Genomic DNA, 72,089 nt, shown 5'->3' on the forward strand with positions numbered 1-72,089 from the left:
AAACCAGCATCTACAGGAAAGCGACACACACAGACCAGATACTCAACTACAGGAGCAATTATCCCAACGCCCACAAACTGAGCTGCATCAGGACATTTAAACGAGCCACAACACACTGCAGCACCCAGGAACTACAGGATGCCGAAGAAAAACACCTATACAATGTATTCAGGAACAAAGGGTACCCGATAAGCACAGTCCACCGATTCTCACACAACACGCCCAGAGACTCTAGCTGGACTACCATACATTAAAGACATCTCAGACAACCAGACTACTCCAGCCCCTTGGCATCATGGTAGCCCACAAACCTACCAACACATTGAAACAACTCTTGATGAACCTGTACCAACAACCAGCAGAATGAACGTCATATACAAAATACCCTTCAAGGACTGCAACAAACATTACATCGCACAGACTGGCAGGAAACTAGCCATTAGGATACACAAGCACCAACTAGCCACCAAATGACATGACCAACTATCATGAGTATCCATACGTTATAGACAATGAGGGACACCAGTTCGACTGGGATAATACATCCATTCTGGGAGAGGCTAAACAAAGATACACATGGGAATTCCTAGAGGCCTAGTATTCAAACTGGAACTCCATCAATAAATACATCGATTTGAACCTCATTTAACAACTCTCAGAAAAAGAACCGCAAGTGAGATCACCCACCACAACGGACCAAGGCACACAAATAGCAAATGGGACAGAACACGAGAGCTTCACCGGAGGCTCACTGATGATGTTACCGAGCATGGTGACGAAACGTCTGAAAACAAACCTTCCAACTCAGCGGGCAAACTTACAACGTGAACCTCAACCTGAGCTACAAATCTCCGAACTTCAGCTTCAGCCTGAACTATTTCAACAGCATATCCTGAAGCACGTGTGTTGCCCATTTTTTGCTTCTGCTGCACAATGTTTCGGCTGGGATAAATTTCATCCATCGTAGTTTATTATTTTGCATGCACCATGGAAACATAGAAATTAGGAAACAGGAGGAGGCCATTCGGCCCTTCGAGCCATCTCCGCCATTAAACATGCTCATGACTGATCATCCAACCGAATCCCCTGTTCCTGCTTTCTCCCCAAATCCTTTGGTCTCTTTAGCCCTTAGAGTTATATTTAACTCCCTCTTGAAAATATTCAACATTTTGGCCTCAACTGATTTCAGTGACAGAGAATCCCACAGGCTCCCCAGTCTCTGGTTGAAGACATTTCTCCTGATCTCAGTCTGAAAGGGTCTATCCTGGATCCTTGGACTATGACCCCCTGGTTCTGGACTCCCTGCTCATCGGGAACCTGTGTTTACTCTGCCTAGTCCTGTAGAATTTTATAAACTTCTATGAACTACCCCTCATTCCCGTGAATACAATCCTAACGGATCCAGTCTCTCTTCACACGTTAGTCCTGCCATCCCAGGAATCAGTCTGGGAAATCTTCACTCTACTCCCGCCATAGGCAGAACATCCTTCCTCAAGTAAGGAGACTAAAGCTACGCACAGCACTCCAGGGGTGGTCTCACTCTGTCCAATTGCAGCAAGACACCCCTGCTCCTGGACTCGAATCCTCTTGCTATGAAGGCCAACATACCATTCACCTTCTTCACTGCCTGCTGCTCCTGCAATGTTTACTTTCAGTGACTAGCATACCACAGTGCTATCACATGGTGTGAGTGCATCTGCTGCATATTTCCAGAGAACAGTGTTACTGAAGTGTATGTCAGCTAGTAACCCATGGTGAACTTGTACTCCAGTATGTACGGTAATGTGTACCGACCATATCTAGTTCCGGTTGTAATCTTTTCACGATTTCAGTCAGTTAGGTCAGTGTAATTCTCTCAAAATCTCCTCATTGAGAAATGCAGGATGTGTTTATTGAGCTGTCGCGATTAGCTTCCTTGTGACTTTAAGTATTCAAACTCCACCCTCTGGGCTGTGCTTGTCGAGTAAGCTTTCCTTAAATTCCGAGTGTTTTCACGTCATCCCATCTTTTGCTGCATTTCAAAGTGGAAAACCCTCAGGGAGAGGGGACGCTGGGTTGTTCTAATCTCCCGGAAACCAGGAGCACGTGCGACAAGAGCGTTGTCCACCTTCTTATTGTCCAGGTAAATCAAATCCAGACGATGAAAGGCTGATCACAAGCAAAAGCAAATTGCCAGAATCTCTGTTGAAAAGATATGCACAGCTCATGCAGATCTCGATATGGGCTAGGGCTGGAGAAAGGTTCAGCAATTCAGTCAGGGTAACTTGGTAAACAGGTTAAGTGCAGCATGTCTTTTTCCCAATTTGTTTCAGGTTTTAACTTGCTCTCGGTAAGGAGGGGTGCTTTACACTGAAGGTAACCAGGGCAACAGGTGCCTAGCCAAGAAATATGTTCACAGCCAGCAGTAACTCTCTGTCATGTGACATTCTCTTCACATATGTCCCTGGATAGCTGTCAGGACTGGGAAACCAAACCACTTCATGGCTTTTGCCTTTTCCTTCAGGGCTTGAGATCAGTTGTAATGGGATGCCTTTGCTCAGAAGTCACACAGCCCCAGGTGACGAAAGCTTGTGATTTCATATAGACCACTTGGGTCTCACGGAATGCAGGGAGAACCAGCCATTTGGATACAGAACTGGCTCAAAGGTAGAAGACAGAGGGTGGTGGTGAAGGGTTGCTTTTCAGACTGGAGGCCTGTGACCAGTGGAGTGCCACAAGGATCGGTGCTGGGTCCTCTACTTTTTGTCATTTACTTAAATGATTTGGATGCGAGCATAAGAGGTACAGTTAGTAAGTTTGCAGATGACACCAAAATTGGAGGTGTAGTGGACAGCGAAGAGGGTTCCCTCAGATTACAACAGGATCTGGACCAGATGGGCCAATGGGCTGAGAAGTGGCAGATGGAGTTTAATTCAGATAAATGCGAAGTGCCGCATTTTGATAAAGTAAATCTTAGCAGGACTTATACACTTAATGGTAAGGTCCTAGGGAGTGTTGCTGAACAAAGAGACTTTGAAAGTGTAGTCGCGGGTAGATAGGATAGTGAAGAAGGCATTTGGTATGCTTTCCTTTATTGGTCAGAGTATTGAATAAAGGAGTTGGAAGGTCATGTTGCGGCTGTACAGGACATTGGTTAGGCCACTGTTGGAATATTGTGTACAATTCTGGTCTCCTTCCTATCGGGTGGATGCTGTGAAACTTGAAAGGGTTCAGAAAAGATTCACAAGGATGTTGCCAGGGTTGGAGGTTTTGAGCTATAGGGAGAGGCTGAATAGGCTGGGGCTGTTTTCCCTGGAGCGTCGGAGGCTGAGGGGTGACCTTATAGAGGTTTATAAAATTATGAGGGGCATGGATAGGATAAATAGACAAAGTCTCTTCCCTGGGGTGGGGGAGTTCAGAACTAGAGGGCATAGGTTTAGGGTGAGAGGGGAAAGATATAAAAGAGACCTAAGGGGTAACATTTTCACTCAGAGGGTGGTGCGTGTATGGAATGAGCTGCCAGAGGAAATGGTGGAGGCTGGTACAATTACAACATTTAAGAGGCATTTGGATGGGTATATGAATAGGAAGGGTTTGGAGGATATGGGCTGGGTGCTGGCAGGTGGGACTAGATTGGGTTGGGATATCTGGTCGGCATGGACAGGTTGGACCGAAGGGTCTGTTTCTGTGCTGTTACATCTCTATGACTCTATGACTATAACTTGGTGCTGTCTGATTTCTGACCTTGTCCACTCCAGTCCAACACCGGCACCTCCCCAGCTTAGTTTGTTTGGATAGAGTCAAAGTCCAAAATTTGTTTTTTTTCTTGATCTGCTACCGTACAGAGCCGAGTTGTGCCTGTGAGCATGTACACGCAGAAAGATATATTTTTTGAATAAAGTATATATTTTAAAATAGAAGAAAAGTGAAGGTGGGTTGATTGTGCTAAATTGCCCGTAGTGTCCAGGAGTGTTCATAATGGGTGGGTTAGCCATGGGAAATGTGGGCTTACAGGGTTAGGATTGGGGGTGGATCGGGGTGGGACAGTCTTTGGAGGGGCGCTGTGGACTTGATGGAACAAATGGCCTGCTTCCGCACTTTAGCGATTCTATATTTCGACTGAATCCCCTGCTCTCTCCCCATTCTCTCCACACACGCACACACATATACACACGCACACACACTCACATATATATACACACACAGACACACCCACACCCACATACATACACACACGCACACACACACACCCACATACATACACACACACACACTCACATACATATACACACACAGACACACACACACCCGCATACATATACACACACACACACTCACATACATATACACACACAGACACACACACACCCGCATACATATACACACACACACACCCACATACATATACACACGCACACACACACACACTCACATGCACACACACACACCCACATACATATACACACGCACACACACACTCACATACATATACACACGTGCACACACACACACACTCACATACATACACACACGCACACACACACACTCACATACATACACACACGCACACTCACACTCTCACACACATACACACACATACACTCACACAGAGACACACACACACTCACATACATATACACATGCACACACACACTCTCACATACATATACACACGCACACACACACTCTCACACACATACACACACATACACTCACACAGAGACACACACACACTCACATACATATACACACGCACACACACACACTCACTCACATACATACACACACGCACACTCACACAGAGACACACACACACATACACACGCACACTCACACAGAGACACACACACACACGTGCATATACACACACACATGCTCATGCACACACTCTCACACACACACACATGCACACACACACATACACAGGCACACAGACACTCACACATACACACTCACATGCATACAGACACACACACAGACACATGCACACAGAGACACACAGAGACACACACTTACAGACGCACACATACACTCTCATGCTCACACACATGCATATACACACTCTCACATACACACACATGCGCATGCTCACACGCACACACACTCCCGCACATACACACATTCACACACTCTCACACACACTCAGACCCACACACGCACACAAACACACCTCCACACACGCACGCACACACACACACATATGCACACATACAGAAACACGCAAGCATGCACGCACACGCATACACACACACATACGCGCGCACACACACACACACTGACACACACATGCTCACACATGCACGCAGACACACACATTTGCACACATACACAAACACACAAGCATGCACACGCATACACACACATACGCATACACACACACACACACTCACTCACATACACACACTGACACACATACGCACACATACACAAACACACACACAGACACACATACACATGCACTTAGAGACACACACAGCCACATACACAGACACACACACACACAGGCACACACTCACACATGCACACATACACTCTCACGCTCACACACACACACTCACACACACACGTTCACACGCACATACACTCCTGCACATACTCACACACTCATACGCGCACACTCAGAGACACACGCACACAAACACACCTCCACGCACACTCTCACAAACACACACGCACACACATGCATGCAGACACACACACATATGCACACATACACAAACACACAAGCACGCACGCACACGCATACACACACACACACACTCATATACACACACTCACTCACATAAACACACACCCACACCCACACACTCACATACACACACACCCACTCACTCACATACACACACACACTCACATACACCCACACCCACACACACCCACACCCACACACACCCACTCACTCACATACACACACACACTCACTCACATACACACACCCACACACACACTCACTCACATACACACACACCCACACACACGCACATACACACACACCCACACCCACACACACATACACACTCACTCACATACCCACACCCACTCCCACACCCACACACACACTCACACCCACACACATACCCACACCCACTCCCACACACACAAACACACACACAATGCCGGGAGCTCATGACATGACGGGCCGAATGGAAGTCTGGACAGTGGTTTCTGGTTTAAGGACCATCGGTTGTTAGATAACAATCAAACTATATGTTGCGGAATGCATCTAATCACTTGAATCTGGCAGTTCAGTCTGTTTGATGTGTTCCTTTCACTGGAGACTGAAAGATAAAAGATATTTGCTGTTCACTGTGATAATCTCCTGAATTACCAGCTCAACGGGTTTTGGGAATGGGTTGTATTATTGAGCTGATGGAGCAGATTTGAATCTCCAATCGCTGAAACCGAACTCCTTCATTTGCTCTTTCCACTTCAACAGCATCGCTTTGCTGATTTTATTAAAATGTTAGAAGTGCAAGACTGTCAACGGGGACCAAAGGCACATTCCATGTCCCGTTTTCTTTCTTATGGCAAGGTTTTGCAACTGACGGATGGTGTTAAGAGGCCAGTTCTCACACTGCAATGCACAGTGTACGTTTAGGGGTGGTTTTGATTCAGAGAGGCAAAGGTTTAAGGTGAGAGGGGAAAGATATAAAAGTGACCTAAGGGGCAACTTTTTCACGCAGAAGGTGGCACGTGTATGGAATGAGCTGCCAGAGGAAGTGGTAGAGGCTGGTACAATTGCAACATTTAAGAGGCATTTGGATGGGTATATGAATAGGAAGGGTTTGGAGGGATATGGGCCGGGTGCTGGCAGGTGGGACTAGATTGGGTTGGGATATCTGGTCGGCATTGACGGGTTGGACCAAAGGGTCTGTTTCCGTGCTGTACATCTCTATGATTCTATGATATGATGGTTTTTCTTACGATGAGAGATTGAGCAGTTGATGTTGATACTCGCTAGAGTTTAGAAGAATGTGAGGAGACTGAATTGAGGAATATAAGACACTAAAGGGGATTGACAAAGTAGATGTAAAGAGGATGTGCCCTCTTGTGGGGCAATCCAGAACGAGAGATCACAGCTTTAGGATAAGGGGGTAGCAGATGTAAAACAGAGATGAGGAGAAATTATTTCTCCCAAAGGAACGAAGCTGTGGAAGTCACTATCCCAGAATGCAGTGGCTATCGGGATATTGAGTAAATTTAAGGGTACAATAGGCAGATTTTAAAACAGTAATAGGTTAAAGGGTTATTGAGAGCTGGCGGGAAACTGGAGTTGAGGCCCAGATGAGGTAGTATGAAATGGCAGAACAGGGGCTGAATGGCCTCATCTTGTTCCCAGTTCTTTCTCCATGTTTTGATTCCAATTGAGAGGAATGTGTAATGGATGACTGACTGACATCATCTGGTCAAAATAACATCACTGTGTTAAAATCCTCTTTCAAAAAACATTGGACTGTTGTCCAAATGTCCAGTGTGATTGAAATCAGACCAATGTAGAACGCCGAATTATTTCAAATTGTTGTCCCTCTTTCTGTTCTTATCTCTGTCATGTAAAGAGGGTTAGAAAGCCTTTCACAGGATGTGACTGGGCCCAGTATTTATTGCCCTGTCCCTAGTTGCCCCTTGAGAAGGTGGGGGTGACCCGCCTTCTTGAACCGCTGCAGTCCACCTGCTGTGAGTTGACCCACAATGCCCTGAGGTAGGGCATTCCAGAATTTTGACCCAATGACAGTGAAGGAACGGCAATAGATTTCCAAGTCAGGATGGTGAGTGGCTTGGAGGGGAACTTGCAGGGGGTGGTGTTCCCATGTATCTGCTGCCCTTGTCCTTCTAGATGGAAGTGGCCATGGGTTTGGAGGGTGCTGTCGGAGGATCTTTGGTGAATGTCTGCAGGGCATCTTGTAGATGGTACAGACTGCTGCTACTGAGTGTCGGTGGGGGAGAGGGTGGATGTTTGTGGATGTGGGGCCAATGAGGCGGGGGCTGCTTTATCCTGGATGGTGTTGAGCTTCTTGAGTGTTGTTGGAGCTTCCCCCATCCAGGCAAGTGGGGAGCATTCCATCACACTCCTGACTTGGGCCTTGTGGACAGGCTGTGGGGAGTCAGGAGGGGAGTTACTCGCCACAGTATTCCTAGCCTCTGATTTATTTGGCTGATCCTGTTCAGTTTCTGGTCAATGGTAACCCCTAAGGTGTTGACCAGATTTCATCTCCAGTAGGTCTGAGTATCCAAATTGGTTGTGATATTTGCCAACACATCTGTGGCTGCACATCAAAAACAGATAATGTTTGGTGAGAGAAGGTTCTTCGAGGGCAGAAACACCAGCATCATCCAGATGGGCCAAATAGCCTGATTCTGTGATATAAACACACTTGGTTCCTGGATCTGTAGTCATGAGCAACCTGAATTTTTTTTAAAATTCGTGAAGTATACTTTTGATTGAAAGATTTTCCGATCAGCCTGTTCAAGAGTTAGCACACAGCTCTGGAACAGGTGGGACTTGAACGCAGGTATCCGGGTCCAGAGGAAGGCACACTGCCACTACACCACAAGCATTCTCTTGTGTTAGGTGAAGGGGCAAATGTAGGGGTTGCGCTTTGGCGGGTCGGTGTGGACTTGTTGGGCCGAAGGGCCTGTTTCCACGCTGTAAGTAATCTAATCTAATCTAATCTTAAACATGTGATGACTCCAATCCAGGGCAAGTGGAACTTGAACCCGGGTCTTCTGTCCCAGAGATAGGGTTGCTACCGATCCAACCAGTGCATCTCTGTACAACACAACCACCGTGTTCCAGTGGGCCTCCATTCCAGCTCAGTCGATGTTCTGACTTTGCTGGTACGCTCCCATTTTCCTGACAATTTCCTAAAGAATAGTTCTGGTGTCCCCATTTGTAAGCTTTTTCCTCTGGTGTCAAATGTTGACTGGGCCTGGGGAAAGAAAATCTGCGTGAAATGCTGTCCTTCTCTCTGCGAAAGACCCATCACAGCTCATTTGGCCACAGGCAGTGGGCTTGTAGCCCTCCCCCTGCAGCGCCCCCTCCTGATCCTTCTCCTCTTGGCAGCTCCAAAGGATGCATCATAATCTTCTTGGCATTGCAAGGCTACATCATTGATGATGCCTTTTCATGAAACAATGGAACTGGCTGGGAGACACCATCACATGGCCTCTCACTATCACCAGCCTCTGGCCACCCACTATGTCATTTATAGTTGGGTTCGGCCTTCCCACATTTCTTCAAGGCATCCCTGTTTTGACTTTTGAAAGTCAGCTCAGCCTTGCTTCCATGAGCTTGCTAGCAGTTACACCACATCACAGCATCCAGCTGGTCCTTAATGTCCATCATCACTTGCGTGTTTGATATCCGAGTCCAGGTCACAGTGCTGAAAGAGGCCATTCGGCCCATTGAGTCTGCAAAGAGCATCTCTCCCAGACCCAGACCCTCCCCCACTCTATCCCGCGTGGGTTTTTTAACACAGATAACCCACTGAACATGGACACCATGGGGCAATTCTTTTTTAGCATAGCCAATCCACCTAACTGCACATCTTTGGACTCAATGTTGGGCAAGTATATAATTCATTTCCAATGAAAGCAATAGGGGCAACTGTTCGGAGCAAGACAATGTTGTTTTTTTGTAATTTCAAAAATACACTTTATTCACAAAAAAACTTCGTATATATAGATAGTCACAAATGCAGTTTGGATTTGTACAAGAAAACTAACAAAACTGCAGTTGGACTCTATCCAAACAAACCAAGGACATCTCTTACACATACATGCATTTGAGGCACTGGGAGGGTCCAATAACTGAACAGACCCCCAATTAACTTCAGCAGGAAGACCTCAGACAGTGGTCTTTCCCCAACGCACCTTGGCAATGTAGGAATTGGAGCAATTCTTTCTGGAAATTCCAGAGTAAATTTATACTTGGCTAATTTCACCTATTAGGAGAAAGTGAGGACTGCAGATGCTGGAGATCAGAGCTGAAAATGTGTTGCTGGAAAAGCGCAGCAGGTCAGCCCTGAAGAAGGGCTCATGCCCGAAACGTCGACTCTCCTGCTCCTTGGATGCTGCCTGACCTGCTGCGCTTTTCCAGCAACACCTTTTCAGCTCTAATTTCACCTATTACCCAGATTCTCCCAGCTCACATTTACTTGTGTTTTTATATAAATATTTTTATTGAAAAGAAAGACATTTTGGGGTTTTTTTTTAACAAAATTACAGAATAGTGTACCAACCTTACAATACAATGGCAACATCAATATGAATTAAGAAAAAACTAACTACTAATCCACTCTACAAACCACCAAAACACAAGATATAAGAAGAAAGACTCTGTGTATTTAAAAAAAGACTACAATAGCGTACATAACTAACAACAAAAAGAAAGAAAAAATCAGCACTCAAAATAAGATTGTATCAAGTGATAATAAGAACTGTTTTTATGCAGGATTCTTCCTCCCAGGGGAACGCGAACCCATGGACGTAATCCCAAACAAAGCCCCGAGACAGGATGGCGAGTTGATTTGCTTAAACATAAATTTGTACAGAGTGCCCTCAAAGCTCACCAGCAGAACAACTTTGAGAATACAGTGACGTTAGACAGTGAGGAAGCAACATTTCACATTTCAGTCGAATGCTTGAACCGGTTCCTACATTGAAGGCCATTGGAAATGGAGGGCTGGATGCTTGAGCTGAAAGTTTCCTCATTTCCCCTTCCCCCACCTCATCCTAGTTCCAAACTTCCAGCTCAGCACTGTCCCCATGACTTGTCCGGACTTGTCCTACCTGCCTAGCTCCTTTTCCACCTATCCACTCCACCCTCTCCTCCCTGACCTATCACCTTCATCTCCTCCCCCACTCACCTATTGTACTCTGTGCTACTTTCTCCCCACCCCCACCCTCCTCTAGCTTATCTCTCCACGCTTCAGGCTCACTGCCTTTATTCCTGATGAAGGGCTTTTGCCCGAAACGTCGATTTCGCTGCACTTTGGATGCTGCCTGAACTGCTGTGCTCTTCCAGCACCACTGATCCAGAATTTATTCTGGTTTTCCCCATCCACACTTCCCCAGGCTCCAAGCCACCGCTGGAAGCCTTGATGGGAAAAAGTCTGTCTATTCCCCCCCCCACCACCCCCAAAAAAAAAATCAACAGAAGCAAAGCCAATATCAGTCACCAGTCTGTCGTGACACTAGCCTGGATTTCTTTCATCACTGGTGAAACTGACAGCTTCAGGTATATTTCCGTTTCATTTCTTGCTGAAATAGCAAGATGTTTAGATTTGATTACTTACAGTGTGAAAACAGGCCCTTCGGCCCAACAAGTCCACACCGACCCTCCAAATAGCAACCCACCCAGACCCATTCCCCTAACATTTACCCCTTCACCTAACACGACAGGCAATTTAGCATGGCCGATTCACCTAACCTGCACATGTTTAAACTGTGGGAGGAAACCCACGCAGACACGGGGAGAACGTGCAAACTCCACACAGACTGAGGCAGGAATTGAACCCAGGTCTCTGGCGCTGTGAGGCAGCAGTGCTAACCACTGTGTCACCGTGCCACACACAAGGGTCATGCCCACAAGGTCATGCCCAAAGGTTGAAAATAAGCCAGGCTAGTTAATCATAACAGAAAAATGAATCAGCACGCCCCTACAATGAGATTATTCCCGTTCTTTAGTAATTATCGATTTAGATTGTCATCTACTGATGCACTGTATTTATCTTCTTCATTACTGCTTGCGGCTGCTTTCTCGTGCTCTGTATTACCCGGGGCCTGGTTTGCAAGCACTTCCTAGTTTATAGCATGTGCTCGGCTTTAAGCAAGATTACCAAGGTGAATCTGATCCTCAGTGAATGTTATTTTCACTGAGTGAGTGCCTGTGTAATAATACTGGGCTGTGAGAGTGGCCTGAAAGGGAGATCAGGGTAAATGCTGAGAACAAGAGAAAGCCAGTGGGAGCTTCAGAGTTTGAAAGTTGGAGGATTCTGATCAGAGGCTGAAGTTCAAACGCAACCATTGTGCACTCACTGTCTAAGCTCAGCTGCCTGGCACCTTTCACAAAGCCTAATGCTAAGAGTGCCCAGTTGCAATTTCTCTACTGACTGTATAAGATCGAGTAGAAGAAGCAGGCCACTCGGTCCATCGATGCTGGTCTACCATTCAGTGAGATCACACAGTGATCTGATCACCCTCAACTCCACTCTCCTGCTCTCTCCCCCCTCAACCCTCGATTCCCTTCCTGAATAAAAATCTGGCTCTCTGTATATCGATGTGGAAGTGCCACTGAGGTGGACAAGGTCAGAAGTCACCCGACCCCAGGTTATAGTCCAACAGGTTTATTTGAAATCACAAGCTTTCGGAGCGCTGCCCCTTCATCGAGTGTAGTGAGGGAGAAGAGCACACAGACACAGAGTTACAGGCGGAGAGATCAAGGAGAGAGAGAGGTCAAGCCATCACACAACTGGTGTGAGTGAGGTGTCAGACAATAAGTCTCTGCAGGTGACCGAGTGCGTTAGACAGTGTGAGGAAAGTGTCAACAAGCGATAATCTGATTAAATGAGGCAGAGAGCTACTTACACTGAATTCAAAGTAAGGTGGACAAAGTTAAAAATCACACAACACCAGGTTATCGTCCAACAGGTTTAATTGGAAGCACTAGCTTTCGGAGCGACACTCCTTCATCAGGTAGTTGTCCGAAAGCTAGTGCTTCCAATTAAACCTGTTGGACTATAACCTGGTGTTGTGTGATTTTTAACTTTGTCCACCCCAGTCCAACACCGACACCTCCATATCAAAGTAAGGTGGTGCTACAGACAAACCAAATGACTGGGATAAGATGATGAGTATAGGAGTCACATGCCCAAGGGTCTAACTAAAGGCAGCACGGTGGCACAGTGGTTAGCACTGCTGCCTCACAACGCCTGAGACCCGGGTTCAATTCCCGACTCAGGCGACTGACTGTGTGGAGTTTGTCTGTTCTCCCCGTGTCTGCGTGGGTTTCCTCCGGGTGCTCCGGTTTCCTCCCACAGTCACAAAGGTGTGCAGGTCAGGTGAATTGGCCGTGCTAAATTGCCCGTAGTGTTAGGTAAGGGGTAAATGTAGGGGGTATGGGTGGGTTGCGCTTCGGCGGGTCGGTGTGGACTTGTTGGGCCGAAGGGCCTGTTTCCACACTGTTTCCACTAAAGCAACAAGTAATCCAAAACTGTACAAGCCAACTAAGGGAGAGAGATCATAACAATTTCTCAGGGTGATGGTGTCAAAACAGGCCATCTTCTTCACCCCCTTCCACATACCATCGATGACAATGAGCACCCACATGGCTGCCTACTGAATGACAGTGCACAGTGACGCCCTGGAGACAACACCAGGGCAGTATTCCAATTGGTTCTCATTCAATTCACATAACCCCACAATCACCATAAGAAAGCCCTCATGCACACGTCACTGCCATCTGTGTTGCCCTGTACCCAGTCCAGCTCTTTTTCTTTGCCAACTGATGCCCTCTTTTCTTAGTTCTGGTCACCCTGCGATATTATTAGATTGGAGAGGACACAGAAAAGCCTCTGCCAGGATGTTACCGGGACTGGAAAGTTTGAGTTATAAGGAGAGGCTGGATAGGCTGGGACTCTTTTCACACTGGAACGTAGCAGGCTGAGAGGTGACCTTATTGAGGTTAATAAAATCATGAGGGTTATCACTTAAGGTGAATAGCACAGGTCTTCTCCCTAGGGAATGGGAATTCAAAACTAGAGGTGGAAGGAGAACGATTTAAAAGGGACCTGGGGGGCACATCTTTACACTGGGGATGGTTCATGTGGGGAATGACCTTCCTGAGGAAGTGGTGGATGTGGGTACACCTACACCATTTAAAAGACATTTGGATAACTACATGAGTAGGAAAGGTTGGGAGGGATATGGGCCAGGAGCAGGCAGGTGGGACTAGGTTAGTTTGGGGATTATATTCAGCATGGACTGGTTGGGCCGAAGGGTCTGTTTGTGTGCTGTATGAACTGAGGCATTTAGCCACAGTCTGGATATGTGTATCTCTACCATTTTGCCAACACAACTGAAGGACAAGTCCTGTTTCGTCTTAAACCTTCCGATCCCAGTTGATTCTAAGCTCCTTGTATTTCTGAATTCTGAGCACAGGAGGATTTGTCTGAGAGTCTCTGTTAAGTTAATCCTAACGCAACCTCTCGAGTGTGGATTTAGATTTCAGCCACTAAATCCCATGGAAGTAGCACATTGTTTCATGAAAGGAATTACTTGTAAGCTGCTCTCTGAAGTGCATTATTAAGCAAGTTAAACAAGCCGCAGTTCTGGAGGAGAGTTGGACCAGACTCTCTCCACAGAGACTGCCAGAGTTTTTCCAGCATTCTCTGCACCTGTTACAAAACGAGCTGGGTTTGTGCAGTTCCTGATGCTCTCCACAGTTTACATAGCGATGGAGTAACTTTAAAGCTTCTCCCTAATTTGTCACGGTCCTGTTCATTTTCACTGGGGCGCTGCCTACGTTTCAGGTAACTCAGGGCTGATCAGGTCCAAGCCAGTGATTTCAGTTGTCGAGGCCTTGGGCCTAAGGTCAAAGAAGCAGTTGTTGTGAGTGATGCACAAACGTGTTCCTCAGAGAACAGAGGAGCTTCTCGTCAAAAGGAAGGCGGCAGCTTACATAAGGTGGAGGAAGCAAGGATCTCGCACAGCTTTAGAGGATTACAGGCTTGCCGGGAAGGGTCTCAGAAATGGACTGAGGAGAGGCACGAAAAAGTCTTGGCAGGAAGGATTAGGGAGAACCCAAAGGCATTTTACTCATACGTGAGGAATAAGAGAATGATCAAGGAGAAGGTAGGGCCGATCAGAGATAGCGTAGGGAACTTGTGCATCCAGTCCGAGCAGAGAGGGGAAGTCCGAAATGAGTTTTTCACCAAGGGAAGGGACCTTGTTGTAAATGAGAACTTTGAGGAGCTGGGAAACAGGCTTGACCAGATCAAGATTGATGAAGTTGATGTGCTAGAAATTTTGGAAAACAAGAAGATTGATTAGTCTCCAGGGCCAGACCAGATTTATCCCAGGCTGTTCCGGGAAGCGAGAAAGGAGGTTGCTAAGCTGCTGGCGAAGATATTTGCCTCCTCACTCTCCACGAGAGTCGTACCAGAGGACTGGAGGGAGGAGAATGCTGTTCCTCTTTTCAAGAAGGGAATAGGGAAATCCCTGGCAATTACAGACCAGTCAGTCTTACGTCTGTGATCAGCAAGGTTTTGGAAAGAATTCTGAGGGATAGGATTTATGACTATTTGGAAAAGCATAGCATGATTAATGACAGTCAGCACGGCTTTGTGAGGGACAGGTTATGCCTCGCAAATCTTACTTTCTTTGAGGATGTGTCAAGACAGGTTGACGACGGTTGAGTAGTGGATGTGGTGTATATAGACTTCAGCAAGGCATTTGATAAGGTTCCCCATGGTAGGCTTATTCATAAAGTCAGGAAGTATGGGATACAAGGAGATTTGGCTATCTGGATTCAGAATTGGCTGGCTGACAGAAGGCAGAGAGTGGTTGTAGATGGAAAGTATTCTGCCTGGAGGTCAGTGTTGAGTGGGGTCCCGCAGGGCTCTGTTCTTGGGCATCTGCTCTTTGTAGTTTTTATAAATGACTTGGATGAGGAGGTTGAGGGGTGGGTTAGTAAATTTGCAGATGACACAAAGGTCGTCGATAATGTAGAGGGCTACTGCAGGCTACAACGCGACATAGTCAGGATGCAGAGCTGGGCTGAGAAACGGCAGATGGGGTTCAACCTGGATAAATGTGAAGTGATGCATTTTGGAAGGTCGAACTCAAATGCTGAATATAGGATTAAAGACGGGATTCTTGGCAGTGTGGAGGAACAGAGGGATCTGGGTGTGCAAGTACATAGATCCCTCAAAGTTGCCACCCAAGTGGATAGACTTCTTAAGAAAGCATATGGTGTTCTGGCTTTCATTAACAGGAGGATCGAGTTTAAGAGCCGCAAGGTTTTGCTGCAGCTCTACAAATCCCCTGGTGAGACCACACTTGGAATATTGTGTCAGTTCTGGTCACCCTACTATCGGAAAGATACAGAGGCTTTGGAGAGGGTGCAAAGAAGGTTTACCAGGATGCTGCCTGGACTGGAGGGCTTGCCTTATGAAGAAAGGTTGAATAGACTTGGACTTTTCTCTCTGGAGGGAAGGAGGAAGAGAGGAGACCTGATCAAGGTATACAAAATAATGAGAGGAATAGATCGTCAATAGCCAGAGACTTTTCCCCAGGGCAGGATTGACTGGTACGAGGGGTCATAGTTTGAAGATATTAGGAGGAAGGTATAAAGGAGACGTCAGAGGTAGGTTCTTTATGTAGAGAGTTGTGAATGCATGGAATGCGTTGCCAGTGATGATGGTGGAAGCAGAGTCATTGAGGACATGTAAGCGACTGCTGGACATGCACATGGATAGCAGTGAGTTGAGGGGGGTGGTGTAGGTTAAGTTACTATATTTTACATTAGGATTAAATCTCGGCACAACATTATGGGCCAAAGGATCTGTTCTGAGCTGTACTTTTCGATGTTCTATGTTCTAAGGAAGGGCCCAGAGTCGCCTGAGTCGGGAACTGACAGTGTGGAGTTTGCACATTCTCCCCGTGTCTGTGTGGGTTTCCTCCGGGTGCTCCGGTTTCCTCCCACAGTCCAAAGATGTGCGGGTTAGGTGAATTGGCCATGCTAAATTGCCTGTAGCGTTAGGTAAGGGGTAAATGTAGGGGTATGGGTGGGTTGCGCTTCGGCGGGCCGGTGTGGACTTGTTGGGCCGAAGGGCCTGTTTCCACACTGTAAGTAATCTAATCTAATCTAATCTAATCAAGCCAAGCTGATCACATATGAGAACCATGCAAACTTGAGCAGAAACACGTGGACAGATTAAAGAAAAGCAACTCTTAAGAATTGGAATTGTGGCCATCTTAAAAGTTGCCATAAGGTCAGTTAGAAAGCAACTGTTAAAGAAATAGTGAAATCCACTTTAGATACTAAAGGGCTCCGTATGTAATGCTGCCAATAGAGAGAGAGAGAACTTATATACGTCATTGTAAGGTCCTAGGGAGTGTTGCTGAACAAAGAGACCTTGGAGTGCAGGTTCATAGCTCCTTGAAAGTGGAGTCGCAGCTAGATAGGATAGTGAAGGCGGCGTTTGGTATGCTTTCCTTTATTGGTCAGCGTATTGAGTACAGGAGTTGGGAGGTCACGTTGCGGCTGTACAGGACATTGGTTAGGCCACTGTTGGAATATTGTGTGCAATTCTGGTCTCCAGCCTATCGGAAAGATGTTGTGAAACATGAAAGGGTTCAGAAAAGATTTACAAGGATGTTGCCAGGGTTGGAGGATCTGAGCTACAGGGAGAGGCTGAACAGGCTGGGGCTGTTTTGCCTGGAGCGTCGGAGGCTGAGGGGTGACCTTATAGAGGTTTACAAAGTCTTGAGGCACATGGATAGAGTGAATAGCCAAGGTGTTTTCCCCAGGATAGGGGAGTCCAGAACTAGAGGGCATAGGCTTAGGGTGAGAGGAGAAAGATTTAAAAAGGATCTAAGGGGCAACTTTTTCACGTGTATGGAATGAGCTGCCAGAGGAAGTGGTGGAGGCTGGTACAATTACAACATTTAAAAGGCATCTGGATGGGTTTAATGGGGATATGGGCCACGTGCTGGCAAATGAAGCTAGATTTGGTTGGGATATCTGGTCGGCATGGGCCGAAGGGTCTGTTTCCCATGAGTGGTGGTGGTTTAACCAGCGGGTCACCTCAATCAAGGGGGAGAGAAGGAGAGTCCTTCATGGTGACCTCAACTAGCTATGAACCCACGCTTTTGGTGTCACTCTGTGTTATAGACTAGCCATCCAGCCAATTGAGCTAACCAACTGCCCAGCTACTAAGGGACTGCAGAGGGCAGCATGAGCTGGACTTTCAGAATGTGGTGACGATTCAGAGCAACGTTTCCTCCTGTAGACTGTGGTCAGGTACCAGGAGTGCAGGGAGCTGTTCACACCCTGCTTGTTAATGTCAGGGGAGAACATCCTTGAAAAGATGAAGAGGTCTGAAAGCACATTGAGCTGCTGGCTGAGGCAGCATCGTCCCCCGCAGTTACTGAAAGATTTGTGAATGCTGTTCCGCTGTTTGCTGACATCTAGGGGCCATCGCTGGCAGGAAATTAGTGTCACACAATGTTCAGAAAAAGCAGTCAGTCAGAAAATGTTCCAGCCATTAGCTTAATGTCAGTTGGGGGAAATTTGTGAGCTGGGATTTTTCGGGTGCTCTTTGTAACCACAGTGACAGCCTAAAGACAGTCAGGAGTAACCTCTGGACAAGGACTTATTAATCTGATGGAATTTTTGAAAGAGTTGCTGGTAACCCAGTCAGCATTTGAGAACAACAAAATGCAGTGGGAGTGATGGGCAAGTCCTGTGTTCGACTTGGGGTTACATCCTCTTCAAATAGTTCCTGTTCAGGATTTGTGTGGGGAGCTGGGGTGTTGATGGTGCACACATCACGGTCTGCACTGCTCTCCAAAACCTTACTGAAAAGAAAAGGTTACTACCTCAGAGAGACCCACCGGAGAAATTATATTTAATATTGACGAAAGTAGCTTGGTACACATTGGTCAGGCTAGTGCCAAACATATATATGCCATGCTGGACTTGAATGTAATATTGTACCGATCTCTGAAGGTTCGTGGTCAGTGATGAAGTCCCATAGGGAAAGCGACCAGTGCATTCGGCTGTAGGTAAAATACAAAGCCTTAGTGACCCTGAACAACGCCTTCATGGGACTCCATTTAAATATTGTGTCCAGTTTTGGCCCCTCAAGCAGTAGAAGCTGTAGAGGCCCTAGTTATGGCTAGCCTAAGAACACTTAGCTATTATAAGTGAGGGGCTGGGCCTATTTACCCTTAGGACTTTGAACAAACTTGGTTATATCATAGAATGCTCCAGGCCCTCCGGCCCAAACTGGTCCATGCCAACCAAAATGTTCATCTGTGCTCACCCAATTTCCCTGCACTTGGCCCATCTCCTTCTAAGTCAAGATTAGAGCGGTGCTGGAAAAGCACAGCAGGTCAGGCAGCATCCGAGGAGCAGGAAAATCGACGTTTTGGGCAAAAGCCCTTCCTGGTGAAGGAGCAGCGCTCTGAAAGCTAGTGCTTCCAAATAAACCTGTTGGACTATAACCTCGTGTTGTGCGATTTTTAACGCTGTCCACCCCAGTCCAACAGCGGCTCCTCTGCATCAGTTTAAGAACATCCTTCCTACAGTGAGGTGACCAAACCGAACACAATACTCCAGGTGCGGCCTCACCAACATCTTGTACAGCTGCAGCATAACTTCCCAACTTCTATATCTTTAAAGCCATAACGGGGCGTGTGGACAAATGATTGAAATTGCATAAATTTTAACTTGAAGAGAAATCACATAAGCACAGGGACCAGGTTCAATGATGGGAGGAGTTTTCAGAAACTCAAAGAACTGTGTATTCGGTTGTGGCTAATCCAGGTGGGTATGGTTTTGATGCAGATTTAAAACTGGAGTTGGCAGAGCTAGCTGCTTTGTTGCGCAGTTCATTGCAATTTCCTGGCTTTGGGAGAGGAAGGATTTTCTTTTTGCCCGAAACTGGGCTTTTTTTAAAGTCACCCGTTCGAGGTGTGGGGGGAGAAACAGGGCAGGGGTTCCAATGCTTTCACCTACCCCTTGTGGCAGCGAGTCCCATATTCAATGGGAGGATGTGAGTCATTATAGTATGGCTGGATGATCAAAGGGGGCCAAATGGTCTCCACAGGAACATATGAATTAGGAAAAGGAGGAGGCCATTCAGCCCCTTGAGCCTGCACCGTCATTCATTTTGATCCTGGCTGATCTAACTGTGGCCTCAACCCCGTTTTGCTGTGTGTTGCCTGTAGCATTGGCTCCCTTGTCAATCCAAACTCTAACACAGTCGTGAATATTCTCAACAGCCCAGCTCCCACTGCTGTCTGGGAAAGAGAATTCCACAGATTAATGACCCTCGCAGAGAAAAATTCTCCCCATCCCGGACCACCTTCTCCGTGTTTCACTGAGGTGTCAGCTGGTGCCACCCAGTATCGTTGGCAGAAAACTGGCAGGAAACCATGTCCTGCCCATTTACGAGCTCTTTAACCTTGACGTAAATAATTCTGGAAATCAGGTCCAATTCCTCAGCATGTGACCAAACCTGATCACGCAATGCACTATGTTCAAGGGTCACATGAGAGGCATATAAAGAAAGTCTTTGAGCTGCCTGAAAGCTTACCAGGGGCCCTATAGCCTATAGGCAGAGTTCTGGAACATTGTAAGTCAGCTGAGAATCTTGCGTAGAAGGAGATTAGTAAAGTCATGAGCTCCTTACAGTCTCAAGAGTGAGCGCCGAGTGGCTAAAGGCTGGTAATAATGAGGCCCTTCACAGGAGCTGGATGGAAAACACAATAGTGAGCTTCCTCTGATTCAAGATCCCAGAACAAAAACTTGTAATACAGGATGCATGTTTTCACCTCATTTTAAATTACTTTGATTTTCTTTTGGCAAGCTACAATCAGACGACCGTCCCACGTTTTCACGATTGTTCGGGCATCTGATGTTGTCTTGGTACGTTCTCTTGTACAAACAGGTTGAAGAATAGCTTCTTCCCCACTGTTATCAGAATGGATCGCTCAAATGCTGATGTTGATCTCTCTCTGCACCGTCTCTGTGGCTGGAACACTGTATCCTGCACTCTGTTCTGTTATCCTGATACACTTGTATAGTACCATCTGCTTGTCAGGCACATAAGACAACACCTCTCACTGTGCTGAACTACTCGTGACACTAATAAATCAAATCAAATCAAAATTGCAATCGTTGCTGTTTTATCTTGTTTCTCCAAGACACCAATTATGAAAGTGCATCTGTAGGTGATACTTAGATGGATGGGGACTGGGATGATTTTATACAGAACCTCTCTGATTTGATTTTTTGATCTCACTTTCACTGTCTGCCAGATATACTCATCCCAATATAGGAAGCTGCATTTAAACGAGACAAGAATGTCCTATGTCCCATTTTCTGCCACTTCTGGATTTAATCACTGCTCAATGAAACAGCTACCCAGCCTTTACTTTGGGGGGGGGGAAGCACTTCTTTTTAAAGCTGTTAATGGGATGTTGACATTGCTGCTAGGCCTGCATTTATTGCCCATCCCTAATTGCCCAGGGGGCATTTTAAGAGTCAGCCACATTGCTGTAGGTCTGGACTCATACAGTAGGCCCAGACCAGATGAGGACAGCACTTTCCTTCCTTGAAGGACATTAGTGAACCCAGATGGGGTGTAATGAATTTCACTTTCGCCATCTGCCACGGTGGGTATTTGAAAAGCGAGTGTGGCGCTGGAAAAGCACAGCAGGTCAGGCAGCATCCGAGGAACAGGAGAATCAACATTTCGGGCATTCCTGATAAAGGCCCGAAACGTCAATCCTCCTGCTCCCTGGATGCTGCCTGACCTGCTGTGCTTTTCCAGCACCACACTCTCCACTCTGATCTCCAGCCCTCATGTTCTCCTGGATATTTGAACCCAGGCCATTAGGATCATCATAGAATGCCCTGCTGTGTGGAAGCAGGGCATTCAGCCCATTTGAGACCATGCCACCCCCTCTGAAGAGCATCCCACCCAGACCCACCCTATCCCAGTAACCCTGCATCTCCCTTGGCTAACTCACCTAGCCTGCACACCCCTGGACACCATACCATGGCCAATCCCCCCCAAACCTGCACATCTTTGTGACTGAGGGAGGGAACCCACACAGACACAGTGTGAATGTGCAAACTCCACACAGACAGTCGCTTGAGGGTGGGATCGAACCCAGGTCCCTGGCGCTGTGAGGCAGCTGTGCTAATGACTGAGCCGCCCCTGGGAGTTCTGAAGCACTGGGGCCAGTAACATTACTAACCACGGCCTCCCTAGTTAAAACAAGGCATCTTTGCCATCTATGCTGGACCCTACTTTTTCTATGTTTCTGCTTGCCTTTGAGGTCTGTTGAAATGATTTTGCAAACTGTAGTCGCACAAGATGCCGATGCCTTCCCACGCCAGAGGGAGCTTTTCATTTCTTGGGGCAGAGCAGGGCTCAATCTGGGGACCTCTGCTGGTTTGGAGGTCTCAGGGGGTACACTGAGGGGTGCATTGGCCAAGTAGGCCTTTTTGGGGCAGCTTCTATGGAGTATTCCATGGAAAAGGAGAATGATGATAGAATCATAGAACATAGAAAAATACAGCGCAGTACAGGCCCTTCGGCCCTTGATGTTGCGCCAATCCAAGCCCACCTAACCTACACTAGCCCGCTATCCGCCATATGCCTATCCAATGCCCGTTTAAATGCCCATAAAGAGGGAGAGGCCACCACTGTTACTGGCAGGGCATTCCATGAACTCACGACTCGCTGAGTAAAGAATCTACCCCTAACATCTGTCCTATACCTACCACCCCTTAATTTAAAGCTATGCCCCTCGTGATATCTGACTCCATACGTGGAAAAAGGTTCTCATGGTCAACCTTATCTAAACCCCTAATCATCTTGTACAATCATACTTTAGAATCTACACTAACACCACTTTGCTGCATTAGGCCCAAGGCCTTGAATATATGAATGAATATTGGCACTTTCCCACCCAGCCAGACCCCCACCACCCTCTGTGGGGGAAGCCATTTTCCTCCAATGCCTTCGAAACCTTAAAATGGCACCCCCCACCCCTCCTTGCCTAACGAGTGGGATTTTGTGCTGTGAACTTGTGAGCGGGTCCTTCTTCCTTATGATTTGGTCTTGTTTCCCCTCAGCCTCTTCTAACTGACTCCATGTGGGTGTACCTCCTCGCTGCTGCTGCTGCTGCTCTGCTCGCCGTTTGGTGGCTCCACCGAGACCGTCAGGAAATCGGGCAGGTCACAGACAAGTTTGTCTTCGTCACCGGCTGCGACACGGGCTTCGGCAACCTCCTGGCAAAGCGCCTGGAGAGGCGGGGCTTCCGCGTCCTCGCTGGCTGCCTGACCCAAAAAGGAGTGGACGGCCTCCAGAGCGGCAACGCGTCCAGGCTAAAAGCCACCCTCCTGGATGTGACTGACTGTAGCAGCATCCAGAAGGCAGCGGACTGGGTTCAGGCAGAGGTGGGAGACAAAGGTACCTGTCAGCTTTGATTTTTTTCTTCTTCTTTCAAAATAAACTCCTCCTTAATGCGAGGACACAGAATCAGTCTCCTCTCCTCTTTTTAGCATAGGGAAAAGAGCAGAGTCCTTCACTTCCACACTGAACCAGCTCCCTCAGAGGCAGCTCCCACAGTGAGCAGGATATCTGGCACTCCTGGTTATTTTTTTTCTTTTTTTTTTGTTCAGGTGTGAGACACAAGGTGTACAAATCTTTACTCAATTCCACCACCAGGAAGAAAGGAAACACCTGAGTGGCCAGTGACAAGCAGTGCCCTTTTTTAACTTTACCACATCCTACAATAGTATTTCTAAATCTCCATGTGTATGGGGAAGATTTTTTTTACAGGGAAGGGAACAGTTTTTTTCTTTTTTTGGGTTTTTTTTTCCTTCTTTAACCCCCATACTCCCGCCTAACTGCGGTAGTGCTTATTTTTTTCCCCAGCACCCATGGTGTGTGTGTGCAGTTGTCAGACGCAGCGAGAGACACAAAGTGCACAAATCTTTATTCAATTCCCACCACCAGGAAGATAGGAAAACACCTGAGTGGCCACTGACAAGCAGTGCCCTTCACATCAAAGGGCAATGCTGTGTGATCAATCAGTGAAGGGGAGGGCAGGGACTAAATCAAAATAGAGTTGGAGGGGGAAATGATGCACTCCACTCCCTGCGGCGCCCACCTCTCCCTGAACAACTCAGTTGTTGGACACTGTGTGCTCCTTCTCCAGAGACACTCAGGCTCTACCCGTCAGCTTTTAATGTGTGGACCTTTAGGTTAACCTTCAAGGAGAAGGCCTGTTCATTTAACACAGGGGAGTGCTGCAGTGAGCAACCACAGGCAAAGCCCCCTTCGGTTTCTTGTGTCGCTTTGCCTTCCAATCACCAGAAGTGGGAGGGTGTTCCCCAGAGGAGATCCCCCGGCACTTTGTGGGGGGGGGGGGGCAGGTTTGGAGGTGGGTTGGCAAGAGAATGGTTTTCTAGGAAAAAAAAGGGTTGGGGTGGAGTCCAGAAGTAGAGGGCATAGGTTTAGGGTGAGAGGGGAAAGATTTAAAAGAGACCTAAGGGGCATCTTTTTTCACACAGAGGGTGGTACGTGTATGGAATGAGCTGCCAGAGGGAGTGGCGGAGGCTGGTACAATGACAACATTTAAAAGGCATCTGGATGGGGATATGAATAGATTAGATTAGACTCCCCACAGTGTGGAAACAGGCCCTTCAGCCCAACAAGTCCACGCAGACCCTCTGAAGAGCAACCCATCTCCCCCTGACTAATGCACCTAACATTATGGGTAATTTCCCATGGCCAATCCACCCTGACCTGCACATCTTTGGACTGTGGGAGGAAACCAGAGCACACCCACACAGACACGGGGAGAACACGCAAACTCCACACAGACAGTAATCGAACCTGGATCCCAGGTGCTGTGAGGCAGCAGTGCTAACCACTGAGCCACCCCTAATGGGAATAGGAATATGAAGGATTTGGAGGGATATGGGCCAAGTGCTGGTAAATGGGACTGGATTGGGTTAGGAAATCGGGTCTGTTTCCATGCTGTACATCTCCATGATTCTGTGACTTGGGGTCTTCCTATCTCCTCTGATTTCCACAAGAGGTGGCTTCAGCGTTGCCCGACCATTGGTGGAAAGCCCACTGAGGTCGTCAATGGGGATCTTCTCTGGGCTTTCCAAACGTCCAAATGATCGGAATTACCAGAGCACTGCAGCTCAAAGGACACACGTGGACAGAGGACGTTACAACCACTTGACATTTTCATGCATTCCAGATGTTTGTTTGATGTTAGCTTAACTTGGGGAAAATGTTCACGTCTACTGTAACAGCAGAGCATTCGAAATACATTGTAAGATCAAGCAGAGTTGGCATGGGATCATAAAATGTTCTAATCACAGATTCTTGTATTTCTGGACTGGGGACTTGACACAAGGGATCTGCAGAGCGACACAGGCAGGTTAACTGTGTGGACAGGATTCTGAGGGAACGTGACAGGGTAAATGCAAAAAGGTTGTTTCCCATTGCAGGAGAGTACAACCAGAGGCCATTGTCTCCAAGTAAGGGCTTGCCCTTTCATGACAGAGATGAGGAGAGGTTTCTTCTGTCAGAGGGTAGTGACTCAGAGAGTAGTAGGGGCGTAGAATGCCCTGCCTGCAACAGCAGTAGACTCGCAAACTTTAAGGGCACTTCAATGGTCATTGGATAGACATATGGATGAGAATGGAATAGTGTAGGTTAGATGGGCTTCAGATTGGTTCCACAGGTCAGCACAACAGCGAGGGCCGAGGGGCCTGTACTGTGCTGGAATGTTTTATAATGCCTGAGAAAATTATTCAGGTTCTTTGGGGAGCTACCAAACAGGATAGATAAAGGGGGAAGGCAGTGGATGTAACGTATTTGGATTGTCAGAAGGTAAAGAACAATACATTAGGCTCCTTTATAAGGCCAGAGCCCACGGTGCTGGGGTAGTATTTTAGCCTGAGTGAAGGCGGTTCTCCTCATCAGTAACTCCTGAAATGCCTGGCTGCAGCCCCTCGTCCCAGTTCCAAACTCTGGAAGTAGTTATTGACAATCTTCCCTGGCTGTTATCCTTAACACCCTGAAAGCTTTGTTCAAATCGAGGATTGGCTAACTAATAAAAGACGGAGAGTATGGATGGGGGGGAGGTGCTGAGGGTGACACCCTGTAACTAGTGGAGTGCCACAGGGATCAGGGCTGGGGCCACAGTTATTTACAAACTATATTAATGACTCGGATGAGGAAAGTAAATGGACTGGAGCCAAGTTTGTAGATACAACAAAAATAGGTGGGAAGGCAAGTGGTGAGGAAGGATGCAGAGAGTCTGCAGAGGGGTACTGACAGGCGAAGTCAGTGAGCAAAACACTTCAATGAGATCATGGCTGATCCAATCATCCTCAACCCCACTTTCTTGCCTTTTCCCCCCACACACCCTTCGCTCCCTTCCCTGATTAAAACTCTGTCTGTCTCCGCCTTGAATATACTGAATGAGCCAGCCTCGACAGCCCTCTATGGTAAGGAGTTCCACAGATTCACTCCCCTCTGCGAGAAGACATTCCTCCTCATCTCTGGCTGGAATATGTGACCCCTTATTCAGAGATGATGCTGCTTGGTCCTAGACTCCCTCAAGGGGAAACAACTTCTCCCCATCCCCCGCCCACCCCCCACCCCCCCCCCCCCCCCCCCCCCCGTCAAGCTCCCTCAGCATCTTGTATGTTTCAATCAGATCGTCGTTCATTTCTTTGAAGAGAGTTCCAAACGTCCACCTCACTTGGATGGAAACAAGAAACTGGGAATAGGAGTAGGCCATTCAATCTGATCATGGCTGTTCATCCAGCTCAGTCCTCGGTTTCCACTTTCTGCCCATACCCTTTGATCCCTTTATCCCTAAGAACGATATTGAACTCCTCCTTGAAAGGATTTATTAGTTTGGCCACAACTGTGTTCTGTGGCAGAGGGTTTCACAGGCTCCCAGCTCCCTGAGTGAAGGCGGTTCTCCTCATCAGTAACTCCTGAAATACCTGGCTGCAGCCCCTCGTCCCAGAGTGTCCAAACTCTGGAAGTAGTTCGTGACAATCTTCCCTGGCTGTTATCCTTAACACCCCGAAAGCTTTGTTCAAATCCCCATTCCGTGCGAGTTGCTTGCTATTTGGCGACGAGGAGCTGGGGAAGCAGAGCTGATCACAGGAAATCCTCTTCCTCTTGTTGTTCAAGATTTCTGCCAGCGGGAGTGATGAAAAAGGGGGACATTGCGAAACTGGAGAAACTCAACAGGTTCTGGCAGCAAGAGAGAAACCGAGAGAACATTTTGAGTCTAATATGATCCTTCCTCCGCATTTCTATTCTGAATAAGTCATCTTGGAGTCAAAAGGTGAACTCTGGCTTTTCTGTCTTCACAGATACTACCAGATCGACTGAGTTTCTCCAGCGACTTCTGTTTGTCATTCAGCTCCCTCAATGTTTTGCTTCCGTTATATTTCCAAATCCTGCTGTTTCCTCAAAATGTTGTCCCCTTTCCCTGACAGGCCTGTGGGGGTTGGTTAACAACGCCGGGAGAGCCATTCCCATTGGTCCAACAGAATGGATGAAGACGGAGGATTATTTAAAAGTGCTGAATGTGAATTTGCTTGGATTGATGGAAGTGACGCTAACCTTCCTCCCACTGGTGAAGAAGGCCAGGGGCCGGATCGTGAACGTAGCTAGCGTTCTGGGCAGGATATCGCTTGCTGGGGGTGGGTACTGCCTCTCCAAGTGTGGTGTGGAGTCTTTCTCCGACAGTCTGAGGTGAGCCTCTCCACTCCTTGCGCAGTCAGACGAGAAAGTCTTTGCACTCCTGTCATTCCTAAACCACACCAAAGGGCAGAGACTGTCATCGAAAAAGCAGCCTGACCCGCCTCATGTTCCATGTACTCGTGGTCGACAAACCAAAAGTTTTCAAGGGACCCGAGTTGTCATGATGGTTCACTTTCAGTTTTGTTTCGGGCCGTGGCACGGTGGGGCCTGTAACTGAGAAGGCCCAGGCTAATGTTCTCAGGACTGGGTTCAAATCCCTCTGAGGCGAACGGTGACTTTGTGATTCAATAGCAATCTGGAATAAAAAGCTCAGCTAAAGGTGGACAAAGTTAAAAATCACACAACACCACATTATAGTCCAACAGGTTTATTTGGAAACACTAGCTTTCAGAGCGCTGATCCTTCATCAAGTAACTAGTGGGGCAGGATCATATTACAAAATTTATAGCAAATAAATAACATTGTCAGGCAATTAAAACGATATATTGAACAAACCTAGATTCAATATATCATTTTAGTTGCATGACACGTAATCTTTTGCTATAAATTCTGTGTTTTATGATCCTGCTCCACAAACACCTGATGAAGGAGCAGCGCTCTGAAAGCTAGTGCTTCCAAATAAACCTGTTGGACTATAATGTGGTTTTTAGATTAGATTACTTACAGTGTGGAAACAGGCCCTTTGGCCCAACAAGTCCACACCGACCTGCAGCCCACCCCCCCTAAGTTTACCTTACACCTAACACTACGGGCAATTTAGCACGACCAATTCACCTGACCTGCACATCTTGGGACTGTGGGAGGAAACCAGAGCACCCGGAGGAAACCCACGCAGACACAGGGAGAACGTGCAAACTCCACACAGACAGTCGCCTGAGACGGGAATTGAACCCAGGTCTCTGGCCCTGTGAGGCAGCAGTGCTGACCACTGTGCCACCCAAGGTGTTGTGTGATTTCTAACTTTGTCCATCCCAGTCCAACACCGGCCCCTCCACATCAAGGCTAAAGGTGACCAGTGTCCATTGGAGTAAAAACCCAACTGGTTCAGTGATATCCTTTAGGGAAGGAAATCAGCTACCCTCACCCGGTCTACACGTGACTCCAGACCCACAGCAACATGGCTGACTCTCAACTGCCCATCTGGGGCAATTAGGGATGGGCAATAAATGCCAAGGACACCCACATCTCCTGAATGAGTAAAATGTCAAACATTCTGCCTGTTCCTGCTGATTGGATAAAGGCCGTAGTCACAGTTGGGATGGTGTCAGTCCAGTCCAGTCCCCCTCTCATGCGGCTCTGTCGGGACGTCGCGTTCTCAGGTTGCTTTTGGGTGAATTGAGCACAAACTCGGGCCGACACTGCGGGAGTGAGTGAGGTGCCAGGGTAAAGTTTCCGACGAGGACTGTGGTGATATGCGGGGTGTGTTGCATCTCCGCTCTGCACCAGCTCACGCCTCTTGGAAGCTCTCTGATATTTATCACTCCCCCCCACCACCACCACCCACCACACATCGCCCCGGCCACGCCTTCAGCTGCTGAGACCCTCCTCTCCAGAATCACGCCCCCCCCTCCCCCCCAGTAAAACTTTCCTTCTGCAAACTGACCTCTCTGTCACCTGACCAGCAGCACAGAATGTGAAGCATCTTGAAACCTTTGCACGGCATTTAAAGGTGCCACATAAATGCAAATAGCTGTTCCAAAGTGCACATGAACCGATAAAAGGATTTTCAGAACAGCCGGCTGAGAGGGAAGAAAAACAGTTCCTCATTTCCGTTTTAAATTTTAAAACAATGACCCTAGTTCTCGATTCTCCCACAAGAGGAAACATCCTTTCCACACCCACCTGGTCAAGTCCCCCGCTGGAGTTTACATGTTTCAATTAAGTCACCTCTGACTCTTCTAAACCCCAGAGGACACAGGCCTAGCCTGTCCAACCTTTCCTCATAAGGCAATCCACTTGCTCCAGGGATTAGTCTCACAAGCCTTCCCTGAACTGCTTCCAACGCATTAACACCCTTCCATCAGTACAGTGTCCACTACCGTACACACAACTTAAGTGTAATCTCCCTACTCTTGCATTCAGGTCCCCATGTAATGCAACATCCTATGAGTTTTCCTGCTCACTTACATTCGCATTGTGTTTTATTAGGCGGGACATGCGTCATTTCGGCATCCAGGTTTGCATCATCGAGCCTGGCTTCTTTAAGACAGCTGTGACGAACCTGGAAGGCATCGAGAATGACCTGCAGCGTCTCTGGGACCGACTTTCTCCTGAAGTCCGAGAGAGTTACGGACAGAATTACTTGGCAAAGTGTAGGTATTCAGCCTGACAGTACCAACAGCGCTCTGGTTCTGAGGGTCAGAAATTGGGCAACGTTTCGCAAGGGGCATGAGAGAGGGCATCCTCCCAGTGGGTGAATGCAAAATGACGTGAGTAACAAAGAGGTTGGGTGTTCTGTTCATGCTCTGGGTTAGTACTCTCCCTGGTCAGTCTATGATTGAACATCCTAACTTTTATTCTTGGAAGCCCTGGACAACACCAGTTGGGTGAGGCCAGTTAGGGTTAAGATTAGTCAACGCAGGGCATTGAATGCAAGACTTGACCCATGTTTGTACAGCTCAATGCCACACTGCCCTTACCAACTGTGGCATCTTGACTGGCGGGTGGACTGAGTCGCAACGTGGTGTGGCGCTGGAAAAGCACAGCAGGTCAGGCAGCATCCAAGGAGCAGGAGAGTCGACATTTCAGGCATAAGCTCTTCATCAGGAATGTGGGAAGGAGGGGCTGAGAGATAAATAAAAGGGTGGGGGAGGTGGGAATGGGGCTGGGTGAGGGTAGCTGGGAAGGCGATAGGCAGATGCAGGTGGGGAGTGATAGTGATAGGTCGGAGAGGAAGGTGGAGTGGATAGGTGGGAAGGAAGATGGACAGTTCAAGAGGGCGGTGCCGAGTCAGAGGGTTGGTTCTGGGATGAAGTTGGGGGACAAGAGATGAGGAAACTGGTAAAGTCGATGTTGATGCCGTGCGGCTGGAGGGTCCCAATGTGGAAGATGAGGCGTTCTTCCTCCAGGCGTTGGGTGGCTTGGATTTGGTGCTGGAGGAGGCCCAGGACTTACATGTCCTTGGCAGAGTGGGAGGGGGAGTCGAAGTAGGGTAGTGGGGTTGGTTGGTGCATGTATCCCAGAGATGTTCTCCGAAACGTTTTGTGAGTTGGCGTCCTGTCTCTCCAATGTAGAGGAGACCACAGCAACAGCAACGGATTCAGGTAGATGAGATGTTTGGGTGTGCAGGAAAATCTCTGCCGGATGTGGAAGGATCCTTTGGGGCCTTGGACGGAGATGAGGGGGGAGGTGTGGACGCAGGGTTTGCACCTCTTACAGCGGCAAGTTAAGGTGCCAGGAGTGGAGGGTGGGTGGGGGGCATGGACCTAAGGAAGGAGTCACAGAGGGGAATGGTCTCTGTGGAATGCAGATAGGGGTAGCGAGGGAAATGATGGTGGGGTCTGACTAGAGATTAGTGGAGTGGAAGGTGAGGACCAGGGGTGTTCTATCCTTGTTGAGGTTGGAGGGGTGGGGTTCAAGGGTGAAGGTGCAGAAAGTGGAGGAGATGCGCTGGAAGGCATTGTTGATTCCCCCAGGTTTGTGTAGCTGAGAACGTCTCTCTCTGATTGCTGGTTGTTGTTGTTGTAACCCACTGAGAGACGGTCTCCTCACATCATCGCTTTCCATGGATTTGAGCTCATTCCAGGAGGGGACCTCATTGTCATCTCTGCTTGCAGCCTACCTCAGAACTGATGTGTACTATGTGGGTGGGGAAGGTGGGGTAGGGCAGTGTTTAGAAAGGAACAAAGTGGGGGGGGGGCCTATCATTTTATGGTTGTTGAATATCTTCCCATAAGTGCAAGGTCGAGTCTATTAGCTGCTGTGTCGTTTCTTTTTCAGATATGAAGGCCCAGCGGTTCTCCATGAATATGTTATGCGATGGTGACCTGTCCAAAGTCACCACCTGTATGGAGCATGCTCTAGTGGCCAGACACCCTCGCTCGCGCTACGCTGCTGGATGGGATGCCAAGCTCTTCTGGATACCCCTCTCCTACATGCCGACCCGGCTCAGCGACTTCCTGCTCTCCCTTCTGCTACCAAAGCCTTTGCATAGTGTCCATTGAAGAGCAGGGTAGGCTGGGCGCCAGCGCAGTTCAGGCCCCCACCACCTCCCCCATCAGGGACTGGGTTTCTGGGGCAACCGCTTGGCTGGGACGACATGTCAACAGATCAAAAACGCAAGGACCCCACCTCCTACCCAATCCCCTCTCTCCATCCCTGGTGGCCATAGGCAGTCCAGGTGTTTGCCTGTTTCAGATGCGACCGTCGATCAGATAAAGGTAGGCCATTCGGCCCATCGAGGCTGCTCCGTCATTCAAACTGACGGCACCAGCTTGTTTTTTGACCCTCCCTAATTGCCCCCAAGCTGACTGACTTGCTCGGCCATTCCAGAAGGGAGTTGAGAGCCAACTACATTTCGGTGGGTCTGGAGTCACGTATGGGCCAGATTGGATCAGGGGGTGAGTGAACCAAACAGGTTTTAACGGTTCACGATTGTGTGAGTAATGGTGAGTCGCTGGGTGAGAATTTGCTCACCTCCCCCTCACTTCATCCCTTTCAATCTCTGTCCCTCTCGTTCCTGTTCCTTTTCCATGTGGGAACAGTTTCTCCCGATCTACTCTGTCCAGCCCCCTCCCCCCATGATGTTGGAACCCTCTCTCAGATCTCCCTCTCAGCCTTCTTCCCTCCAAGGGAGAACAGTCCCAATGTCTTCAATCTCTCCTCCTCACTGAAGTTTCCCATCCCAGGAACCATTCTGGTAAATCCCTTCTGCCCTCTCTCTCTCTCTCCAATGTGTTCACATCGTTCCTATAGTGTGGGGCCCACAACTGGACACAACCCTCCAGCTGAGGGTCTAACAAGGGTCTTGTACAAGTTCAACATCACCTCCCAGCTCTTGCCCTCTATGTCCCTATTAATAAAGCTGAGGACACTGTGTGCTTTATTAACTGTCCCCTCCACCTGTCCTGCCACCTTCAAATGATCTGTGCACAGATACACCCAGCTCCCTCTGCTCCTGCATCTCCTTTAGAATTGGCCCCCTGATTTTAGATTGTATAATTTATGTGAGTTCATATCACAAACGTCTTTGGAATTATCTGCTGGCTTCCTTGATGGTGCTCTGGGATGAACCATTAAGATGAGGAAGTGCCCAAGATTGAATCTCTCCGTTGTGGTGAATCATAGAGTCATAGAGATGTACAGCATGGAAACAGACCCTTCGGTCCAACCCGTCCATGCCGACCAGATATCCCAACCCAATCTCGTCCCACCTGCCAGCACCCAGCCCATATCCCTCCAAACCCTTCCTATTCATATACCCATCCAGATGCCTCTTAAATGTTGCAATTGTACCAGCCTCCACCACTTCCTCTGGCAGCTCATTCCATACACATACCACCCTCTGCGGGAAAAAGTTGTCCCTTAGGTCTCTTTTATATCTTTCCCCTCTCACTCTAAACCTATGCCCACTAGTTCTGGACTCCCGACCCCATGGAAAAGACTTTGTCTATTTATGCTATCTATGCCCCTCATGATTTTATAAACCTCTATAAGGTCACCCCTTAGCCTCCGACGCTCCAGGGAAAACAGCCCCAGCCTGTTCAGCCTCAAATCCTCCAACCCTGGCAACATCCTTGTGAATCTTTTCTGAACCCTTTCAAGTTTCACAACATCTTTCCATTCGGAAGGAGATCAGAATTGCACACAATATTCCAACAGTGGCCTAACCAATGTCCTGGACAGCTGCAACATGACCTCCCAACTCCTGTACTCAATACTCTGACCAATAAAGGAAAGCATACCAAACGCCTTCTTCATTATCCTATCTACCGAATCAGTCGATGGCAGAGGGAGGATAATGAATCTCATGAAGCTGGTGTGGGAGGGAGGAGGAGAATCCACCAGGGAGGGGGCCACGTATTCAGTCAGGCTCAAGGTGACATCTCACATCCCCACCCAGTGAGTGGGCCAGCGATGCCAACTGGTGACCCTTATGCAGGAAGCATCTGAAACTGGCAAAGATCTGCAAGATGGGGTCCAGCACTGCTTCAGAGTTCCTTGATTGTCAGGAATTATTTCAGTTAACTGTATTCGAATCCAGGTGGAAATACATAGATGGTGCAATAAATTTTCTGACACTTGTTTAATTTGACATCTCGTTATTTTTTTCAACAGAATTACCCATTCTCTAGAGCACAGAAACACTCCATGCTAACATTAATGCAACACACTCACACCTACACACGCACGCACACACACACACACACACAATCTCTCTCTCTCTTACACACACTTTCTCACATACGCACGCATAGATACACACATGCATACACACGCTCTCTCTCACGTTCACACAATCTCTCTCACGCACTCTCTCCCACATACACACTCTCTCTCTTGTGCATACACACTCACATACACACACTCTCTCACAAGGGGAAAGTAAGGACTGCAGATGTTGGAGATCAGAGTCTAGATTAGAGTGGTGCTGGAAAAGCACAGCAGGTCAGGCAGCATCCGAGGAGCAGGAAAATCGACGTTTCGGGCAGGAGCCCTTCATTCCTGATGAAGGGGTTTTGCCCAAAACGTCGATGTTCCTGCTCCTTGGATGCTGTCTAACCTGCTGTGCTTTTCCAGCACCACTCTCTCTCACACACACACACTGACACACTCACATACATATTCTCACTCACACTGACACACAGACACACCCTCACACACACACTCTTTTACACTTACACTCTCTCTCTCACACACACAAACACAAACTCTCACACACTTTCTCATGTAGCCTTAAAATGTTTTCTGAAAATCAGTAATACCGTTAACTCGGGGTTCGGTTGGCTCGGTTTGCCAGACGGCTGCGTTGTGGTATAGAGTGACGCTGACAGCGTGGGTTCAATTCCCGCACTGGCTGAAGGATCCTCCTCCTCGGCCTCTCCCCTTGCCTGGAGGCATAGTGACCCTCGGGTTAAACCAGCCCCAGCTACCTCTGTCCAAGGAGAGAGCTTGCCCTGTGGTTCTCTGTGAGTATGGCCCCTTTACCTGATGCTCTCACTGTGGATCGATTGTAACAGCTCTGAGTCAGAGGGTAGTGAGACCAAGGCCCAACCTTGTGGGTTGTGCTGACTCTCCACTGGAGCATGTACTGAGGGAGACTTCCACTGTGGGAGGCTCCAACAAAACTCCCAAGTGGATGTCAAAAGGACAGGTGGGGGGGGGAGAGGGTTTTCTTGATATTTTGGCCAATATTTTTTCCCTCGATAACCGTCATTAAAAATAAAATTATCTGGTCATTCTCATAAGAGTCATCAACTATGCTTCGATTTGAGGGTGGCACCTGCTGCCAGTTTCTTTGTGGGACACAGTAGGCCAATTCTCAAGCTGCAGATCTTTGGCCAAGCAGGAGAGAATGTCCCAGAGTGCAGTGGGGCCTGGAGAGCAGGTTTCACTTCCTCCTCCCTCCCTCCCAGCTTCGACCGCGCTCTGGGCAAGAGAAGTCTACAGGCCACCGACCACATCAGCACGACAACAAATGCTTTAAAATGGGAGACCTCTTCTTTTTAAACAGCGTTCCCTTGTTCTAGTCTCTCCCACAAAGGGAAACACCCTCTCAGCGTCCAGCCACCCAAGACTCCTCAAGGTCTTAGAAGCTTAAATCAAATTGCCTCTCATTATTCAAACCTCCAATGGATACAGGCCCAACTTAAGAGTCCTAGAGTCACACAGCATGGAAACAGACTCCTCAGTCCAACCAGTCCATGCCGACCAAGTTCCCAAACTTAACTAGTCCCACCCACCTGCTCATATCCTTCCAAACATTTCTTATTCATCTACTTGTCCAAATACCCTTTAAACATTGTAACTGTACCCACATCCACTGCTTCCTCAGGAAGTTCATTCCATAAGTGAACCAACCCTCTGTATAAAAAAAGTTGCCTCCCATGTCAGTGTGACACAGTGGCTCAATGGTTAGCACTGCTGTCTCACAGCGCCAGGGACCCGGGTTCGATTCCACCCTTAAGTGACTGTGTGGAGTTTGCACGTTCTCTTTGTGTCTGCGTGGGTTTCCTCCCACAGTCCAAAGATATGCAGGTTAGGGTGGATTGGCTGTGCTAAATTGCCCGTAGAGTTAGGTGCATTAGTCAGAGGGAAATCAGTCTGGGTGGGTTACTCTTTGGAGTAATCTTTCTCTTCTCACCTTTAAGATATTTCCCCCTCTAGGTTTGAACTCACCCACTCTGGGGAAAAGTCACTTGTCATTCACCTCATCCATGCCCCTCGTGATTTTATTAACCTCCGTAAGTTCACCCCTACGCTCCGATGAGAAAAGTCCCAGTCTAGTTTTATAACTCCTAACACTCTCCATTCGCAGTCACATTCTGGTCAATCTTTTCTGAACCTTCTCTAGTTTAATAATATCATTCCTATTTCTCAAGATGTGATCCCAGGAATAAACCATGTGAGCTAATTCATTTACATCCTCTTTTTTTAAAAAAAATGGAGACCAATATTGTGGACAGTGCTCCCGAAACTCTAGCAACTTCTGCGAAGAGAGAAACAGAGTTAATCTTCTGAGTCTGATATGGCAGGGTATTCAGGATCTGGGTCTCGCCAATCCCCTGTGGTCACTGTCGCAAAATGCTACAACATGTTTGTTCAAATCTATTTGCCTTCCTAATCGCTTGCTGTGCCTGCATCTTAACTTTGTCATTTATGTCCAGAGTGTGGTGCTGGAAAAGCACAGCAGGTCAAGCAGCATCCGAGGAGCAGGAAAAATCGACGTCCCGGGCAAAAGCCCTTCATTATTTCCTGCTCCCTCGGATGCTGTCTGACCTGCTGTGCTTTTCCAGCACCATATTCTTGACTCTAATCTGTGGTTCTCACTTTCACCTTTGGGATTTACGCACCAGCCCATCCAAATGTCTGTGATCTCTCTCGATTCTCACCTTGCTGAATGTGAACTATCCCCATGTCAAAAAAGTTATTACACGTCCATAACAAAAATCCTCCATATCTGCGAGAGTTCCATTCCTGAGAACCCACGTGAATGATGAAAATCACAAAAAGTAAAAGCTAAAAATAGGTGAAAAATCTATTAAAATCCAAAGCGTGTTAGACAGAAGTTCTTCAGTGTCCGCTGCCCACCCCCTGCAGCTTGAGAAAAGATGTCCCTTCCCTCTAACCAAACCAGAAGAACTGGTGAAACTCAGCAGGTCTATAGCGAGAGAGAAACACAGGGTTCCAGTTTTCGAGTCCAGTGACCCTTCCTCACTTCCTACTCTTCCTTTTAACTGCATCATGTGAACAGTCAGATGACTTCTTCACATTAATCACAACCAGTGTGATTGCAACCAACTTTGGTTCCAAGCTGTCGGATTGTGGAACCTACGATCCAGCGGGTTTGAAATGGAGCCGGGCGTTAAAACGGAGAGCAGGTTGGCTCAGCAATGAGCTGCCTCTCTGTTTTCTCAGCGTGCTTTAGAAAGAGGAGATACTGACCTTATAAAGTGGGCGCAAGAGGAGGCCATTCAGCCCGCTCGAACAATAATGGCTGATCACATCTCGACCTCGACCCCACTTCCTGCCCACTCTCCATAACCCTTCAGTAATTAAAAATCTGTCCATCTCCTCCTTAAAGTTACGCAATGCCCCAGCATCCACTGCACTCTAGGGCCTGTTTCCACACTGTAAGTAATCTAATCTAATCTAAATCCCTGGGCACTATGGGACAATTTAGCACGGCCAATCCACCCTAACCTGCACATCCCTGGGCACTATGGGTAATTTAGCATGGCCAATCCACCCTAAACTGTACATCCCTGGACACTATGGGACAATTTAGCATGGCCAATCCACCCTAACCTGCACATCCCTGGGCACTATGGGACAATTTAGCATGGCCAATCCACCCTAAACTGTACATCCCTGGACACTATGGGACAATTTAGCATGGCCAATCCACCCTAACCTGCACATCCCTGGGCACTATGGGACAATTTAGCATGGCCAATCCACCCTAACCTGCACATCCCTGGGCACTATGGGACAATTTAGCATGGACAATCCACCCTAACCTCCACATCCCTGGACACTACGGGACAATTTAGCATGGACAATCCACCCTAACCTGCACATCACAGGGCACTATGGGTCAATTTAGCATGGCCAATCCACCCTAACCTACACATCCCTGGGCACTATGGGACAATGTAGCATGGCCAATCCACCCTAACCTGCACATCCCTGGGCACTATGGGTAATTTAGCACGGCTAATCCACCCTAACCTGTACATCCCTGGGCACTACAGGACAATTTAGCATGGCCAATCCACCCTAACCTGTACATCCCTGGACATTATGGGACAATTTATCACGGCCAATCCCACCCTAACCTGCACATCCCTGGGCACTACGGACAATTTATCACGGCCAATCCCACCCTAACCTGCACATCCCTGGGCACTACAGACAATTTATCACGGCCAATCCACCATGACTGTGGGAGGAAACCAGAGCACGCGGACAAAACCTGGGTTGACACGGGGAGAATGTGCAAACTCCACACACACAGTCGCCTGAGGCTAGAACTAACCCAGGTCCCTGGTGCTGTGAGGCAGCTTTCTTTTTTTTTATAGATATTTTTATTGGAAATTTAACATGTTTGCAAATTTACAAAAATAAACAAAACTCTCAAATACAAACATTGATGTACAATTAAATCATATATACAATAGTCAAGATTTAACAAAGGAAAGAAACAAAAACCAAAATAAAATAAAAAAAAACAAAACTCAACTTTCTACTAATCTAACCTATAACTAACCAGAGTGTATACCTAAGTCTCTTACATGCTCAGAATGTATTAACATCAAATATAATAAAACCCATATTCGTGCGGGATTCCTCTCCCAAGGGGCCCCGGAGCAGCCCGGTCTGAAATCTTCACTAAATAAAAGCCCTTGTTAGAATAGCCGAAATATCTGCATTTATATAATTCAAAAAGGGCTGCCATATTTTATAAAATAATTCAGTCTTTCGGTGCACCATATTTGTGAGGAAGTCAAGGGGGATATATTCCATAATTAATCTGTGCCAATTTGAAAGTCCAGGGGGGCCCTCAGCCACCCAGTTCACCAAAATATTTTTCCTTGCACAGAAAGAGAGAATAGAAAATAGTCTCTTCCCGTGCGTATCCAGAGATGAAAGGTTCGAAAAGCCCAAAAGGTGAGATACAGGGTCCACCCTAATTTCCGTTCCTAAAATTTCTGTCAGGGTACTTGCCACTTTAGTCCAGTATCTGCGGATTTTCTGACAAGTCCACAGACAATGTACAAGAGTACCCACCTCTATTTTGCATTTGGGACACATTGGAGATGCTCCTGCCTTAAATTTTGCCAGTCGAGCTGGTGCTATATGGGCCCTATGAAGTATCTTTAGTTGGATAGCCTGAGTTCTGTTACAGATAGCAATTCTTCTAGCATTTTCCCAAATGTCATTCCACATATCCTCAGAGATTTCTAGCCCCAAGTCCTGCTCCCATGTTTTAAGCAGGTCATCCATGTCTCCTGAGACTCCATCATGTAGCAAATGGTATATAGTACTAACGGAGGATGCCCCCGCTGGTCGTAAGACATTACATTCTCTGTCTGATTTATAAAGACTATCTATTAATGTAGTCTTCCTCTGTATATAATCTCGAATTTGGAAGTATCGAAAGAGATCCCCATTAGGTATTCCGAATTTCAGACGCAGCTGCTCAAAGGACATCAGGATCCCATCTTTAAATAGGTCCCCTAAGCATGAGATGCCCCTGGATCTCCAGAGTTTAAAGGTGGCATCTGTAATCCCCGGTTGGAATCCCCATGCGCCTACTATTGGTGCATGGGGGGATGTTTTATGTGAGTTACCCTCATTTTGCCGCATTATATTCCAGGCCTTAATTGTGTTTAATATTATGGGATTTTTACAGTGGTCTGTAAAGATTTTCCTCTTATCTGAAAATAAAAGGTTAATAAGTGGATATTTTATTTGGGAGGCTTCGATATCCAACCAGATTGATTGTGGATCAGACAAAACCCAATCAGCTATGTAACTTAGTAGGGAGCTTAACTGATATTTCCTAAAGTCTGGGAAATCCAGTCCTCCCCTTGCCTGTGGAAGCTGTAGCTTCTTCAGCTTAATAAGGGGCCGTCTATGGTTCCAAATAAAGGAGCCCAACCAGCCATATAATTTACGTAGGGCTAGCCTTGGCAGCATCAGCGGGAGCATTCTCATAGGATATAAGAGACGGGGCAGAACATTCATTTTAATTAGTGCTATTCTACCTAGCCAGGAAGTCGGGAGGTCTCTCCATCACTGGAGGTCCTGCCTTATCCTTTCCATTAATTGTACAAAATTAGCCCTATACAGCTGATCAAATACTGGCGTGATAAAAATACCTAAATATAAGAAGCCCTCCAGGGACCAACGGAAGGGAAAAGGGGATCCGTCCATTAAGTGGGGTATCATAGCCAGACCACCCATTGGCATGGCTTCCGATTTTGAAAAATTAATTTTATAGCCTGAGAATGCACTAAATGTATTAATAACTTGAATTAGACGTGGCACTGACATTAAAGGATTACTGAGGAATAAGAGAACGTCATCTGCATAAAGGGTAATTTTGTGTTTACCTGTACCAATCCTCGGGGCCGTTGTATTAGGATCAGTCCGGATGGTTTCTGCTAATGGTTCGATTATCAGTGTAAACAACAATGGTGAGAGAGGACATCCTTGACGGCAGCCCCTACCCACACTGAAGCCATCCGATCTTAACCCATTAGTAATAACAGCTGCTTTGGGGTCATTATACAATGTTGAGACCCATTTGGTAAACACCTGTCCAACGCCAAACCTTTCCAATGTGTAAAATAAATATGACCATTCAACCCTATCGAATGCCTTTTCCACATCTAGTGAGGCAGCTTTCTGCTTCACCCACTGCATGCTGTTTCTGACATGTAATTGCCAATATCTGTGAGGTACCAGCAGACAGTGTAATCCAATTGACGTCTGTCCTTGTAACCCTCGATGCTAATCTTACTTGGATCATCAGGGTGCTGTTTTGTTTGCTGATGCCGAATTGGTGGCTTAGCTGTGGATTTATTAAGTGGTGGGCGGCACGGTGGCGCAGTGGTTAGCACTGCTGCCTCACAGCGCCAGAGACCCGGGTTCAATTCCTGACTCAGGCGACTGACTGTGTGGAGTTTGCACGTTCTCCCCGTGCCTGTGTGGGTTTCCTCCCACATTCCAAAGATGTGTGATTCAGGTGAATTGACCATGCTAAATTGCCCGTAGTGTTAGGTAAGGGGTATGGGTGGGTTCGCTTCGGCGGGTCGGTGTGGACTTGTTGGGCCGAAGGGCCTGTTTCCACACTGTAAGTAATCTAATCTTATTCCTCATGATCAGCACAGCATGAGAGAAAAATCCTTGTTCCTGTTATCAGAAACGCCATTTACTTCAGGGGCAGCACGTTAGGCAGCCACTCCGAATGGAATTGCAGGTGAGATGGCATCAGTTAATGATAGGCTGGCACCTGGGACAGTAAGCGGGCATCATGTGTGTCCCTGCAAGAGTTGGTGCCCTTAAGTCAGAACATTGGCAGGCAATTTCAGCAACTTTGCAAGGTGTTTGAATGTCAATATCCACTAGAGGGCAGCAAAAGGCTACCGGCCACAGAAAAGGGATATTTCCGTGGGTCAATAATTGGGTGGGGGAAAGGGAACAGCACTCATACTGGATGCTAAGAATCTTTGAGGAGTTTGTACGTTGGGTGCTCTGTTCCTGTCCTGTAGCATTATCTTGGCTTGTTATACAACATTAACCTAAAAGTCATAGAGTCACAAAAGCACTGTGGGTGGCACAGTGGTTAGCACTGCTGCCTCACAGCGCCTGAGACCTGGGTTCAATTCCCGACTTAGGCGACTGACTGTGTGGAGTTTGCACGTTCTCCCCGTGTCTGCGTGGGTTTCCTCCGGGTGTTCCGGTTTCCTCCCACAGTCCAAAGATGTGCGGGTCAGGTGAATTGACCATGCTAAATTGCCTGTAGTGTTAGGTAAGGGGTAAATGTAGGGGTATGGGTGGGTTGCGCTTCGGCGGGTCGGTGTGGACTTGTTGGGCCGAAGGGCCTGTTTCCACACTGTAAGTAATCTAATCACTGAAACAGACCCTTCGGTCCAACCAGTCCATGCTGACCATAATCGCCAAACTACACCAGTCCCATCCCTGCCTGCTCCTGGCCCATATCCTTCCAGACCTTTCCTACTCAATTATTCAATTGTCTTTTAAATGTTGCAATTGCCCACACACCCACCACTTCCTCAGGAAGTTCATTCCACACGCGAACCACCCTCTGCACAATAAAAGTTAGCTCCCATGTCTTTTTAAAATCTCTCTCCTCTCATCTTAAAACTGTGCTCCCTAGTCTTGAAATCCCCTACCCTAGGGAAAGGACAACTACCATTTACCCCATCTATACTCCTCATTATCTTATCAACTTTCTTCAGGTCGCCCCTCAACCTCCTACACTCCAGTGAAAAAAGTCCCAGCCTATCCAGCCTTTCGTTATAATTCAAGCCTTCCAGACGCGGTAACATCCTGGTAAATTAATCTGAACCCTCTCCAGCTGAATAATATCCTTCCTATAACAGGGCGACCAGAACTGGGCACAGTATTCCAGAAGAGGCCTCACCAATGTCCTGTACATGTCCCAAACACAATTCCCAGGAACGTTATTGGGACTGACGGCAAATCACATGGGATAGTCAAGGTGCTGAGGAGTATTTGAAAGGAGAGGCCAGGAGTTTTAGGGAGGCTGGTACCAACAGTGGATGATTCACTTCAGGTTTCCGCTCTAGATTAGAGCATTGTTTTTACTGAAAGCACCAGTGAGCTTGTCTCAGTGTAACCCAGCTCTCTGCTACTCTAACTCGCTTCATTCAAATAACTGTGTTGTGTAGCTCCAGTCATCTGACTGAATAAAATATTCCTAATATCTGTTGGAAATTAATTCCATAACCTCTTGCGTCCTCGTTTTACTCTGAAGCAATATCATCTGTTAGCCATTTAATAATTTCCGTATCTCAGTGAGGCGCCCTTGCCACCTCGTCCGGTCGATTTTGAGGCCTTTTGACCTTCCTCCTTCACTTTTCGTGCAAAATGGCCTCTCGTTCCAAGGCCCCTCCCTGCGTTCCCTCTGCCAGTTCAACCTGAAGCCGTGCTTACTAATGAGGTGGTACCACCTGCTGAAGTGAACCTGCTCATCCTCTGCTCAAACACACACCAGTTTAATTCTTAGTGTAAACCTTTCGCCTGATTGGCCACCTTATACCCTGCCGTGACAGGTTATTACGATACTGTGAGCACTGTCTCCTCATCTGCAGGCCGCTATTAGATGCTATAATTAACAGGTGACCTCCAAATCACCTTGCCTCTACTTCTCTCCATTCCCCATTCTTTCTCTCCTTCTTGTCTCCAACTTCTGACTTTTGATTCTGAACGTGGGCATCCACTCACGAAGCTGGCATTTATCACCCTGTCCCTAGTTGCCCCTTGAGAAGGTGGGAGTGAGCTGCCATCTTGAACCACTGCAGTCCATGTGCTGGAGGTAGACCCATAATGCTCTGAGGGAGGGAGTTCCAGGATTTTGACCTGGTGACCCTGAAAGGAACGGTGATATCTTTCCAAGTCAGGATGGTGAGTGACTTACCAAAAACAGAAATTGCTGGAGAAACTCAGCAGGTCTGACAGTGTGGGGAGAGAGACGTTTCAAGTCCAGCTTGACTCTTTCCCAAAATTCTGAAGAAGGGTCCTACCAGACTTGAACCATTAACTCTCTCTCTCTTTGTACAGACCTACTGAGTTTCTCCAGCATTCTTGGCGTTTATTTCAGATTTCCACTGTCCTCAGGATTTTACTGAGGGAACAGAATTGACCACAATCGTTACTGTCATATTCAGACAAGACCAGGTATGGCCTTAAGTAGGTCAAATTGGTTGTGTTTTTTTTAAAATAACGGTCCGATAGTTTCCTATTTATCACTGAGACCAATTCTACATTAATTTCACAAATTGAATTTAAATCCCTCCAGTTGTTATGGTTAGATCTGAATTGACGTCAGTCGGTAACTACTCATCCAAGTGTGTAACCACTACACTCATATTCCAGTGTTTAAGGCAGTGTTACATAAATAGGTCTGAGACTGGAAATGTACAGAAATGTCTTTGAAACCGACAGGTCAAGTTGTGAAAGCTGTTGGAAAGGTACTTTTAGCCTTCAGTAAGTCGAGGTTTTTATAAAGCGAAGCAGAGAGTGGAAGAACCAGGAACCAGGGGGCAGAGATTGAAGGTAAGTGGTAAAAATGTCTCGAGGTGATATGAGGAGAGTTGCTTTTTTTTATTGACATGCAGCAATTTTCCCTGGAGTGACAGCAGGTTCTATCAGAGAGTGACCCAGATCAACTCCCTGAGGGGAAAGAGTTTGCAGGCTACGGGCAAAGGCCAGGGCTGTGGGCTCATTCAAAGAGGTGACCAAAATATGACCCTCCCCCCCCCCGTCCCCCCCCAACCCCCCACCGTCCCCCCCCCACCCCCCCACCACTTCTTTTCTTTTGTCAAAAGCTTTTTGAAGACAAATTTCTGAATAAATTCAGCCTTTTTAGCGCGTTTAGCTTGAGCTGGCCCAGTGCACACAGTTCACAGTGATGGACGGACAATGAGCTAGTATCCAGAGAGTGAATGCCATGCTGATGCCAACCTCCCCCCACCTTCCCTCATCGACAGAGCTTTTTCATTATTCACACTTGGGGACGTGGGAGTCACTGGCTGGGCCCAGCTTTTATTGCCCCCGTCCCTAGTTGCCCCTTGAGAAGGTGGGGGTGAGCTGCCATCTTGAACTGCTGCAGTCCATCTGCTGTAGGTTGACCCACAATGACCTTAGGGAAGGAATTCCAGGATTTTGAACCAACGACACTGAAGGAACGGAGATGGTGGTGGCTTAGAGGGGAACTTGCAGGGGTTGGTGTTCCCATGTATCTGCTGCACTTGTCCTTCCAGATGGGATTGGTCATGGGTTTGGAAGGTGCTGTCTGAGGATCTTTGGTGAATTTCTGCAGGGCACCTTGTAGACGGTACACACTGCTGCTACTGAGCGTCGGTGGGGGAGGGGGTGGGTGTTTGTGGATGTGGGGCCAATCAAGTGGGGGCTGCTTTGTCCTGGATGGTGTTGAGCTTCTTGAGTGTTGTTGGAGCTGCCCCCATCCAGGCAAGTGGGGAGTATTCCATCACACTCCTGACTTGGGCCTTGTGGACAGGCTTTGGGGAGTCAGGAGGTGAGTTACTTGCCGCAGTATTCCTGGTCTCTGACCTGCTCTTGTAGCCACTGTGTTTACACAGTGAGTCCAGAGTGACCCTGCCATGATGGGTGGGTGCTGAGAGGGGTGGGGACCCAGCATTCTTCACTAGAGGGAGTGGAATGGTGACCTTTTACCCTGCCCTCCTCCTCAATCACTTTGTCAATTGAGACTCAGGGCAGCAAGCTGTCAAGGTCAGAAAGGGGCCTCACAGCGTCAGGGACCCAGGTTCGATTCCAGCCTCGGGTGACTCTCTGTGTGGAGTTTGCACATTCTTCCCCGTGTCTGCGTGGGTTTCTTCCGGGTTCTCCGGTTTCCTCCCACAATCCAAAGATGTGCGGGATACAGAACCATCCCAAGCCCGATGCCCTGGATGTAACATGGCAGAAATAACGAGGTCACTTCAAGTGTTCGTCGGTATGGAAGAATGAAAAAAGGTCCCATCACTCTGACAGAGATTAGCAAATTGCACCGTGACCAGATTTATTTCAGATATTTGTGTGTCCAGAAAGTTTTTGACAAAGGCAAAGAGGGGGTCATTTGGCCCATTTTATTTGTGCCACCTCTTTGATTGGCCTCTTGTCATTTGCTGCCAGGGTGTGGGCAAGTTTGTATGAGAAAGGGGCCGATAGGCCTCCTACCTGAGCTGCTGCAGTCTCCATGGTGATGGCACTTCTTGAATGGCAATCGTGAGGAAGTTCTAGCAGCAATAAATGAACAATAAAGCATCTTCTAGAACCTTCTTGGTTGTCACCAGCTCCCCAAGTTGGCGAGGCCATGAACAGAAACAACCTAACTAAGCACTGGCCTTTCTATCTCAAAGGGTTGAGTTAACTTGTGCCAAACATATATTAAACCCTGGTTAGTCCACACCAAGGGCTGAATCTTACCATTTGCTTCTGTTTTAGATTCCCTACAGTGTGGAAACAGGCCCTTCGGCCCAACAAGTCCACACCGACCCTCCGAAGAGTAACCCACCCAGACCCATTTCCCTCTGACTAATGCGCCTAACACTACGGGCAATTTAGCCTGGCCAATTCACCTGACCGGACATCTTTGGACTGTGGGAGGAAACCGGAGCACCCGGAGGAAACCCACACAGACACGGGGAGAATGTGCAAACTCCACACAGACAGTCGCCCGAGGCTGGAATCGAACCTGGAACCCTGGCGCTGTGAGGCAGCAGTGCTAACCACTGAGCCAATGTGCCACCCTCTTTTTTGGCCAAGCGTCATTTCCTTCCAATGCCTCTCATGGCATACATCGGGCATGGCTGGCACTTCTTTGCATCTGTAACTGCACAACGGACCGTGGTTTAAGCACCAGGGCGCACAGCTTGTCTATCTGTAGCCACATCGTCATCTCACAGCCCTCCCTAAATTAGTGCCAGTCCTCTCCCAGTACCTGCTGTAGACCAGTATCACCCTCCTCTCCACCCTCACCTTCCACCCCTCTCTTGTGGCTGTCCCTGGACAGACCATCATTGCTGAGCATCAGGACAGGAACGCTGTGAGCATGTGGGTCGGTGAGCAAGCTATCCTGGTCCATTCTGGGAAGAATTTTAATGGTAGTTTCTGGTGAACTCCAAATTGCTGGATGGCAGGGCAGTAGCAGAGTGAAAGTGGATTGGAGATGTGCCAAGATGGTGCAGAGCTTGGCATGTGTCAGAGGGCAGCATCAATGGATGTGGGCTGTGGGTAGTCACTGCCCATGGTGTATACTTTGAGATGTTGGTGCAGGGAGTCTAATATGGAAGGCCACAGGAGCAAGTAGGGAGTTGGTGTCACCAGGTACCTGTCAGGAATTCTCACCATCTGCGTATCATTGAGGTGAGATTCAGTCACAGTGAGGGTAAACAATGAGCAATAAGCCTCTCATGGCTCACTGGTGAGAATCTCACCTCAATACCAGAACTCTGACGGAAAACGTGACCCATTGCTCCCGACAACAGAAAAGGCCTGGCACGATTTCCCAGCAGGCCCCACACCGTTCAGGCCTGGGGCTGATCCTGGCTGGGGAGGAGTGTGTGCAGTTCGGATTGTACTCAGAAATGGAGAGTGATAGGATATCGAGTCCCACCTCAGGGTGTGACGGCCAAAGAGGTGCGTTGTAGAATCATAGGATCCCTACAGTGTGGAAACAGGCCTTTCGGCCCATTAAGATCACACCAACCCCATTCTCCTACCATTTATCCTTGACTAATGCACCTAACCTACACATCCCTGAACACTGTGGGCAATTTAGCATGGCCAATTCACCTGAATTGCACATCTTTGGACTGTGGGAGGAAACTGGAGCACCCAGTGGAAAACCATGCAGACATGGGGATTCCTGATGAAGGGCTTATACCCAAAACGTCAATTCTCCTGCTGCTCAGACCTGCTGTGCTTTTCCAGCACCACACTCTCGACACGGGGAGAACGTGCAAACTCCAGACAGATAGTCACCCAATGCTGGAATCAAACCCAGGACGCTGGCGCTGTGAGGTAGCAGTGCTAACTGCTGAGCAACTGTGCCACACGCTTTACCCTGTCTCTAACCCTGTGCTGTCCCTGTCCTTGGGAGTATTTAATGGGGACAGTCTAGAGGGAGCTTTACTCTGTATCTAACCCTGTGCTGTTGCTGTCCTGGGAGTGCTTGATGGGGGGACAGTGTAGAGGGAACTTTACTCTGTATCTAATCCTGTGTTGTCCCTGTCCCTGGGAGTGGTTGATGGGGGACAGCGTAGAGGAAGCTTTACTCTGTATCTCACCCCATGCTGTCCCTGGGAGATTTTGATGGGGGAACAGTGTAGAGAGAGCTTTACTCTGTATCTAACTCTGTGCTGTCCCGGTCCTGAGAGTATTTGATGGGGGGCAGTGTAGAGGAAGCTTTACTCTCAGTTGAAAATAGTGGACAGGATGTGTCTGTTGCTGGGGACATTATCACTGGGCACTGGCAACATAAGATAGTTACCAAGAATGGAGCCTAAAAGTAGGGAAGTATTATTAAAACTATACAAGGCACTAGTTGGACCACAGCTGGAATAGTGTGACATTGGAGGCAGCCCAGGGAAGATTCAATTGGCTGATCCTTGGTATGGAGGGATTATCTTATGACATGGGGAATTCAGATGGTACCGTTTGCCCAGAGAATGGAAAGAACATGGAAGCCACTCCCAGAGGGAGTGGTTAAAGTGAGGAGGAAGGATGGATTTCAAGGGAAGCTAACAGGTATTAGAGGGAAGTGCATCGAGTGGTAGATGTCAGTGAGATATAAGGAGACTTGGGGGAAGCAAAAAGCCTAACATCAACTGGTTGGGCTGAATGGCCTATTCCTGTGCGGTATATCCCACGTGATCGTGTGTAACATTGATCCACACAGATGTCGAAACAGCAAGCTCTCACAGAGTGACTCCTCTGAACGATCCATTGCAAATGGAATGGATGCTCTGCTGCTTTCAGCAGGTTATATAAAGCTCAAAGTGGGAACGTTCGGAATACTGTGTGCAATTCTGGTCTCCCTGCTATAGGAAGGATGTTGTGAAACTTGAAAGGGTTCAGAAAAGATTTACAAGGATGTTGCCAGGGTTGGAGGATCTGAGCTACAGGGAGAGGCTGAACAGGCTGGGGCTGTTTTCCCTGGAGCGTCGGAGGCTGAGGGGTGACCTTATAGAGGTTTACAAAATTATGAGGGGCATGGATAGGGTAAATAAACAAAGTCTCTTCCCTGGGTGGGGGAGTCCACAACTAGAGGACATAGGTTTAGGGTGAGAGGGGAAAGATAATAAAAGAGATCTAAGGGGCAACATTTTCACACAGAGGGTGGTACGTGTATGGAATGAGCTGCCAGAGGAAGTGGTGGAGGCTGGTTCAATTACAACATTTAACAGGCATCTGGATGGGTATATGAATAGGAAGGGTTTGGAGGGATATGGGCCAAGTGCTGGCAAATGGGACTAGATTAATTTAGGATATCTGGTCAGCAGGGATGAATTGGACCGAAGGGTCTGTTTCCATGCTGTACAGCTCTATGACTCTAATATATTCATAGCCATTTTAAACCCTACAGTGCCAAGTTACCTGCAGCAAACACACTGTAAATATAAATGGACAGTGTGCTAAGGTTTGTGTAACTTTTCTGGAAGCTACCTTATAAGAGTTCTGTTTTGCTTTCTGTAATTTCAGCTACATCTGCCACCTTCTGTTATTTGTCCTTCTGCTCGTGCCCTGAAAAATGTTTTGGTTATTTTCGTAATGAGGGTGAGATGTTTTTTTTTCCCAGGCAACGCTCAGTTACTATCCATGGCCTCGTTCCCAGTGTGGTTTCCCAGGGTGATCTGCAACATGTGGCTCAGTCTTTGCCCACTAGGCCTGGGATAGGGTGCAGTTCATAAACCTGCCACAAGGTGGAACACTCAAGAAACTCCTTGTGAAAGCGTCCATGTATTTTGGGACCGGATTAATTTCCATATTGCTCCTCTGCTGAAGGCACTGTTACTTGCTAGGGCCTAGTTTCAGGGACACTGCCTTACACTCTCACCACATGGACTCCCTGATCTGTCATTACTGACACATAGCTCACTGCCATAAGATTAGATTACTTACAGTGTGGAAACAGGCCCTTCGGCCCTACAAGTCCACACCAACTCACCGAAGCACAACCCACCCATACCCCTTACCTAACACTATGGGCAATTTAGCATGGCCAATTCATCTGACCCGCACATCTTTGGACTGTGGGGAGGAAACCGGAGCACCCGGAGGAAACCCACGCAGACTGACTATGCAAACTCCATATAGTCAGTCGCCTGAGGTGGGAATTGAACCCGGGTCTCTGGCGCTGTGAGGCAGCAGTGCTAACCACTGTGCCACCGTGCCGCCCACGGTTTCAATCTCACCCTGCACTGCTGAGTGATAGTTCCCTTAGGCTGGATAGACGCCATTCAGCCCATCAAACCTGCTCTACTGTACAATAAGCACATTTATTGTTAATTCTCCCTCCCCGCCCAGAACATAAGATTGTCAGAAATGCAGAAAGTGGGCATTGCAGGAGCAGCAGGCAGTGAAGAAGGTGAATGGTATGTTGGCCTTCATAGCAAGAGGATTCGAGTCCAGGAGCAGGGATGTCTTGCTGCTATTGGACAGAGTGAGACCACACCTGGAATACTGTGTGTGTGCAGTTTGGGTCTACTTCCCTGAGGAAGGATGTTCTGGCAATAGAGGGAATGCAATAAAGGTTGACCAGACTCATTCCTGGGATGGCAGGGCTGATGTGTGGAGACAAACCACATGGATTAGGACTATATTCACTAGAGTTTCGAAGAACGAGGGGAGGATGTTATAGAAATCTACAAACTTCTGTCGGGATTAGACAGAGTAAACACAGGAATGATGTTCCCAATGACCAGGGAGTCCAGAACCAGAGGGTCACAGCCTAAGGATGTAGGATAGACTTTGGAGTGCAGGTTGAAAGTGGAGTCGCAGGTAGATAGGATAGTGAAGAAGGTGTTTGGTATGCTTTCCTTTATTGGTCAGAGCAATGAGTATAGGAGTTGGGAGGTCACGTTGCAGCTGTACAGGACATTGGTTAGGCCACTGTTGGAATATTGCGTGCAATTCTGGTCTCCTTCCTATCAGAAAGATGTTGTGAAACTTGAAAGGGTTCAGAAAAGATTTACAAGGATGTTGCCAGGGTTGGAGGATCTGACCTACAGGGAGAGGCTGAACAGGCTGGGGCTGTTTTCCCTGGAGTGTCGGAGGCTGAGGGGTGACCTTATAGAGGTTTACAAAATTATGAGGGGCATGGAGAGGGTAAACAGACAAAGTCTTTTCCCTGGAGTGGGGGGAGTCCAGAATTAGAGGGCATAGGTTTAGGGTGAGAGGGGAAAGATATAAAAGAGACTTAAAGGGCAACATTTCCACACAGAGGGTGGTGCGTGTATGGAATGAGCTGCCAGAGGAAGTGGTGGAGGCTGGTACAATTGCAACATTTAAGAGGCATTTGGATGGGTATATGAATAGGAAGGGTTTGGAGGGATATGGGCCGGGTGCTGGCAGGTGGCCGGGTGCTGGGGGAGGGGGGAACTATTTCTGTTGGTAGAAGGATTGAGAGGCACAGATTTGAGGGGACTGGCAGAGGAGACTTTTTTTTTCACAAAGTGGGTGGTTCGGATCAGGAGTGCACAGCCTGAGAGGGCTGGTTCAGTCGAACCTTTCACAAGTGGAATCGGATAATTACTGGAAAAGAAGGAACGCGCAGGGAGCAGCTGGGGGAGAGGCACAGACACAAAGGACCAAATGGCATCCTTCTATGTTTTAACCACCTAAAAACTAGGTTTAAGGTGAGGGGAGCAAGATTTAGTAGGGAGCCGAGGGGCAACTTTTTCACACAGAGGGTGGTACATGTATGGAATGAGCTGCCAGAGGAAGTGGTGGAGGCTGGTACAATTGCAACATTTAAGAGGCATTTGGATGGGTATATGAATAGGAAGGGTTTGGAGGGATATGGGCCGGGTGCTGGCAGCTGGGACTAGATTGGGTTGGGATATCTGGACGAGTTGGACCGAAGGGTCTGTTTCCATGCTGTATGACCCTCTGACAACAGAAGGAATATTTATAAATAGAAATAGAGTGAAACGCTTCCCTCAACCTCACACTGTCCTCACATCATTGCTCAGTGGATAGTGTGCTGGCTTTGGGCAGCACTACCTTCATCGGTTCAGCAGGAATCCCTTAGTCTCTGTTGAATTCCTTCCATAAAGAGCAAACCAAACCCCTCTGGGTCTCCAGCTCCAATTTCTCATCTCTGTCCTGTCACACCCCATGGATTGATCGTTGGCATCATGCTAACAATGTCGAATATCCTTGCCCGCCTTGTCCCAGCTGGTGTGCAGGTAGTGGTCACTTGGGAAAAAGGGACCAGCTCAAGGGACGCTGTAAAGCAAAATAGGCCAAGAGTTCTTTGGAAGTTTCCAGACATTTAATCAGCTAAATCTGCAGCCCCTTGGAAAATTTGTATGCGAGCGTGTGTGTGTGGGTGTCTGTGTTTGACACAGAAACATGAGAACGCTGTGAAATGTGTGATTAAAAGGTAATTAAAACACAAAACACGGGTGCTGTTTTTTTAATTAAGTAGACATCACTTGAAGAGTAAAGTGTAACCCAGCCTTTGTACAGGGATCAAAGTGATGTGTATTAAGCACTTGTTAAGTGACAGCTCCATTTATAAAGTCTCAGTCATATTAATGCAAGGAAAGTAGGCAATTTAAATCCCACTAGTGAATCACAGAACAACCAGAATGTGCAACACAGAGAAAGCCACTTGATAAACGTGATTCTGTACAAACAGGCGAGTCGTACATCCTTGTCCTTCCTTCACCTTGTGTGTAGCACCTGGGTTGGTTTATCCCAACTCAATGCCCCAAGTCATGGAGTCACAGTGCACGGAAACAACTCCTCTGCTGCTGTCTTTCCCCCCTCCACCCCTTTATTGAAGACGCCATCAAATTCCTCCCAGTAATTTGGCCAAGGCACCATTCCCTGTTTGTGTGAAGCTTCCTCCCACTCTAAGGACACCTTCTGATGGTGCCCAATATCCTCAGGAAGAAGGCCTTTCAGTCCCTTTATCCTGCCCTGGCATTCAGTCAGATGAGGCAATGAGGTAAAGACTCAGGGGCTGAATGGTACAGCTGCCCCCTGGTACACATCTGGGCAGAGTGGGGCAATGGGCCACAATAGGGTCTGCAGCTGGCAGGTGTGGGGTCGGTTCAAGCCCATTACTTGGCTGGGATTAACCAACTCAAGACCAACCAGGATTGAACCTGGCCGCCTCTAATCAGTACAGACAGTGGCTCTTCTCTCACAGCGGGAGTGTCCCTACCTCTGAGCTCAGGCTCCCCAAGTCCAAGTCCTGCTTGTTCCAGCCGTGTGTTGTGATATCGCCAAGTCGATCCGAAACGTCAAGGATTTGTAAAGCCACGGGTTTGTGCGGAGGTGTTGGGCGGTGGTTGGAATTCCATCCCAGACCTGCGGCCACTCGACATTTGCCAACCGGAGTCAGCCAACAGCTCGGCAAAAGGACCATTCCTGGTGGCTACGGCAACCAGGAAAGTAAAGGCCCCAAATGGAAATCACGACCAAAAAAAAATTCCCAGTTCAGTCTGAAGAACATTGACGTTCAGAGGGATGGGTGAGGTGAGGAGCCTGTGACAGGCAGTCAGTGTCACTGAGAGGGGTGTGTGAGGTGAGGAGCCTGTGACAGGCAGTCAGTGTCACTGAGAGGGGTGTGTGAGGTGAGGAGCCTGTGACAGGCAGTCAGTGTCACTGAGAGGGGTGTGTGAGGTGAGGAGCCTGTGACAGGCAGTCAGTGTCACTGAGAGGGGTGTGTGAGGTGAGGAGCCTGTGACAGGCAGTCAGTGTCACTGAGAGGGGTGGGCGAGGTGAGGAGCCTGTGACAGGCAGTCAGTGTCACTGAGAGGGGTGTGTGAGGTGAGGAGCCTGTGACAGGCAGTCAGTGTCACTGAGAGGGATGGGCGAGGTGAGGAGCCTGTGACAGGCAGTCAGTGTCACTGAGAGGGGTGGGCGAGGTGAGGAGACTGTGACAGGCAGTCAGTGTCACTGAGAGGGGTGGGTGAGGTGAGGAGCCTGTGACAGGCAGTCAGTGTCACTGAGAGGGGTGGGTGAGGTGAGGAGCCTGTGACAGGCAGTCAGTGTCACTGAGAGGGGTGGACGAGGTGAATAGCCTGTGACAGGCAGTCAGTGTCACTGAGAGGGGTGGGCGAGGTGAGGAGCCTGTGACAGGCAGTCAGTGTCACTGAGAGGGGTGGGCGAGGTGAGGAGCCTGTGACAGGCAGTCAGTGTCACTGAGAGGGGAGGATGAGGTGAGTAGCCTGTAACAGGCAGTCAGTGTCACTGAGAGGGGTGGGTGAGGTGAGGAGCCTGTGACAGGTAGTCAATGTCACTGAGAGGGGTGGGTGAGGTGAGGAGCCTGTGACAGGCAGTCAGTGTCACTGAGAGGGGAGGATGAGGTGAGTAGCCTGTAACAGGCAGTCAGTGTCACTGAGAGGGGGTGGGCGAGGTGAGGAGCCTGTGACAGGCAGTCAGTGTCACTGAGAGGGGAGGACGAGGTGAGTAGCCTGTAACAGGCAGTCAGTGTCACTGAGGGGGGTGGGTGAGGTGAGTAGCCTGTGACAGGCAGTCAGTGTCACTGAGAGGGGTGGGTGAGGTGAGGAGCCTGTGACAGGCAGTCAGTGTCACTGAGAGGGGAGGACGAGGTGAGTAGCCTGTAACAGGCAGTCAGTGTCACTGAGGGGGGTGGGTGAGGTGAGTAGCCTGTGACAGGCAGTCAGTGTCACTGAGAGGGGTGGGTGAGGTGAGGAGCCTGTGACAGGCAGTCAGTGTCACTGAGAGGGGTGGGTGAGGTAAGGAGCCTGTAACAGGCAGTCAGTGTCATGAGAGGGGTGGGTGAGGTGAGGAGCCTGTGACAGGCAGTCAGTGTCACTGAGAGGGGTGGGTGAGGTGAGGAGCCTGTGACAGGCAGTCAGTGTCACTGAGAGGGGTGGGCGAGGTGAGGAACCTGTGACAGGCAGTCAGTGTCACTGAGAGGGATGGACGAGGTGAGGAGCCTGTGACAGGCAGTCAGTGTCACTGAGAGGGGTGGGCGAGGTGAGGAGCCTGTGACAGGCAGTCAGTGTCACTGAGAGGGATGGACGAGGTGAGGAGCCTGTGACAGGCAGTCAGTGTCACTGAGAGGGGTGGGCGAGGTGAGGAGCCTGTGACAGGCAGTCAGTGTCACTGAGAGGGGTGGGTGAGGTGAGGAGCCTGTGTCGGGCAGTCAGTGTCACTGAGAGGGGTGGGCGAGGTGAGGAGCCTGTGACAGGCAGTCAGTGTCACTGAGAGGGGTGGGTGAGGTGAGGAGCCTGTGACAGGCAGTCATGGCCACTGAGAGGGGTGGGCGAGGTGAGGAGCCTGTGACAGGCAGTCAGTGTCACTGATAGGGGTGGGCGAGGTGAGGAGACTGTGACAGGCAGTCAGTGTCACTGAGAGGGGAGGACGAGGTGAGTAGCCTGTGACAGGCAGTCAGTGTCACTGAGAGGGGAGGACGAGGTGAGTAGCCTGTGACAGGCAGTCAGTGTCACTGAGAGAGGAGGACAAGGTGAGTAGCCTGTAACAGGCAGTCAGTGTCACTGAGAGGGGTGGGTGAGGTGAGGAGCCTGTGACAGGCAGTCAGTGTCACTGAGAGGGGAGGACGAGGTGAGTAGCCTGTGACAGGCAGTCAGTGTCACTGAGAGAGGAGGACGAGGTGAGTAGCCTGTAACAGGCAGTCAGTGTCACCGAGAGGGGTGGACGAGGTGAGGAGCCTGTAACAGGCAGTCAGTGTCACTGAGAGGGGTGGGTGAGGTGAGGAGCCTGTGACAGGCAGTCAGTGTCACCGAGAGGGGTGGACGAGGTGAGGAGCCTGTAACAGGCAGTCAGTGTCACTGAGAGGGGTGGGTGAGGTGAGGAGCCTGTGACAGGCAGTCAGTGTCACCGAGAGGGGTGGGCGAGGTGAGGAGCCTGTGACAGGCAGTCAGTGTCACTGAGAGGGGTGGGCGAGGTGAGGAGCCTGTGACAGGCAGTCAGTGTCACTGAGAGGGGTGGGCGAGGTGAGGAGCCTGTGACAGGCAGTCAGTGTCACTGAGAGGGGTGGGCGAGGTGAGGAGCCTGTGACGGGCAGTCAGTGTCACTGAGAGGGGTGGGTGAGGTGAGGAGCCTGTAACAGGCAGTCAGTGTCACTGAGAGGGGTGGGTGAGGTGAGGAGCCTGTGACAGGCAGTCAGTGTCACTGAGAGGGGTGGGCGAGGTGAGGAACCTGTGACAGGCAGTCAGTGTCACTGAGAGGGATGGACGAGGTGAGGAGCCTGTGACAGGCAGTCAGTGTCACTGAGAGGGGTGGGCGAGGTGAGGAGCCTGTGACAGGCAGTCAGTGTCACTGAGAGGGATGGACGAGGTGAGGAGCCTGTGACAGGCAGTCAGTGTCACTGAGAGGGGTGGGCGAGGTGAGGAGCCTGTGACAGGCAGTCAGTGTCACTGGGAGGGGTGGGCGAGGTGAGGAGCCTGTGACAGGCAGTCAGTGTCACTGAGAGGGGTGGGTGAGGTGAGGAGCCTGTGACAGGCAGTCAGTGTCACTGAGAGGGGTGGGCGAGGTGAGGAGCCTGTGACAGGCAGTCAGTGTCACTGAGAGGGGTGTGTGAGGTGAGGAGCCTGTGACAGGCAGTCAGTGTCACTGAGAGGGGTGGGTGAGGTGAGGAACCTGTGACAGGCAGTCAGTGTCACTGAGAGGGGTGGGCGAGGTGAGGAACCTGTGACAGGCAGTCAGTGTCACTGAGAGGGGAGGATGAGGTGAGTAGCCTGTGACAGGCAGTCAGTGTCACTGAGAGGGGAGGACGAGGTGAGTAGCCTGTGACAGGCAGTCAGTGTCACTGAGAGGGGTGGGCGAGGTGAGGAGACTGTGACAGGCAGTCAGTGTCACTGAGAGGGGAGGATGAGGTGAGTAGCCTGTGACAGGCAGTCAGTGTCACTGAGAGGGGTGGGTGAGGTGAGGAGCCTGTGACAGGCAGTCAGTGTCACTGAGAGGGGTGGGCGAGGTGAGGAGCCTGTGACAGGCAGTCAGTGTCACTGAGAGGGGTGTGTGAGGTGAGGAGCCTGTGACAGGCAGTCAGTGTCACTGAGAGGGGTGGGTGAGGTGAGGAACCTGTGACAGGCAGTCAGTGTCACTGAGAGGGGTGGGCGAGGTGAGGAACCTGTGACAGGCAGTCAGTGTCACTGAGAGGGGAGGATGAGGTGAGTAGCCTGTGACAGGCAGTCAGTGTCACTGAGAGGGGAGGACGAGGTGAGTAGCCTGTGACAGGCAGTCAGTGTCACTGAGAGGGGTGGGCGAGGTGAGGAGACTGTGACAGGCAGTCAGTGTCACTGAGAGGGGAGGATGAGGTGAGTAGCCTGTGACAGGCAGTCAGTGTCACTGAGAGGGGAGGACGAGGTGAGTAGCCTGTGACAGGCAGTCAGTGTCACTGAGAGAGGAGGACGAGGTGAGTAGCCTGTAACAGGCAGTCAGTGTCACCGAGAGGGGTGGACGAGGTGAGGAGCCTGTAACAGGCAGTCAGTGTCACTGAGAGGGGTGGGTGAGGTGAGGAGCCTGTGACAGGCAGTCAGTGTCACTGAGAGGGGTGGGTGAGGTGAGGAGCCTGTGACAGGCAGTCAGTGTCACTGAGAGGGGTGGGCGAGGTGAGGAGCCTGTGACAGGCAGTCAGTGTCACTGAGAGGGGTGGGTGAGGTGAGGAGCCTGTGACAGGCAGTCAGTGTCACTGAGAGGGGTGGGTGAGGTGAGGAGCCTGTGACAGGCAGTCAGTGTCACTGAGAGGGGTGGGCGAGTTGAGGAGCCTGTGACAGGCAGTCAGTGTCACTGAAAGGGGTGGGCGAGGTGAGGAGCCTGTGACGGGCAGTCAGTGTCACTGAGAGGGGTGGGCGAGGTGAGGAGCCTGTGACAGGCAGTCAGTGTCACTGAGAGGGGTGGGTGAGGTGAGGAGCCTGTGACAGGCAGTCAGTGTCACTGAGAGGGGTGGGTGAGGTGAGGAGCCTGTGTCGGGCAGTCAGTGTCACTAAGAGGGGTGGGCGAGGTGAGGAGGCTGTGACAGGCAGAAAAAAAATTAAGAAAAAAGATATTTATCTCAAGAGGGTTGGAATATAAAAGCACCGTTGTGATACTGAGACTTTATAAAGCTCTGGTTAGGCCCCATTTGGAGTACTGTGTCCAGTTTTGGTCCCCACACCTCAGAAGGACATACTGGCACTGGAGCGTGTCCAGCGGAGATTCACACGGATGATCCCTGGAATGGTAGGTCTAACATATGAGGAACGGCTGAGGATCCTGGGATTGTATTCATTGGAGTTTAGTACATTAAGTAGAGATCTAATAGAAACTTACAAGATAATACCTGGCTTGGAAAGGGTGGATGCTAGGAAATTGTTTCCGTTAGGCGCGGAGACTAGGACCCATGGACACAGCCTTAGAATTAGAGGGGGGTCAATTCAGAACAGAAATGCGGAGACATTTCTTCAGCCAGAGGGTGGTGGGCCTGTGGAATTCATTGCCGCGGAGTGCAGTGGAGGCCGGGACGCTAAATATCTTCAAGGCAGAGATTGATAAATTCTTGTTGTCTCGAGGAATTAAGGGCTACGGGGAGAATGCGGGTAAGTGGAGTTGAAATGCCCATCAGCCATGATTGAATGGCGGAGTGGACTCGATGGGCCGAATGGCCTTACTTCCACTCCTATGTCTTATGGAGTTCACCTATCGCCAGACGAATAGCGTTCCCTGGATGGCTTGCTTGATTTCTGGGATTGCTGGGTAAAGGGAATCCAGTGTTATGGGACCAAGGTGAGTGGATCCAGTTCGGATAAGGGTCCACCATGATCTGATTAAACGGGAAAACGGGTTGAATGGCTTCCTGCTGTTCTTACTGGAGGTGGGAATGCAGGGATGGGATCAGAAGGTGTCATTAGTCCAAGCAAATGTTTGTGTGAAATGTTTTCACTGTTGAATGCTGCCAAAAGGGTCCCTGAACAGCTTTCTGTCCTCATCGCCTCTTCCTTCAAGAATCACACTGAGTGATAGCATCTGCCCTAATTTGTTCAGCCCTGTCAACAATATATTTCACCACAGCTCAGATAGGCCGCCCACTCTATCCTGACTCAGGGACACACCTCTCCAATCATTCTGCTTTCTGACTGTAGTTTTCAGACAGGGAGAGGCTGAACAGGCTGGGGTGTTTTCCCTGGAGCGTTGGAGGCTGAGGGGTGACCTTTATAGAGGTTTGTAAAATCATGAGGGGCATGGAGAGGGTAAATAGACAAGGACTTTTTCCCAGGGTGGGGGGAGTCCAGAACGAGAGGGCATAGGTTTAGGGTGAGAGGGGAAAGATATAAAAAGAGACCTGAGGAGCAACCTTTTCACACATGGAATAAGCTGCCAGAGGAAGTGGTGGAGGCTGGTACAATTACAGCATTTAAAAGACATCTGGATGGGTATATGAATAGGAAGGGTTTGGAGGGATATGGGCCAAACGCTGGCAAATGGGATTAGCTTAATTTAGGATATCTGGTCGGCACAGACGAGTTGGACTGAAGGGTCTGTGTCTGTGCTGTACATCTCTATGACTCTAGAACATAGAAAAATACAGCGCAGTACAGGCCCTTCGGCCCTCGATGTTGCGCCGATCCATGCCCACCTAACCTACACGAGCCCACTTTCCTCCATATACCTATCCAATGCCCACTTAAATGCCCATAAAGAGGGAGAGTCCACCACTGTTACTGGCAGGGCATTCCATGAACTCACGACTCGCTGAGTAAAGAATCTACCCCTAACATCTGTCCTATACCTACCACCCCTTAATATAAAGCTATGCCTCCTCGTAATAACTGACTCCATATGTGGAAAAAGGTTCTCATGGTCAACCCTATCTAAACCCCTAATCATCTTGTACACCTCTATCAAATTACCCCTAAACCTTCTTTTCTCCACAGCCTTTCCTCATACGATCTTCCTACCATACCAGGCAACATCCTGGTAAACCTCCTCTGCACCCGTTCCAGTGCCTCCACATCCTTCCGACAGTATAGCGACCAAAACTGCACACAATACACCAGATGCAGCCGCACCAGAGTCTTATACAACTGCAACATGACCTCAAGACTCCGGAACTCAATTCCTCTACCAATAAAAGCCAGTACATCATATGCCTTCTTCACAACACTATTTACCTAAGTGGCAACTTTCAGAGATCTGTGTACATGGACACCAAGATCCCTCTGCTCGTCCACACTACCAAGTACCGACCATTAGCCCAGTACTCCATCTCTATGTGTGAAAAATGTAGATCTGGACTTTTTTCTGCTATTTCGGATGTTTAGCAGAATGAGGGGGTGGATCTCATAAATATCTATAAAATTCTAACAGGATTAGACAGGATAAACACAGGAAGGATGTTCCTGATGACCAGGGAGTCCAGAAGCAGGGGTCACAGTCTAAGGATATAGGATAGGCCATTTCAGACTGAGATGTGGAGAAATGTCTTCACCCAAAGAGTGGGAAGCCTGTGGAATTCTCTGTCACAGGAAGTGGGTGACGGCAAAACATTGAATTGATGGAGGCTGGTACAATTGCGACATTTAAGAGGCATTTGGATGGGTATATGAATAGGAAGGGTTTGGAGGGATAGGGGCCGGGTGCTGGCAGGTGGGACTAGATTGGGTTGGGATATCTGGTCAGCATGGACGGGTCTGTTTCCATGCTGTACATCTCTATGACCCTATGTTAGATACAGTTCTTAGGGCTAAAAGGATCAAAGTGTTAGGGGGAGAAAGCAGGAACAGGGTCTGAGTTGGATGATCAGCCATGATCATGTTGAATGGCAGAGCAGACTCGAAGGTCAAATCTGAGTTCAGTTTCTGGACAAACAAGGGGCTCTGCTTTTATAATGGCCTGTGGCACTTTCCCCATGACTGATGTTCGGCTAACCAGTCCATAATTCCTAGTTTTCTCTCTACCACCTTTATTTGAAATAGTGGGCTTCCATTAATGACCCTCCAATCTATAGGAACTGTTCAGAGTCTATTGAATTCTGAACGATGACTACCTATGCCTGCACTATTTCTAGGGAAGCTTCCTATTGCACTCTGGGCTGTAGATTATCAGGCCCTGGGGATTTATCTGCCTTTCGTCCCATCAATTTCCCCAATCACCATTTCTCTACTAATACTGATTTCCTTCACGAGACCCTGGTGTTCCCCAACGTTTCTGACATGTTATTTGTGTTCGCCTTTGTGAAGGCAGAACCAAAATATGTATTTAATTGGTCTGCCATTTCTTGGTTCCCCATTATAACTTCCCCTGTTTCTGATGGCAAGGGATGGCCACCTTCACTAATCGGTTTCTTGTCACATACCTATAGAAGCTTTTCCAGTCAGTTTGTGTGTTCCCTACAATCTTTCTATCATACTCTATTCACCCTTTCTTAATCAATCCCTTCGTCCTCCTTTGCTGAAATCTAAACTGCTCCCAATCCTCAGGCCTGCTGGTCTTTTTATGGCCAATTCATATGGCCCTCCCTTGGATCTAATGCGATCCCTAATTTCCTTAGTTAGCCACTTTTTACCTTTGATTTGTGTGCCAGACTGCAATGAACAATTGTCGCAGTTTCTCAAAGTGTTCTTTAAATGTTTGCTGTTACCTATCTGATGTATGCCAATGTCTATCCAATGTGTGTCCTTACTTTTTCACAGACATACAGAGGTCAAAAGGATGTGAAGTGCAAACATTAGGTTGGCAACTCTCCCGGGGTTGCCCTGGAGCCTCCAGGAATAAAGGTTAACCGCAGGAACTCTGCTGCAAATAAACCTGAGGGGCAAAAATCTGAGGGGCAACAAACTAAACAGTGGGTTTCTGTGCACTTTCTTCCAGTTAGCAGCAGCTGGTTGGAGATGAGGCAGCAGAAAAGGTTGTTCAAGCGAGCGTTTTAGTTGGTGAGGCCTCCAGCAGCACATCCAAGCAGAGCCGATTCCGAAGGGGCTTGTACCCGGTCCACTTGGGAATTTGAGCACAGAATATGCCAAGGCCGTATGTCCGTGCAGTACTGCGGCTGGACTGTTGGCGGTGCTGTCTCGGGATGTTAAACCTGCCTGCGCGCCCTGGGAGGCGGGAGGAGGTGGTGTGAAAAATTTCGCGGGTCTCTTTCACAGAGAAGCTGGCGGCTTCTGGTCTCGGGGGGGGAAGAAGAAGAGAGTTTTTGTGGTTTGTTATGGTATTGTGCGCATTCCAGTGGCGACATCTCAGAAACCATGAAGTGTCTCGAGGTATTTGAAAAACGCTATATGAATGCAGACCTTTTTAAGCAGGTGACAGTCTAAAAAAATATGAGGAGTGGTTAATGCACTGTATATTGAAACTTTCCCAGCTACTGACTGAGTAGTTCTGGATTTATTACATCTTTCCAAGCTCTGTAGTGTTAGACTTTTCATTCAATTAAGCTTGATATGCTAACCTGGCTTCTGGACTCTTTATTAATTTAGCATATTTGCTTAAAAGTGTGAATTAAGCCTAATTATGGTTTACTACCAGAAGCCATTAATAAGAAACAAATAAAAGCTAAGCTTATGAAGCCTAACACACTTGATTTTTTTTTGGCAAATTCCTCTGATAATACAGTACAGCTGATGATTAGTAGGTTAAAATCTGCCTGCTCATTTTCATAACTTCAGTTCATCTCCAAGAGCAAAGTATATTTCAGTTATCCAGGACATTGATGAGGCCTTTACTGGAATAGTGTGTCCAGTTCTGGTTGCCCTGTTATCGGAAGGATATTATTCAGCTGGAGAGGGTTCAAAAGAGATTTACCAGGATGTTGCTGGGTCTGGAAGGTTTGAGTTATAAAGATAGGCTGGGAATTCTTTTGCTGGAGCATAGAGGTGACCTTATAGAGGGTTTTTAAAATTATGAGGGGTATAGATAAGGTGAATGGCAGGTGTCTTTCCCCTAGGGTTGTTGGGGAAGGGGAGGATTTCAGTTCTTGGGGGCATAGTTTAAGGTGAGAGGAGAAAGATTTAAAAAAGACATGAGGGGCAAATTTTTTTTTAAAGAGTTGTTTGTCTGTGGAATGAACTTCCTGAGTGAGTGGTGGATGTGGGTACAGTTATGTACTTATCCAAATGTCTTTTAAGCATTATGAGTAGGAAAGGTTTGGAAGGATATGGGCCAGGAGTAGGTAGGTGGGACTAGTTTAGTTTGGGATTATGGGTGGTATGGACTGAAGGGTCTGTTTCCATGCTGTTTGATACTATGACTCTACTGGTCACTGATGGAGTGGTGTGTTGCATTAGAACCAATTAAGAGAAGGTTTACTGAACTATTCCCTGGAATATGCAGAAAGGTTGGACACGCTGGACCTGTATCATCTGGAGTTTAGAAGAGTCAGAGGTGACTTAATCAAAACATATAAAATCCTGAGGAGACTTACCGGGTGGGTGTGGAAAGGATGTTTCCTCTTGTGGGAGAATTCTAGAACTAGGGTCATTGTTTTAAAATTTCAAACGGAAACTAGGGGTCATGGTTTTAAAATAAGTGGCCGCCCATTTAAAACTGAGATGAGGAAATGTTCTTTTTCTCTGAGAGTTGAGTCTTTGGAATTCCCTTCCTCAAAAGGTAGTGGATGTAGAACGTTTCAATGTGTTGAAGGCAGAGGGAGATAGATTCTTGCTGACCAAGGGGGATGAAAGATTATCGGGGGATATGCAGAAGTGTAGAGTTGAGGTTGAAACCAGACCAGCTGCGATCTTATTGAATGGCGGAACAGACTCAAAGGGCTGACTGACCGACTCTTGTTCCTTGTTTGTCTGCCCTGCGTTTGCTGGAAATCTGAAGGGTGGAAAATTCTGGAAAGACACAGTTGGCCTGGCAGCATTGGTGGAGAGAGAATTGGTAGGATTTCCCCGGTCCTGGGTAACAGTCTGGGATGTACAGGGACCAGAACGTAGCAGGGGGCAGTGTTGACACAGTAAGCACTGTCACTGGTAGGAAAGACAGCCTATACTGTATTGCAGGAATCTCTGTCTTCAAGCCCCATAGTGTTTTATCAATTTATCTCCACTTCCCTCTTACCCCCCCCCCCCCCCCCCTCCATTGGATAGCGATCCCAGAGGGGGTAAAACCATCACACTAGTCACACTGCCAGCCTGCACAGGTCCCCACCCCTCATTTCATTGGAATGCCAGGGTCCTGAAGGACATGGGGAAAATTCAGCCCCGAAGCTTTTGTGTCAACTTCCTTGAAACTCGTCCAGGGAATTCCAAGCGATGCTGTGTGAGGCAAACCCAGCCAAACGTGCACGTGGGAATGACGAACAGGAGGAGACCATTCAGTCCCTCAAGCCTGCTTCACTATTCTGCAAGGTCATGGCAGATCCCATCATAACATCAACTTCACTTTCCTGCTTCTCCCCCTCTGTCCCTCCCAGACCTTTGCCTCCTGTGTTGGTCAACATCTCTCTCTCTGTCTCACAGTGGCACGAGGGTGATGCAGCAAATGTCCCCGTGGGGTGGCAGCAGCAGCAGCTGGAGATGGGTAGTGGTTTTCTTTAAAAACAGTTTTGAGGGGAAGGAAGGGGTTAAATCGTCCAGAGGTGCACTGTATCACTTGCCCCCCCCACACGCACACACACCCAGCCACACATACCCATATTACCCCCCCACTCCACTTCAAAAGAAGAATGAAATATAGGAGCAAGGAGCAGAAGGAGGCCATTCAGCCCTTTGACTCTGCTCCCCCATTCAATCTGATCATGGCTAATTGTCCAACTCAATCCCGTGTTCCTGCTTTCTCCCCCTAACCCTTTGATCCTTTTTCTACCAAGAATTACAAGGGGCACGGATAGGATAAATAGGCAAAGTCTTTTCCCTGGGGTGGGGGGAGTCCAGAACTAGAGGGCATGGGTTTAGGGTGAGAGGGGAAAGATATAAAAGAGACCTAAGGGGCAACCTTTTCACACAGAGGGTGGTACGGGGATGGAATGAGCTGCCAGATGAAGTGGTGGAGGCTGGTACAATTACAACATTTAAGAGGCATTTGGATGGGTATATGAATAGAAAGGGTTTGGAGGGATATGGGCCGGGTGCTGGCAGGTGGGACTAGATTGGATTGGAATATCTGGTCAGCATGGACAGGTTGGACCGAAGGGTCTGTTTCCATGCTGTACATTTCTATGACTCTATAACAGTACCAAACGCCTCCTTGAAAACATTCAGCATTTTAGCCTCAATTGATTTTGGTGACAGAGAATTCCACGGGCTCCCCAGTCTCTGGGTGAAGCCATTTCTCCTGATCTCAGTGTGAAATGGTCTATCCAGTATCCTTAGACTGTGACCAGCAGGTTCTGGACTCCCCGGTCCATCCTTTGTGTTTACCCTGTCTAGTCCTGTCGAGTTTTATTGGTTTCTGGGAATCTTCTCCCCCTGCCCCTCCCCCCGTTTTTCCAAACTCCAGTGAATATAGTCCTAATCAATGTAGTCTGTCTTCATACATTAGTCCTGGTATTTCCAGGAATCAGTCTGGGAAATCTAGCTGCACTCCCTTCATTGCCAGAACATCCATCCTCAGGTAAGGAGACCAAAACTGCAGTGTGTTGGGAAATTGCATGTTGCTGCAGTTTATTTCCATTCTGTAATTAGTGTGTGTTAGTCACAGAGAGAGAGAGAGACATGTTACATTTTGTCTGGGATTATCTCATTGTGAATCCAGCTTCCTGTCTCCTCCATCTCGGGTGGGTGTGCCTGGTGTCAGGCTGCAATTAGCCCTCAGTTTAGAGGGGTGGGGCATAGAACTCGTCACGGCTCCTCGCTCTGCCTGCAATACAGTGATGCCCTCCTTGGGCCTGTGGTGCCAGAGCGGAGGTGGCTTTTTGGAATCTGCCGTGATGCCTCACCCAGTCAAATAGCCAGGAGTGGTCACTTGGGCAAGGCAAGGGAGCAAAGGGTTTTCTCCAAAGAAGAGGAACATTCTTCCTGATTGGCTGGCATAATTGTGAGAGAGGGCATTTCCTCAAATCACTTCCTGGAGATTATTTTTCCGAGATAGATAGTCGGTAATAACTCTGGGCATTTTAACCCGGAGATTAAGTCCGAGAAGCTGGGATTGTACCTCTAGGAGCAGAGAGGAGATTTGATTGAGGTGAAAACCAAGAATTATGAAGACGCTCAGCTGGTCTGGCAGTATCTGTGGAGAATGAAACTGGGGTAATGCTGGGACTCTTAACTGAAGACTCTGAAAATTGTTCTGAAGAAGACTTCTACCAGATGCAAAACATTAATTCTTCTCTCTCCACAGATATTGCCTGACCTGCTGAGTTTCTCCAGCACTTTCTGTTTTTAGTTCAGATTTCCAGCATCTGCAGGATTTTTATTTGAACATACCTGACTATGACAAGTCGAGATAAGGTAGACACACAGAAAGGCTGTCCCTTTTAATCAGTGGTACAGGGGTTAGGAGACGCAGATTTAAGGTGAAATGTAAAGGGATATGAGGTAAATTCCTTTACATAGTAGATGGCCCCAGTGAAAACCTCACCACCCACAACATGGGCAAGAAATGGAAACGATAGCTGATTTTTTTATTTTAAGACGTGAAATTAGTTGGGGCACTGAGGGAAATAGACTTTCAGGAAATGAAGGGAAAGAATGGGTGTGTTTTCATCCTGATTCTTGCCTGAGGCATGGGAATCACTTACAGGACCACCACTTGTCCCCCATTTCTAGTTGTCCCTTGAACTGAGTGACTTAGAGTCATAGAGATGTACAACACGGAAACAGACCCTTTGGTCCAACCCGTCCATGCCGACCAGATATCCCAACCCAATCTAGTCCCACCTGCCAGCACCCGGCCTATATCCCTCCAAACCCTTCCTATTCATATACCCATCCAAATGCCTCTTAAATGTTGCAATTGTACCAGCCTCCACCACTTCCTCTGGCAGCTCATTCCATACACGCACCACCCTCTGTGTGAGGAGGTTCTCCCTTAGGTCTCTTTCATATCTTTCCCCTTTCACCCTAAACCTATGCCCTCTAGTTCTGGACTCCCCCACCCCAGGAAAAAGACTTTATCTATTTATCCTATCCATGCCCCTCATGATTTTACCAATCTCTTTAAGGTCACCCTTCAGCCTCCAAATGCTCCAGGGAAAACTTGAAAGGGTTCAGAAAAGGTTTACAAGGATGTTGCCAGGGTTGGAGGGACTGAGCTACAGGGAGAGGCTGAACAGGCTGGGGCTGTTTTCCCTGGAGTGGATAAGGGGCATGGATAAGGTAAAATGACAAGGTCTTTCCCCCTTGGGGTGGGGAGGAGTCCAGAACAAGAGGGCATAGGTTCAGGACGAGGGGGGAAAGATATAAAAGGGACCCAAGGGGCAACGTTTCGCACAGAAGGTGGTGCGTGTATGGAATGAGCTGCCAGAGGAAGCGATGGAGACTGGTACAACGACAGCATTTAAAGGGTATCTGGATGGGTATATGAATAGGAAGGGTTTGGAGGGATATGGGCTAAATGCTGGCAAATGGGACTCAGTTAGTTTAGGATATCTGGTCAGTATGGACATGTTGGACCAAAAGAGCTGTTTCCATGCTGTAAGAATCTGGCTCAACCATTTCAGTGGACAGTTAAGAGTCAGCTACCTTTCTGCGTGACTGGAGTCACGTGTAGGCCAGACCAGGTAAGGATGGCAGATTTCCCTCCTGAAAGGACACGAGTGAACCAGGTAGGTTTTATATAATCATTGATGGTTCTTATCACGGACACCATCAGAGACTAGGTTTCAATTTCAGACTTTTGTTCCATTAAAATTTTGTTGTGGTGCGATTCTATCCCACGTGGTCTCCTCCACTACACCAGCACTATGGTGGGGGAATTAAGACGGACTGGATCCCTCTTCAGAGAGCCAGGAAGGACAGGATGGAGCAAATGGCCTCAATTGTTGCTGGAAGTGACTCTGAAATCAATGGCATAGAGTGGGCTGAGGTGAATAGGACAGATGTACTCAAGTGGAGGTGAGATTAACACACGGAGGAGAAAGGAATCAAGGGCATTGTTGAGAGAGTGCGACGAGAAATAGACATTGAGGCAGATCAGTGATGCTGGTGTTCCTGTGGCTTCGAGGGAAGGTTTATAGCATTGTTCCTGCAAGTAGAAGGAAATTGTGTTAGGAATAAAGTACTGAATGGCACACCATGCAACATGTAATTGGGAGTATGGTTGCTACATTCTGTCTGCCTGCGCACTCGGGAGAACTGTCACAATCAATCCCACTGGGTTTCGAGGAGTCTATTCAGCCCATCGTGCCTATACTGGTATTATCGTACATCAATGGTTCAGATCATGGACTGCATTAAGTAGCCAGCACTGAGACACCTATAAGAGACAGTTTTGATGGGGATATTCTTGTTCTTCCCCCTCACCTCTTCTGCTCTCCCTTGTTGCAAATAACACACTTTCTCCCCTCTTGGCCTTAAGGTGCCAATTCCTGGTGGATGATAGTGCCACAGACGTTACTTTCCCTTACCGATACAGTAATTCAATGCCTGTACAGCATGGCATTCCAATTGGAACTCTATCAACAAACACATCGAGCTAGACCCTATCTGCCACACCCTGAGAAAAAGAACAGGAAATGACATCACCAACCCAAAGAAACCCAAACATATAAATAGAAAGCAGGAATCATCAGCAGTGCTTTGCCCAGAGGCCCACTGAAGATGTTACCTAGTATAGTGACGAAACGTCTGGAAATGAACCTTCCAGCTCAGCGAGCAAACCTACAACCAGACCCTCAACCTGAGCTACAAATCTTCTCAAACCTCTGTCATTGTTCATGTGGAGTCAGGTCATAGAGCAGCCATGGTCTTGTTGATTGGCTGAGCAGGCTGGAGGGGCTGAATGGACAGCACCTGTTCCTGTGCAAACAATGAGTATTGGCAGACCCGTCCACTATATAAGAAGACATTGCAGATGAACTCAGTGCATTAGAGAGCCGTTCTCAAGCAGCCCATGACCACCTCTAAACTTCCAGCTCATCAGAAAAGTATAATACTCCAATTATCTTCAGCTGCTTCAATGACCTTCCCTCCATCGTAAGGTCAGAAGTGGGCATGTACAATATCGTCGGTGAACAATGTTCAGCACCATTAATGACTCAGCTACTGAAGCAGCTCATGTCCAAATGCAACAAGGTCTGGACAATATCCAGGCTTGGGCTGACAAGTAATGTAGGTGGAAGTGGGTACCGCAGATGCTGGAGATTAGAGTCAAGATTAGAGTGGTGCTGGAAAAGCACAGCAGGTCAGGCAGCATCCGAGGAGCAGGCGAATCGACGTTTTGGGCAAAGGCCCTTCATCAGGAATGAAGCTGGGCGCCTCGGGGGTGGAGAGATAAATGGGAGGGGGTGGGGCTGGGGGAAGGTAGCTGAGAGTGCAATAGGTGGATGGAGGTGGGGGTGAAGGTGATAGGTCAGAGAGGAGGGTGGGGTGGATAGGTGGGAAGGGAGACAGGTGGGACAGGTCATGAGGATGGTGCTGAGCTGGAAGGTTGGAACTTGGGGGAGGGGAAATGAGGAAACTGGTGAAGTCCACATTGATGTCATGGGGTTGGAGGGTCTCTAGGTGAGGATCTAAAATCTGGATTTAGGCTGTTGTCAGGAGCGACCATTTTGTGCATGCTTTTATTAACCACAAAATGGCTTCTCAATGCAAGGTAACATAACAAAATGGCTGCAGGCTGCAAATTAACACTGTTTAAAATGGCTTCTCACCCTGCTTAAAGCTGCATTCCTGCCTTGCGGAGCTAACTGAATCAAAAGATAAAGCAGACAATGGCACCTTCCCAGTATGGAATTAACTAAGCTAGATAGGATATTACTAACCATCCCAGCGAACCTTGAAATGCAGGTGCAGAGAGATAATGGATGGTAAACAACTTTGTTTCCTTGGAAATATCATTAGATTAACCTGTCTAATGTCATTTTTATTACACTTTATTGGATTTACTCTGCAATTAAGGCTGTACTATCCCTTAAGAAACACATGAAACTTGCCTTTGTTCCAAGTGAAGTTGCAGTTTCTCCAAAGAAGCTGTTAACGTCTGTGTTGTTGGACAAACCTGTGCCTCGTGTCGAAATAAACTGTGAAATCTTGCTGAAGCAGTCTGCATTCCTGTTGATTATTTGACCGATCGCGGAACAGAGACACCCCTCCCAAGGGTAGAGATCTTCAGAGGCTGAGGCATTCTTCCTCCAGGTGTCGGGTGGTGAGGGAGCGACGGTGGAGGAGGCCCAGGACCTGCGTGTCCTCGGCAGAGTGGGAGAGGGAGTTGAAATGTTTGGCCACAGAGCGGTGGGGTTGATTTGGTGCGGGTGTCCCGGAGATGTACTCTGAAGTGCTCTGCGAGAAGGCGTCCGGTCTCCCCAATGTAGAGGAAACCGCATCAGGAGCAACGGACACAGTAAATGATGTGTGGAAGTGCAGGTGAAACTTTGGATGTGGAAGGCTCCTTTGGGGCCTTGGATGGAGGTGAGGGAGGAGATGTGTGCGTAGGTTTTGCAATTCCTGCAGTGGCAGGGGAAGGTGCCAGGACGGGAGGGTGGGTTGTTGGGGGTGTGTGGACCTGACCAGGTAGTCATGGAGGGCCCGAAACCTCGATTTTCCTGCTCCTTGGATGCTGCCTAACCTGTGCTTTTCCAGCGCCCCTCTAACACTGACAAGTAATATTCGCAGTCTGTAAGTGTCAGGCAATGGCCATCTCTTACAAAAGAGAATCTGTACCATCTCTCCTTGATAGTCAATGGCACTACCATCATGGAAGACCCCCCCCCCACAAAAAAAAACAACTATCAACATTCTGGGGGTTAGCATTGACCAGAAACTGAACTGGACTTGCCATATTAATATGGTGACCTGCTGTAGTGCGGGCTCGGTGACCATTTTGTGGTACCTTGCCTGCAAACCTGCCACCTCAACACCCCACCCTGTTCCCTGGCCAACATCTGTCTCAGGCCCCACCCCCACACAGCAGACCTTGTCATCACATGGGCTACTACTAAACACAAGCCATTGTCAGCCACTAATAGCCCCCAGACTGACCTTTACCCACTCCTTTGTCTACCTGACTCTTCTCTCTCTTTGGGCTCTATCTCCACCTCTTGTTTACTCCCCAACTGATCTTCTGCATATGTACCAAATTTTTCCCAGCTACCATCAGTTTTGAGGAAAGGTCACTGGACCTGAAACGTTAACTTGGCTTTCTCTCCACAGATGCTGCCAGACCTGCTGAGTTTCTTCAGCAATTTCTGTTGTTTCTGATTTCCCGCATTCGCCGTTCTTTCGGTTTTCTCGCTATGTGGCTGCAAGAGCAGGTCAGAGGCTGGGAATCCTGCAGCGAGTAACTCACCACCTGACTCCCTTAAGCCTGTCCACCATCAACAAGGCCCAAGTCAGGAATGTGATGGGATACACTTGCTTCATCAAGAAAATTCCACTCCACCCACTTGAGTAATCGAAATCTTGAGGACAGAAGCACTGACCACAAATTATCTTATTTATTGTTCCACCCATCTTTTATATCCAATTATCTCCACCCTAGCCAGGAACTGCATGTGATGAAATAGTCACAGTGACAGCCAGCTTCCTCAGTCCGCCACTCTCTGGGAAGTGAAGGAAATGCTGACCTCTAACCTTTGTGCAATGACCCCTGGTCCTTTGCCAGTGCATTGACAAGGGAGGCCCAAAGTGACATAGAGTATCAGGTCCCTGGCAGCAATGGTGGCATCTGCATTGGCATAGTCCAGTGAGGACTTAGTGGCGATGGCATCAGTGGAGGTAAGATGGCGCCAAAGAGTGGCAACTTTTGTTCCAGCAGCAGTGGCACAGTGAAGGGGGTGCACGCCTGGCCCCCAGGCCCATGGCAGACCACTTTCCAGCCCTTCTTGTTAAGTTGGGAACTGTTTTTTCTTTGTTCTTCTGCCTTTGTTTTATGTTTTGGTTTATTTTTCTGTGTTTAAATGGCTTCAGAGTGTGACAACACTACACAACGCTTTTTGCTGTATTTTGTGCCAAACTGCAGGTAATAAATAAATCCAACCAAAAGCCAGCCTAATAGAACAATCTCTCTCTCTCTCACACTCTCTCTCTCTCTCTCTCTCTCTCTCTCACACACACACTCACACACACACTCTCTCTCTCTCTCTCTCACACACACACACACTCTCTCTCTCACACACTCTCTCACACTCACTCTCACACGCTCTCTCTCACACACTCTCTCTCTCTCTCACACTCTCTCTCACACACACTCTCTCTCTCTCTCTCACACACACTCTCTCTCTCTCTCTCTCTCTCTCTCTCACACACTCTCTCTCTCTCTCTCACTCTCACTCTCTCTCGCAAGTGGGGGATCCAAGATGGCGGCGACTCAGCACGTCTGAGTCTATAGTGCTCCTCCCAAGACCTGGGCAAAGTG

At 48.5% G+C, this 72,089-nt stretch overlaps 1 protein-coding gene across 2 annotated transcripts; it reads left to right on the forward strand.

Moving 5' to 3' along the window:
* Window positions 1-1,840: 1,840 nt before the first annotated feature.
* Window positions 1,841-33,781, forward strand: rdh5 (retinol dehydrogenase 5 (11-cis/9-cis)). 2 transcript variants are annotated; one of them, XM_060821004.1, is made up of 5 exons: window positions 1,841-2,122; window positions 22,853-23,189; window positions 27,266-27,524; window positions 29,682-29,845; window positions 31,473-33,781. In XM_060821004.1, exons 2-5 carry the CDS (start codon window positions 22,871-22,873, stop codon window positions 31,694-31,696), a joined length of 966 nt encoding a protein of 321 aa, XP_060676987.1. In that variant the 5' UTR covers window positions 1,841-2,122; window positions 22,853-22,870; the 3' UTR covers window positions 31,697-33,781. The 2 variants fall into 2 exon arrangements, with proteins under 2 accessions (XP_060676987.1, XP_060676988.1); XM_060821005.1 differs by lacking the exon at window positions 1,841-2,122 and adding an exon at window positions 2,576-2,646.
* Window positions 33,782-72,089: the final 38,308 nt, after the last annotated feature.

The sequence above is a fragment of the Hemiscyllium ocellatum genome, chromosome X (assembly GCF_020745735.1).
Source record: "Hemiscyllium ocellatum isolate sHemOce1 chromosome X, sHemOce1.pat.X.cur, whole genome shotgun sequence".
Classification (NCBI taxonomy): Eukaryota; Metazoa; Chordata; class Chondrichthyes; order Orectolobiformes; family Hemiscylliidae; genus Hemiscyllium; species Hemiscyllium ocellatum.

Excerpts from the sequence above, each read along its gene's own strand:
- rdh5 (XM_060821004.1), top strand. The coding sequence starts at position 22,871 with ATGTGGGTGTACCTCCTCGCTGCTGCTGCTGCTGCTCTGCTCGCCGTT. Across the intron at positions 23,190-27,265 it reads GGCAGAGGTGGGAGACAAAG|GCCTGTGGGGGTTGGTTAAC; the intron begins GTACCTGTCAGC and ends TTTCCCTGACAG. Across the intron at positions 27,525-29,681 it reads TCTTTCTCCGACAGTCTGAG|GCGGGACATGCGTCATTTCG; the intron begins GTGAGCCTCTCC and ends GTGTTTTATTAG.